Source organism: Microtus pennsylvanicus, chromosome Y (assembly GCF_037038515.1).
Source record: "Microtus pennsylvanicus isolate mMicPen1 chromosome Y, mMicPen1.hap1, whole genome shotgun sequence".
Lineage (NCBI taxonomy): Eukaryota > Metazoa > Chordata > Mammalia > Rodentia > Cricetidae > Microtus > Microtus pennsylvanicus.
The window spans coordinates 29893754-29965842 of record NC_134602.1 but is presented as its reverse complement, the minus strand read 5'-3'; positions in this window follow the sequence as shown (position 1 = coordinate 29965842).

Genomic DNA, 72089 nt, shown 5'->3' with positions numbered 1-72089 from the left:
TAAGAATCCCAGGAATATCCATATATGTGGTGTGGTAGACACCTCTTGTAAGATCTCCCAAATGGTGCACTCAAAAGAACTATTGAAATAGGCTGCGGTCACGTTCTCAGACATTATTTAGAAAAGAAAAAGTTCTCTTACCTGTAATAACTGGTTCCTGCCAGTGGTGGCGAAAGAGTCCAGTTGAATCCACGTGTCCTAAATCTGAAATAAAACGACTCAAAAACAAAATTGAAACAGACACCAGGCTGATAAGTATTTTTTGCCGGGGCTCTCAGGCCGCTGTCACGTGACCTGAGCGCTGGCGGCGGTGGGAGGGGGAGCAGCAGACACAGGCAGCGCGCGCGCCGGCGGGCTGGCATGGGAAATCTGGTCAGGGCGGCTCGGAACAGAGGCTTAGGCGCTGTTAAAAAGGCTCTGTCGATATCAAATTCACTGCTTGATACTCTAACAAGCAGCAGGGAAAATCGAGTCGCTCAGAATCTCAGCTGTTTCAGCGCGCGCCCAGAGAGACTGCTCAGAATCTCAACTTCTTCCGCGCGCGCCCAGAGAAACCGCCGCAGTGACCGGGGGTGCAAGAGACTCTGATTTGGGGCCGGTTCTCGGCAAAGCCCCACGGGGCAGGCGCCAGATGTTCCCGCACAAAATAAAGGCAATGCAGATATCAAAGAATATTTACCAGTTAATTGTTAACCTTACTGAACCAAAGTTCCAGCGTAGCACAGGTAGCGAGGAACAAAAAAGGGGCGAGCCGCCACTTCGCGCACCCTTTATTGGCAGGGATTCGCCTGAGGCAAACCCCGCCCTCTAAAGGGAGCTGATTTAACCCCTTCACTTGGGCTATAAAACTCATGAACACACTCACCCACACACAGGATAAACATGTACATATGATGCCCACTAGTGTGTGACATGCACACATATGATGAATGCACCGAACTCCATAATATCAGTAAAGTAGGGAATCCATGATGCTAGGTGGAGTCTGGCAAAGACCCCACACACACATCAAACCGCCAAACACCAGTATGGTACTGATGTCTGACTCCCATCCTGTAAGGAACCTGCCATCCTGTAACTGGGCTATTTTTGGTTCCTTCATCTTCACAAACTTGGTTAAAATGTTAGAGTTGTCAAACTGGGAGTTAGGGTCCAGCATGTAGATCAGCTGTCCCAGGTCAGGTGATTTGGCTACAATTTGGGTGAGAAATTGTACCAAGGAATTCTGGTACACTCTCTCCTCTTCTTCTCCCTGTCCTCATCATCACTCTTGTGGGTGGGCCTGGAGCACAAAGAAGGAAAAATGGAATAAGCCTCCTCCTTAGTGGAAAACCTTGTCAATCCTTAATTTGACCTGACTCTCTGAGGGAATGCAGCACATTTTTTCCTTCTAGGTCTCCTCATTCATTGGTTCACTCATTTTTCCAAGGAATGATTGAATTCATCCATTCTTCCTTGTCTCTCTCTCTTCTTTCTTCCCTTCTTCCATTTCCCCCTTGATTGTAGAAATTTGAGCAGCAGGGCTGCATCCCCATGGGGCCACCTTGTAAGGTTATGCTCCGAAATAACAACACAAAGCTATTCATTTCAACACTGCCTGCCCCATTATTTTCAGCCTCTTAACCCATGTCTAATAATGTATGTTGCAGCACGAGTTGCGCTTAGAAGGAAAGATTTAGCATGTCTGACCTGGTGGCTGGCTGTATCGCCATCTGCCTCAGAGTGCAGAGCTACCATTTCTGCCCATGGGAGAGGTGCATGGCATCTCTAAGCTCAATTCCTATTCCTCCCAGCATTCTCTTATGTTTATTCCACCCACCTATGTTCTAACCTTTCAGGCCAAACAGTTTCTTTATTTAATTAACCAATGACCTATACTCCATCATTACTCCTATTTCTGTTTAAACAAGAACGGAATCTTTATCTTTAACATAGCAAAATTACATATAACAAAACAGTTATCAAGCAAGAATTACAGTTACAATATTTATATCTATTTTATCTTTTATCATAACAATGGAAAACTATAACTATCTATCTATTCTTCAACTCCATCAGAGACTCCAGAATAATACAGTATTACCTAAGCAAACAAAAAGTAAGCCATTTTCAAACTCTAGAAATGACAGAGACATCTCGCTGCCTGGACAGTCACCCAAAGTTCCTCTGTACCGTTGGTGTTTCCATCCTCAGCCTACAGGCCCATAGTTTCCAGCAGACATTTCCATGAAGCAGGAAATTTCAAAGGCAGTCACTATCTGCTTGTCTTGAAGAATGTTTTGCTGACCCTTTCCTGAATCAGGAACACGAAAAGATCATCTCACCTTTAGGCAAGTTCAGTAGTCCTCTCTCTGAGTGTTTTCTGTGTACAGTTTATGCAACAATCCAGGCAAGAGCAGTTTCTTCCACAAATGGCTATCAAACTCCATAAGGATCCTCTGTGATGCCCATCTTCTTCCTGAAGTATATATGTGCTGCCAAGAGTAGAGTGTCTCACTGTCATGAAAAACCCTAAGGTACTAAAACATTAAATAGCCTATTTTGTAGTCTAGAGAGATATGAATAATGCCTATCAAACTGAAATATATATATCTATGTAGCTAGAAAATCTAACTAACATGATTACAAACTTTACTATTATTAATGATTATCCATTAATAACCTATATACATTATATTTTTAAATGAACTACACAATCACAATACCTTAATTAAGATCAAAAATGCATATACATATAACAAAATTGACCTAAAATCTCTATCAGTAAAGCAAAATCTATACTAATGCAAATATTCATATCTATATCACATCCCACTTTAAATGTAAAAGAACGTTTATAAGCCATATTTGGGAACGTGGGTGCAGTTTTTTCTCTCCAAAATGCTTCCTGCTGAATGGTGGCATCATTATTGATTTATCTCAGTTGGCAGTTGTGCGAAGCAATTTTTTAAAGGTGTTCACAGCAACCTTTAAGTAGGGCGTGGTCCATCCTACCATATTAGGATAGAGGCATCCACAGACTATCACCCTCTGTGAAAACAAAATAGAAACTCCTTTCCAAAGCATCATGTCCTTAGATCCAAATTTCAAAGTCAAGGCATTTTCAAAATATCTATGTTGGATTATTTCAGCAGCTTTTATAAAGAAACATCTTTGAGCAGCTATTGCTACTGCCTCAAAATTCAAATGATTCAAAAAGAGCATAATAGCATACAATATCAAAATTCGCTGTGAATTTTCCATCTTTGTGCGCTTCAATTTAACCTCTATTTTGTTTACTTTTCCTTTTTATTTTTTGCCTTTTGAGACAGGTTCTCTGTATCTTTGACCTGGAATAACTCTGTATACCTGTCTGTCCTTGAAGTCTCAGAGATCTGCCTCTCTCTGCCTTTCAGGCATTGGGATTAAAGGTGTATGCTACTACACATTGAACTCACAAAGATCTGTTTGTCTCTGCCTTCAAGGCACTGGGATTAAAGGCGTGTGCTACCTCACCTTGAAGGTACAGAGGTCAATCTCCCTCTGCCTCCCATGTGTTGGGTTTACAGGTGTGTACTACCACACCCAACAACTCCCTTCCTTTTTTTAACTTTAAGAACTTCAAATTTTAGCCTGCACATATTTTTAACACACTGTAAATCATTTAAAAATTTTCTTTGTCTTTGAATCTCTCTTTACTCTATTTCTCTCTCTGTTTTTCTGACCACATGAGTCTTTCATTTACCAAGCAATCTCAGTAGGACTAAAGCCGTGGCTTTGCTGGCCAGATGTAGCCCATTCCTTAGCTTTCTGCCATTCCAACCTTGTGGCTGAGGTACCGAACAGAGCCGCATTCAGTGCCACAAGTCTACAGTGTTTCAAGGTCCTTGCCATCATATGGCTGCAACAGACAACACTCAAGCCCTCTTTCTGTAGCTGGCCCTCCTTCCTCAAACAGTCAGAGTTTGCCCAGGCAGGATGGCCCAGAAAGCCGGCATTTTAAAACAACACAGTTTTTTTTCCTGCTACTGCTGAAAACATACAAGCATTCAGTTGGCTTTTATCAACACCATTTAAATGTTGTGTGGCAGGACCTCTTAAGGGCTGCAGGGTTTTGCAGCTGAAGCTGAGTCAGCAAGCCTCTTTTAGATGAGAGCCCTTGCTTTCTTCTAGAAAGCAGAGCAGACCGAGAAATTGCTGCTACCAAGAAAACATGCTTTAATCTTTCCCAAGCTTTCTCAGGCTTTCAGTGGATTCAGTTGTCCACAAGGCTGCAAGCCATTCTGTAGTTATTTGTGCAGCGAGGCTGTGTCCCCAGCACCACGGCCGCATGAAGGTTATGCCTGAAATAAATACACAAAAACTGTATTCTTTTAAACACTGCTGGCCCATTAGATTCAGCATCTTAACCCATTTCTAATAATCAGTGTAATATAACGAGGTGCACTTACCAGGAAAAATTCAGCATGTCTGACATGGTGGCTGGCTGCATCGACATCTGCCTCAGAGAGCAGAGCTATGGCATCTGCCGGGGAGAGGGGAGCATGGCTTCTCTGAGCTCATTACCTCTTCCTCCCGGCATTCTATTTTGTTTAATCCACCTACCTATGTTCTAACCTATCAGCTGAAGCGAATTCTTTCTTTAATTAATCAATAAACTTCTTCTGTCACTTTATCCTTTCAACAGCTTGCCCATATAAATCTCCCATGTGTCTTCTGTTGTATAATCTTTCATTTGTAAAGAACTTGCACTCTCAGGGGAGGATTTTTCTGACATCTCTGTGGATGGAGATCATATGAGGAAGATCAGATGAGCAACCATGACAACTCTAATGCTGTAGAGTTAGGTGGACCAGAGATTGATGGCTGACATTCCTGTGCTATGCATCAGATGCCCCTGAACTCTGGCCCTGTTGACAGACAGGCAGACATCAAGTTGGTCACACATACTTAACTCATTCAGGTTCACAGATACTGTAAATGGAGTTTTAATTCTTCTCCTAAACTAATAAAAAACCAAGATTATGAGAAGAGCCTGAAGTAAGGCCTCAAAATGGGTCATTTTGCAAAGGAAAGGTTACCTGCCTCCATGTATGCTGTCTCCCCTTCTTAGTCAAATCCATCCTTCCAGTGTCTAGCTAACAGCTAACCATAGGATTGAACCCAACTGCCTTTGATTTCTGAAATAAGTGCTGTCCCCTTAAGGTCTCATAACAGCACAGGAAGGTTTGTAAGACTGTCCCAGCAACAATTTAAAGCAATTCTAGGACACCAAAGATGCAGCAAATTTGGGTAATTGGCAATATAGATCGTTCCGGTGGGACAAAATAATGTAGCATTAAAAAAAATACAGATTGGTGTACTCACGATGAATTTATGTGATATGGCACACACAGGCTTCTGGTTCTGAATACTTCATGCTCGGTGGGTTTTGGAGATTGTCGTGACCCTGAACCTAGCTGGAGGCTTTGGGGCCTTGAAAGGACAAGACTTAATATTTCAGGACATCCTTGTACTTGGTGCCCACTGTTTACTGATTTCCTTACAGAGAATGAGCAGCCATCTACTCCTGCTGCCATGCCTTCCCCACATGAACAGAGAGAAGACCCTATACACACAGGTCGCTTGTATCACATGTGAAGGCTTAAGTCACAAACAAACTCCCACAGCAGTTTAGAATTGTGATTAATAGAATGATTAGTTCTTGAAAGGGGAAAAACTTAGAGATCACAATCCCTGACAAAAGCCCTCTGCAGGATCAGAAAAGGAGCCTAGTAGCCGGAAGGGAAGCTCAAGCAAGAGATCAAGCTGAAGGTAGAAGTTGCTTTTTAAAAGAGAGAGAGACCACAACTCAATGGGCTGGTATCTCAGTGACTATTCAGGAAACATCACAGAGAAAGGATCTGCTTCATGCATGAGAGTCACCGATGATTTCCCTTTAAGAAAAAAACCCATCAAAACTCCCAATAACATCATCAGCATTCAACAACATGTCTATGATTTCTTTGCCTTGCCTTTGATGGTGCAGTAAATGATGCTGATAGTTAATCTGTGCAATTAATGCAAATTTCCTTGTAACTGACTAGACAGAATTGACAGGTTATCTTAAACACAGCAGGGAGTCACTCTACGATGGAACTGGTTCATCTTCACCTGTGTGACAGTGACATAATTAAGATCTTTCCTTTGTCTATAAATCTCATTATGTTCAACATGATATGTTGTCATACAGATTTCTTAGGGTTTTGTCCCACTGGTGGTTTCCTTGGTATGCTTACATACTTTTTGCCAGATGCAATCAGTTTTGCCATGCACTCTCAGCTCCACATCATTGTGTTCCCCTTATGTTCCAGTCCAGGCATTTTAGACCTCTTGTAACTGTTGTAAGAGTATCTCATGTTCCACCTAAATGATTTAGGGTTTTATTTAGGCTGGGTTTTATCTTCCATCACTGAGTTCATTGACTTTCCTTGGGCGTAATTCCTGGGACACTGAGCCTAACTCCTGGGGGATTCCTCCAGTTATTTCTCCTTTCTTAGGTAGTTTACACTCTCACTATTACTGTGAGAGTGTTTCTGTAGCAAATATTCTTCTCAAGATGAGAAGAAACTTCAATATTACAATCCATTTGTTATTGTGATTTAAATACACACACACAAACACACACAAGTTAGTGCACATACACTGATGATATCTCAATTTATGGGGCCATTCTAGGGATGTCAAGATCGATATCTCTCGAGTGGTTCTCAGAAGTCCATAGGGTGACCCTCTCTAGGTACTTAAGCAGGGAGGAGAAGTTGACCGCACTGTGACATGTCCCTAGGAACTATGTGTGCCTTGTCCCATAGTCAGACTGATGACTGACTGTCTTGAAAACCACCATGGAACTTTTGTTTGGCAAATGATGGAGATCAAGTCAGGGTCAAAATCAGAAAACTAGATGGAGCTTCCAAGCTCCAGTGGAAGAGCAGATGGATGGAGAAAAAGAGCAAGGATGTCAGGAATATAAGGGCTTGGTCCACACTATGAGACACTGTGCCTGAACTAAGGGGATTTCAACTAATCCAGTGACCTGGGAATGAAAGAACATGGGATCAAACTGGAAGCTCTGAATGTGGCTGACAATTGGGGCAGACGGAGAAGCCAAAGATAATGGCACTTGCAATTGTCTGCATATCATACACTGGCTTTTTGTGATCATATTTTTTGTGGATGCATACCTTGCTAAATCTGGATGGATGAAGGGTGGGCTTGGACTTCCCACAGCTCAAAGTACCCTGCCCTCTATTTGGACTGGTGTTTGAGTGGAGAGGTTTATTTGCGGAGCAAGAAAAATGTGGGAGGAGGAAGAGAAGTGGAAAGTTTGATAATTATTACTATGAAGTAATGGAAAAATCAATAGAAAATAACCAATGAGGACATTGGAGTTAGGAAAAAAAACATATATTGAGTTGTTGACTCAGACCAAAAATTATTATACAGAAAAAAAAAAACACATAAAAAGGTTGAGTTACTTGGAAAATATGACTCAAGTAATTGGGAAGAAGATTGGGGTTTTTATTTTGGGTCTTCATGGGGCTGTATGAGCAGCATTTTAGGACCTGTATGCTGGATATTTCTGGGGGTTAGTAGGGAAGAAACCTGGCTAGGAGGAGTTTTAAGACATAAGTAGGGCCTTGATGATGTCACAAAGCTTTGGTTGGGGGTGGCAACTCTGTTCCACATGAAGCACTAGTATTCTTTGAAGGTGTGCTTACTATCTTCACGGTGGCTGAGGAGGTCAGTACAGCTCTTGGGCTCCACAACTGTTCAACCGAATTTCCAGAAGTTGGAATCTAGAGAGCCAAGATATTTTCTTTTGGTAAATATGTTTAGGAAGCAACTAGGACCTCTGTAGTCAAAGAAAGGTTTCTTTCAAATCTGCTCTGGGTCCAAAATTTATGTCGTTAAAAGCTCCTATACTTGATAGCTGGGGGACAGTTAATGTCAGGTCTTCTCCCCACTCTATCTTTGCTAAAAATGTCCAATTCCTCAGTCCACTTAAATGGCAAAGATCCTCTTTGTCCATGTGTGTTTTAAAAGATAATTATTTCTAATAGGTGCTGTTGCACAGATTAATGTTTCTTTCTTTTGGCAGTTTGACTCACAGTACTCACTTCTCTAATGAAGATACAGAATATCTTTATGTAATCAACCTGGATCTGGATCAGGAGACACAATAGAGAGAGCCAGTGGACTGGAGTGCCATGACCTTGGGCAAGTGGTTATAGATCAGCCAACTAACCAGTAGCTTGAGTGGTAAGGAGAGGAGTGGCTGTTCTTTGAATTGTTTGCCATCTGTTCAGATATTTCTTTCTCACTTTAGGTATAGACATAGCTTCCTCTCTCATTGATATAGTAAGTCAGGAAGTAGGTTTCTCAGTAGAGGTCAATTGCATTTTGCAGCAGGAATATGTCTCTGATACACATATACTGAGCTGTAGACAAGAGTTTGATACTTTTCCTTTAATTTCTTAAGAACATATTACATTTAGGTATCCAAATCTATTCAGCCCTGCCTTTTTCACCTGCTCCAAAGTTATTCCTAAAAAGAGCCTTGACCTCACATCCTCACCTTCTTATCCTTGCAGGCACTTATGGTGGAGGAAACCACTTTGTGTCTGATTTAAACTGAAGAGTTCTTCCTATGCAGAGATTGGCAGCTATGAAGCCCAAGCACAGAAACAGAGCCAAGAGACAGTGGAACAGGAGTGCTGTGGCCTATCTCAGAAAGTCTCCCGCCTTGATGAAGATGCCTCTTAGTATGAGTGGCATGCCACATCTCCAGAAGAAGAATGGGCCATCGCTCCAGAAGCAAAAACTTAGTAAGCCTTTTGAGGCCCTGGAGAATATTGTTGGCCGCAGAATTTCTCATGGCTGGAAGGAAGCCAATGAACCAGTCACCCATTGGAAAGCCATCATTCTAGATCAACTGCCAACATATCCCTCTCTCTATTTGTTGAAATATGATGGGATTGATTGTGTCTATGGCTTGGAGCTTCATAGTGATGAAAGGATTTTAAACCTGAAGATCCTGCCTAATAATGTGCCATTTCCTCAGGTGACAGACACTCATCTCTCAAACACCATAGTTGGCAGAGCAGTGAAACATACATTCATGGGCACAAATGGCTCTAAGAATGACTGGAACGGGATGGTCCTAGAAGAGGTGCCAATCATGACGACCTGGTTTTATATTACCTACAAGAAAGATCCGGTCTTGTACATTTACCAACTCCTGGATGACTACCTGGAAGGCAACCTCCACATCATGCCAGGCTCTAAGGAAGAGTGGAGTGGCGTGGTCCCAGGTGAGGTGCAGACAATAACGACCTGTTTCTACATTGTCAACGAGAATGATCCGGTCCTGTACCTTTACCACCATCATGATGATTCCATTGAAGGCAACCTCCACATCACGCCTGAATGTCCTCCAGTAGAGGTGACTTTGGAATTAGGCAGGGATTCCTTGGAGGGCAAAAGAGTGCAGTACAACAAAAAAGATGGAACCCAAGAGATAGGTAAAATTATTTGCCAAGTTCCCAACAAACCTTCTGTGTATTTCATCAAGTTTGATAATGACTTCCATATCTATGTCTATGATTTGGTGAAGATCTGTTAAAGTGAAATTCTCAAATTTTGAGGGGCAGACGTAATTCTCTCTTTGGGAATGTGTTTTTTTCAGAGATACCTCAAGTCTTCTATGAATCCTGGTATCTTTTCCAATGGATTATTCTTTCTCAAAGAATAAAAATTTGTTAACATGTTGTGTTATTTGGTCAATGATGGATTGTGTTTGGTGGATGGGGCATCACAGAAATACATGCCTCAAAACAAAGCAGGATTTATGGTCTTTTCCCCTTGGAGAGTAAAGGACTGGGGATGCCTGGTGTGGTAAAGGACAAGATGGCTGTCAAGGAAGCAGTGGAGAGGGGACAAAAAGTTGTATGATCTCGGGGCGGTACGAAGCTTGAGGGAAAACCATGTCAAATGGAAAGGTGTGACCGATATCAGCGTGAGGTATTGGGACTTAAGAGGATAAAGAGTAGATTAATCAGGAAGGGACACAAATGTATACTCAAAATCAGAGAAAATTATGTTTCATTTGATGAATGGTTTAATTCGTACTGGCTGTAAGTCAAAGGATGTTTGATCTCCACTAGAGCATGTTGCTTAGTGAAAAGTGTTTCCGCTCAGTTGCTCTTCTCCAGTAAGTTGGACATCAAGCTACCTACTTAGTTTTGCCAGAATTCTGTCTGCCACCTACTTTGTCATGCCTGGATTCGGTATGCCTTGAACTCTCATAGGTCTTATCCATGCCATCCAACCCTTGTCAGTTCATTTAAATAATTGCCCTGCCATACCTGGAAAACAGTGTTCCCTTTCATTGATCATGTTCTGTAGTACTTGGGCTATAAAACTCATGAACACACTCACCCACACACAGGATAAACATGTACATATGATGCCCACTAGTGTGTGACATGCACACATATGATGAATGCACCGAACTCCATAATATCAGTAAAGTAGGGAATCCATGATGCTAGGTGGAGTCTGGCAAAGACCCCACACACCCATCAAACCGCCATATACCAGTATGGTACTGATGTCTGACTCCCATCCTGTAAGGAACCGGCTTTGCCCTATGTACATAACACACATCCGATCCCATACGGGTCTGCCAGGTCCTCTAGCACAAGGTAATGCAGAAATTGATCAATTATTGATTGGTAGTGTGCTTCAAGCCTCTGAATTTCATAAAAAACAACATGTTAATAGCAAAGTTTTGAAGAAAGAGTTTTCTATTACATGGCAACAAGCTAAGGAGATTGTGAAGAAATGCCCTACCTGCTCTTTCTATAACCAAACGCCACTGCCAGCAGGAGTTAATCCAAAGGGCACTCATAGAAATGAAATCTGGCAGATGGATGTGTTCCACTTTGCAGAATTTGGCAAATTGAAGTATGTTCATCACTCCATCGACACTTATTCAGGCTTTCAGTGGGCAACTGCTTTATGTTCAGAAAAAGCTGATTCAGTAATCACTCATTTATTAGAAGTCATGGCTATCATGGGTATACCTACACAAATAAAGACAGATAATGGTCCTGCTTATGTCTCTAGGAAGATGAAACGGTTTTTTGATCATTACAATATCAAGCATGTTACAGGTATACCATACAATCCTACAGGTCAAGCAGTCATAGAAAGATCAAATCGAACTATAAAGGATATGTTGAACAAACAGAAAGGAGTGGAAAACACCCCTAGAAATAGGTTACATAATGCTTTGTTAACCTTGAATTTTCTCAACGCTAACGAGAAGGGAACGACGGCTGCAGAAAGACATTGGATAATGGAAAAGTCTGCTGAACTAAATCAACCAGTTTATTTCAAGGATGTACTGACCTCACAATGGAAGCCAGGAGATGTGCTGCATTGGGGAAGGGGTTTTGCTCTTATCTCCACAGGTGAGGAAAAATTATGGATACCGTCAAAATTAATAAAGGTTCGGTTTGAGGAAGGGAAGTCACTTGGAAAAGATAAATAACAATTCATTCACAAGGATGACCGACGTACAGATGGTAAGGATTACTAATAGGATGGGGGCAGGGTTCTTTTCTTATCTCCACAGGAAAATATTCATCTCCAAAGAATTTGAGGGACCCTGAATATTTAATTACTGATGGATGGAAAATAGTTACGACCCATTAAACATCAAAAATAAAATTCTATACATATCATAAGTATTGATTTTATATATATATATATATATATATATATATATATATATATATATATATATATGTTTTATTGAACACTTCTTTATAAATGTGTAGAGCTGGTTTTGGAGTTGGACTATGGCTCAGTCCTTCTTCAATTCCAAGCCTGTTGATAAGAGGTATTTCAAAGTTTCTGTCTCAGGTCAGGAGCCATGAAATGGGACAGAATAAGAATAATTTTATACTTGATAAACTTTCTTTGCCTTCCCTCACATCTGTGTCTTTCTTTATATGTCAGTATAAGTCCTTGTTGTTAATGTTTAAATTTCCCATAACAAGCAACATATTTTCCTACAGTAATTTTTGAAGTTTCCAGGATGAAGATGGGGCCCCACAACATCAACTCAATCTGGTTTTTATGACGTCATGAATTTTTTTTTAAGCACTAATTTTAGACCTGTTTTTTGGTACCAACTGCAAGAGACAATTTCATATGATGCACATTTTTGACAATGCTCTGGCCGGACCTTCTCGAAACACACAGAGACTAGTTATAATTTTCTTAAGTCAAAGGTTAATTTGGGAATTTTACCATCGTTTGCTTTCACAGGGGCCCCTAAGAAGAACGTCGCCCCCATGTCAGCTAGAAGCAATCTAAGAGGACGACGTCCCCTCTCCCAACAGAGTTTGCCCACAGGGTTAGGGACATCTTTTAGTGGTTGGTTTAGGAGTGAGGGGATGGGGAGATATTGTATGTTATTAGGGATAAAAAAAAAAGGGGGATTAACTGGGTTGATGGGATGATTGGTATTTGTGACTTACTGTTTTTAGAAAATTATGTTGGTACTGTTTCTTGTATATTGATATATTGAATATTGAATGTGAGTGTTCCTACCTCTATTTTGGTATAAGAGTATGCTTATATTGTATGGATACATCTATCATATCACAATGTACATTTCTACCTCTGGTACTATTTATGTAATAACATTGTTTACATTTGATAAGTAATGACATTGTTTACAGGTGAAGATCATTGTCTTCATACATTGCACAATTGTTTATTCTCTTAGTTTTCAAATTAGATAGGTATTGAGAATTACATGTTTGTCATATTATTTTTAGGTTAATCAGGTCTTTTAGATACATAGAGATTATTTTCAGTATAGATAGTATAATCTTCAGCCTCTTTGAAGAGCTGTAGAAAATGGCCTTTAATCTAACCTAGAATTCTGTGCCATCGAGACACAATTTACTCCTGGCAACACCACTCTACTCCCGAGAGAACGTTGAGCACCAAAGACACTCCACTGGGAGCTTGTCTTCCTGGCAGAACTGGCCTTTGGGTTAAGAAAAACCCATACCTCAACTACTGACTAAGATATAAACAGGATTGTCTTATCTTGCCAAGACAGGGTAGGATAATCCTAAGAAAGTTCCTTGCATTTGAGAATGGTATGTCAGTTATGTTAGGCCTTAGCCAAAGTTGGTTGACTCAACATTGCAAACGAGATTTTGGGTGATTGCCCAGGCAGTCACTTGTCTCTGTCATTTGTTGCACATTTTGGATATCTCTTTTTTGTTAAGTAATATTTACTCCCTTCTCAGATCTTTGATGGAGTTGAAGATTATTTAAATGTAGTTACTCTTTAGCAAAACTTTTGCTCTCAATATTGTTTGTTATATTTATCATTTGTTATTATTGTTATAGTTATATTTGGTTTAGTTGTGTCTTATTTAGACAAAAGGGGGAGATGAAGGGGTTAAATCAGCTCCCTTTAGAGGGCGGGGTTTGCCTCAGGCGAATCCCTGCCAATAAAGGGTGCGCGGAGAGGCGGCTCGCCCCTTTTTTGTTCCTCGCTACCTGTGCTACGCTGGAACTTTGGTTCAGTAAGTTTAACAATAAACTAGTAAATATTCTTTGATATCTGCATTGCCTTTATTTTGTCAGTTCCTTTTCTGCTTCAGCTGTTAATTCTCTGGGACTGTTTAAATCTTTATCACCATCCAAGGTCTTGTTCAAATGAATTATTAGATCAGGTGTTATCCCAATAGTTGGTCGTAAACTGGAAATGTCTCCTAACAGTCTTTGAAAGTCATTAAGAGTCCGTAAGTGATCTCTCCAAATTTGTGCCTTCTGTGTCTTAATTTTTTGCAAACCTATTCTATAACCTAAATAATTAACAGAATCTCCCTTCTGAATCTTTTCAAAAGCAATTTGCAATCCCCATTGAGGTAACAGTATCTGTATTTCTTCAAACAGTCTGTTCAAGGTATCTATGTTTGAATCAGATAACAATATGTTGTCCATGTAATGGTATACAATAGATTTGGGAAATTTCTTGCGTATTATTTGCAATGGTTGGTTCACAAAATATTGGCACAGGGAGGGGCTATTTAACATACCCTGGGGGAGGACGGTCCAGTGGTACCTCCTCGAAGGTTGAGAATTGTTATAAGTAGGCACTGTGAAGGCAAATTTTTCTCTATCTTCTTTTTGCAAAGGTATAGTGAAAAAACAATCCTTTAAATCAATAACTATGAGAGGCCATCCTTTTGGTAATAAAGAGGGCAATGGAATTCCAGATTGCAGAGGGCCCATAGGTTGAATAACCTTGTTGATGGCCCTGAGATCTGTCACCATTCTCCATTTACCTGATTTTTTCTTAACCACAAATACAGGAGAATTCCAAGGGCTGGTAGATTCTTCTATATGTCCAGCATCTAGTTGCTCTTGTACCAGCTGTTCTAAAGCCTGTAGCTTTTCCTCAGCTAAAGGCCATTGCTTTGTCCATATTGGTTTCTCAGTCAACCATTTTAGAGGCAAGGCTGTTGGTATTTCTGAAGGGACATCAATTGCTTGTTCCTGCACAGCCCTAATGGCCGGTTTTGTCCTTTTGTAATAACTTTTAATATTCCTTTCAGAAATATGGGCTCTAGAAGTAGCAGGAATGTTAATTTGAGTATTCCATTGTTGTAATAGGTCACGACCCCATAAATTCATTGCAATATTGGCTACATAAGGCCTTAATTTTCCTATTTGTCCCTCAGGCCCTATACATTCAACCCATCTCGTGCTCTGCCTTACTCGAGATAGGGTTCCAATTCCCAGGAGCTGAACATTTACATTCTGAAGAGGCCAATATGGATGCCAAGATTCTGGGGGTAATGATACTTACATCAGCACCTGTGTCCAGTAGGCCAGTAATAAAAATGCCATTTACACACACTCTCAGCTTAGGTCTTTGATCATTTATAGAAGTTTGCCAAAACACACGTAACTCATCTTTCTGATTACTATTGCTTGTAACAGTAGGCATGTGGCTTTCTAATTGTCCTGACGAGGCATGTTCTCTGCAGAAACTGGGAATGTCTGAACCATGTTTGCCATGGGGGCCTGAGAGGCCCCCCCTCTAACGTTTCCCATCTGTATCAGGTTGCCTTGTCTATCTCTTGTAGACCTGCATTCATTCATCCAGTGTCTGCCCTTCCCACATATTCTACATAAACCTGAAGGCTGATTCCTTCTATTCCTGTTATTTCTAGAAGACGCATTATTATTATTTCTGAAAACCCGTTGTTTACAATTCCTTTTCATATGACCCATTTTGCCACAATTAAAACATTTGGTATTCTGGTGTCTCGTTTTACCATTGGAAATTGCTTCTTCTACCCATGCTTCAGTGCCATAGTCAAATGTGTCAACATCTAGTGTATGCAAGACCCATTCTTCCAAGGACGCTGATCTGAACATTAAAGGCCTCAAGATCCTTTTGCATTCCACATTAGCATTTTCGTAAGCCAAAGACTCAATTATTATACGTCTTGCTTCTGGGTCAGGTATCCCCATTTGTACAGCCTTAGTTAATCTTTGTAAAATGTCACTAAAGGGTTCTCTCTGACCCTGTTTAACTGTGACAAATGATTCCATTCTCTGTCCTGGGTCTTGTACTCTGTCCCAAGCCCTTAAGGCTGCTGTAGTACACATGGAGAGTATGTTTTCATCCAAATTAGCTTGTTCCTGAGGGTCTGAAACGAGCCCTTCACCTAGAATTTTATCTAGGGAAACGTCAATTCCCTTCGCCTTTTCCTGCTGTTCTAAAAGTCTAGCCTCTTGCCTGAATAAGCATTTCCATTTTAATTGCGGTCCACTCTCAAGGACCGCGGAGCTCAGCTGGAGCCAGTCCAAGGGGGTTGCTTTGCTTGTTGTGGCCCAAGATTTTAGCATCTCTTTAACAAAAGGGGAGTGCATCCCAAAAGACATGATGGCCTGTTTAATTTCTTTGAGATCATTCATACGGACAGGCTCCCATGTATCTTCCTTGATGACCCTAGGGTTTCTGGAACCAACCACCTTTTCTGTTGTTATTACAGGAAAGGCATGTAGAGCTGTAGGTAGAGCTTTGTGAAAATTTTCCCGGAGGGATTTATCCACAGATGTAGTTAAAATTTGCCTTTCTACCCTTTGCTCTTCTTCATCAGAATTTAGAAATTCCTCAATCTTTTCGATTCTATTCACCATTGCTTTTTGTAATGTCTGAATCTCCTGCCCAGAATTATGTTCTAAAGCCTTCATTGAGGATTCTAGAGTATGAAATTTGTCCAGTAGAGATAACTTGTCATCTTTGGACATAATTTTTATGGCATAAACCGTGCCTTCTTGTATTGACAATCTTTCCGCCAATCTGTCATAAGCTTTAGACAAAATTCGATTGTCACATTCAGCAGTTTTGATTCTCTCAGTTAACGTTTCAGTTCCTACAGAAAGGGACTGCTGAAACTTACGATCTAATTCAGCTGTTCCTTCTTCCATAGTAATGAATTTCTCCTTAACATCAGAAAGGGACTGCTGAAACTTACGATCTAATTCAGCTGTTCCTTCTTCCATAGTAATGAATTTCTCCTTAACATCAGAAAGGGACTGCTGAAACTTACGATCTAATTCAGCTGTTCCTTCTTCCATAGTAATGAATTTCTCCTTAACATCAACCTGTACTTTTTCTAGATTTTGCTCAGTTAACCAAGTCATGTTAAACAAAGATTTGTTTTCTTCCTGGAGAACTTCAAACTGATTCTTGAGAAGATTGTTGTCGCTCTCAATAGTTTTCAAACGTTCAACCTCTGCCTTAAGAGATTTGATCATTTTCCTATTATCAAACCAAATAGTGCTAAGGAAAATTAAGAATCCCAGGAATATCCATATATGTGGTGTGGTAGACACCTCTTGTAAGATCTCCCAAATGGTGCACTCAAAAGAACTATTGAAATAGGCTGCGGTCACGTTCTCAGACATTATTTAGAAAAGAAAAAGTTCTCTTACCTGTAATAACTGGTTCCTGCCAGTGGTGGCGAAAGAGTCCAGTTGAATCCACGTGTCCTAAATCTGAAATAAAACGACTCAAAAACAAAATTGAAACAGACACCAGGCTGATAAGTATTTTTTGCCGGGGCTCTCAGGCCGCTGTCACGTGACCTGAGCGCTGGCGGCGGTGGGAGGGGGAGCAGCAGACACAGGCAGCGCGCGCGCCGGCGGGCTGGCATGGGAAATCTGGTCAGGGCGGCTCGGAACAGAGGCTTAGGCGCTGTTAAAAAGGCTCTGTCGATATCAAATTCACTGCTTGATACTCTAACAAGCAGCAGGGAAAATCGAGTCGCTCAGAATCTCAGCTGTTTCAGCGCGCGCCCAGAGAGACTGCTCAGAATCTCAACTTCTTCCGCGCGCGCCCAGAGAAACCGCCGCAGTGACCGGGGGTGCAAGAGACTCTGATTTGGGGCCGGTTCTCGGCAAAGCCCCACGGGGCAGGCGCCAGATGTTCCCGCACAAAATAAAGGCAATGCAGATATCAAAGAATATTTACCAGTTAATTGTTAACCTTACTGAACCAAAGTTCCAGCGTAGCACAGGTAGCGAGGAACAAAAAAGGGGCGAGCCGCCTCTTCGCGCACCCTTTATTGGCAGGGATTCGCCTGAGGCAAACCCCGCCCTCTAAAGGGAGCTGATTTAACCCCTTCACTTGGGCTATAAAACTCATGAACACACTCACCCACACACAGGATAAACATGTACATATGATGCCCACTAGTGTGTGACATGCACACATATGATGAATGCACCGAACTCCATAATATCAGTAAAGTAGGGAATCCATGATGCTAGGTGGAGTCTGGCAAAGACCCCACACACCCATCAAACCGCCAAATACCAGTATGGTACTGATGTCTGACTCCCATCCTGTAAGGAACCTGCCATCCTGTAACTGGGCTATTTTTGGTTCCTTCATCTTCACAAACTTGGTTAAAATGTTAGAGTTGTCAAACTGGGAGTTAGGGTCCAGCATGTAGATCAGCTGTCCCAGGTCAGGTGATTTGGCTACAATTTGGGTGAGAAATTGTACCAGGGAATTCTGGTACACACTCTCCTCTTCTTCTCCCTGTCCTCATCATCACTCTTGTGGGTGGGCGTGGAGCACAAAGAAGGTAAAATGGAATAAGCCTCCTCCTTAGTGGAAAACCTTGTCAATCCTTAATTTGACCTGACTCTCTGAGGGAATGCAGCACATTTTTTCCTACTTAGTCTCCTCATTCATTGGTTCACTCATTTTTCCAATGAATGATTGAATTCATCCATTCTTCCTTGTCTCTCTCTCTTCTTTCTTCCCTTCTTCCATTTCCCCCTTGATTGTAGAAATTTGAGCAGCAGGGCTGCATCCCCATGGGGCCGCCTTGTAAGGTTATGCTCCGAAATAACAACACAAAACTATTCATTTCAACACTGCCTGCCCCATTATTTTCAGCCTCTTAACCCATGTCTAATAATGTATGTTGCAGCACGAGGTGCACTTAGAAGGAAGGATTTAGCATGTCTGACCTGGTGGCTGGCTGTATCACCATCTGCCTCAGAGTGCAGAGCTACCATTTCTGCCCATGGGAGAGGTGCATGGCATCTCTAAGCTCAATTCCTATTTCTCCCAGCATTCTCTTATGTTTATTCCACCCACCTATGTTCTAACCTTTCAGGCCAAACAGTTTCTTTATTTAATTAACCAATGACCTATACTCCATCATTACTCCTATTTCTGTTTAAATAAGAACGGAATCTTTAACTTTAACATAGCAAAATTACATATAACAAAACAGTTATCAAGCAAGAATTACAGTTACAATATTTATATCTATTTTATCTTTTATCATAACAATGGAAAACTATATCTATCTATTCTTCAACTCCATCAGAGACTCCAGAATAATACAGTATTACCTAAGCAAACAAAAAGTAAGCCATTTTCAAACTCTAGAAATGACAGAGACATCTCGCTGCCTGGACAGTCACCCAAAGTTCCTCTGTACCGTTGGTGTTTCCATCCTCAGCCTACAGGCCCATAGTTTCCAGCAGACATTTCCATGAAGCAGGAAATTTCAAAGGCAGTCACTATCTGCTTGTCTTGAAGAATGTTTTGCTGACCCTTTCCTGAATCAGGAACACGAAAAGATCATCTCACCTTTAGGCAAGTTCAGTAGTCCTCTCTCTGAGTGTTTTCTGTGTACAGTTTATGCAACAATCCAGGCAAGAGCAGTTTCTTCCCCAAATGGCTATCAAACTCCATGAGGATCTTCTTTGATGCCCATCTTCTTCCTGAAGTAGATATGTGCTGCCAAGAGTAGAGTGTCTCACTGTCATGAAAAACCCTAAGGTACTAAAACATTAAATAGCCTATATTGTAGTCTAGAGAGTTATGAATAATGCCTATCTGACTGAAATATATATATCTATGTAGCTAGAAAATCTAACTAACATTACTACAAACTTGACTATTATTAATGATTATCCATTAATAACCTATATACATTATATTTTTAAATGAACTACACAATCAAAATACCTTAATTGAGATCAAAAATGCATATACATATACAAAATTGACCTAAAATCTCTATCAGTAAAGCAAAATCTATACTAATGCAAATATTCATATCTATATCACATCCCACTTTAAATGTAAAAGAACGTTTATAAGCCATATTTGGGAACGTGGGTGCAGTTTTTTCTCTCCAAAATGCTTCCTGTTGAATGGTGGCATCATTATTGATTTATCTCAGTTGGCAGTTGAGCGAAGCAATTTTTTAAAGGTGTTCACAGCAACCTTTAATTAGGGCGTGGTCCATCCTACCATATTAGGATAGAGGCATCCACAGACTATCACCCTCTGTGAAAACAAAATAGAAACTCCTTTCCAAAGCATCATGTCCTTAGATCCAAATTTCATTGACAAGGCATTTTCAAAATATCTATGTTGGATTATTTCAGCAGCTTTTATAAAGAAACATCTTTTAGCAGCTATTGCTACTGCCTCAAAATTCAAATGATTCAAAAAGAGCATAATAGCATACAATATCAAAATTCGCTGTGAATTTTCCATCTTTGTGCGCTTCAATTTAACCTCTATTTTGTTTATTTTTCCTTTTTATTTTTTGCCTTTTGAGACAGGTTCTCTGTATCTTTGACCTGGAATAACTCTGTATACCTGTCTGTCCTTGAAGTCTCAGAGATCTGCCTCTCTCTGCCTTTCAGGCATTGGGATTAAAGGTGTATGCTACTACACATTGAACTCACAAAGATCTGTTTGTCTCTGCCTTCAAGGCACTGGGATTAAAGGCGTGTGCTACCTCACCTTGAAGGTACAGAGGTCAATCTCCCTCTGCCTTCCATGTGTTGGGTTTACAGGTGTGTTCTACCACACCCAACAACTCTCTTCCTTTTTTTAACTTTAAGAACTTCAAATTTTAGCCTGCACATATTTTTAACACACTGTAAATCATTTAAAAATTTCCTTTGTCTTTGAATCTCTCTTTACTCTATTTCTCTCTCTGTTTTTCTGACCACATGAGTCTTTCATTTACCAAGCAATCTCAGTAGGACTAAAGCCGTGGTTTGCTGGCCAGATGTAGCCCATTCCTTAGCTTTCTGCCATTCCAACCTTGTGGCTGAGGTACCGAACAGAGCCGCATTCAGTGCCACAAGTCTACAGTGTTTCAAGGTCCTTGCCATCAAAGAGGCTGCAACAGACAACACTCAAGCCCTCTTTGTATAGCTGGCCCTCCTTCCTCAAACAGTCAGAGTTTGCCCAGGCAGGATGGCCCAGAAAGCCGGCATTTTAAAACAACACAGTTTGTTTTCCTGCTACTGCTGAAAACATACAAGCATTCAGTTGGCTTTTATCAACAACATTTAACTGTTTTGTGGCAGGACCTCTTAAGGACTGCAGGGTTTTGCAGCTGAAGCTGAGTCAGCAAGCCTCTTTTAGATGAGAGCCCTTGCTTTCTTCTAGCAAGCAGAGCAGACCGAGAAATCGCTGCTACCAAGAAAACATGCTTTACACTTTCCCAAGCTTTCTCAGGCTTTCAGTGGATTCAGTTGTCCACAAGGCTGCAAGCCATTCTGTAGTTATTTGAGCAGCGAGGCTGTGTCCCCAGCACCACGGCCGCAAGGTTATCCCTGAAATAAATACACAAAATCTGTATTCTTTTAAACACTGCTGGCCCATTAGATTCAGCTTTTTAACACATTTCTAATAATCAGTGTAGTATAACGAGGTGCACTTAGCAGGAAAAATTCAGCATGTCTGACATGGTGGCTGGCTGCATCGACATCTGCCTCAGAGAGCAGAGCTATGGCATCTGCCGGGGAGAGGGGAGCATGGCTTCTCTGAGCTCACTACCTCTTCCTCCCGGCATTCTATTTTGTTTACTCCACCTACCTATGTTCTAACCTATCAGCTGAAGCGGATTCTTTCTTTAATTAATCAATAAACTTCTGTCACTTTATCCTTTCAACAGCTTGCCCATATAAATCTCCCATGTGTCTTCTGTTGTATAATCTTTCATTTGTAAAGAACTTGCACTCTCAGGGGAGGATTTTTCTGACATCTCTGTGGATGGAGATCATATGAGGAAGATCAGATGAGCAACCATGACAACTCTAATGCTGTAGAGTTAGGTGGACCAGAGATTGATGGCTGACATTCCTGTGCTATGCATCAGATGCCCCTGAACTCTGGCCGTGTTGACAGACAGGCAGACATCAAGTTGGTCACACATACTTAACTCAGTCGGGTTCACAGATACTGTAAATGGAGTTTTAATTCTTCTCCTAAACTAATAAAAAAACCAAGATTAGGAAAAGAGAAGAGCCTCAAAATGGGTCATTTTGCAAAGGAAAGGTTACCTGCCTCCATGTATGCTGTCTCCCTTTCTTAGTCAAATCCATCCTTCCAGTGTCTAGCTCACAGCTAACCATAGGATTGAACCCAACTGCCTTTGATTTCTGAAATAAGTGCTGTCCCCTTAAGGTCTCATAACAGCACAGGAAGGTTTGTAAGACTGTCCCAGCAACAATTTAAAGCAATTCTAGGACACCAAAGATGCGGCAAATTTGGTTAATTGGTAATATAGATCGTTCTGATGGGACAAAATAATTTAGAATTAAAAAAAAAAAACAGATTGGTGTACTCACGATGAATTTATGTGATATGGCACACACAGGCTTCTGGTTCTGAATACTTCATGCTCGGTGGGTTTTGGAGATTGTCGTGACCCTGAACCTAGATGGAGGCTTTGGGGCCTTGAAATGACAAGACTTAATATTTCAGGACATCCTTGTACTTGGTGCCCACTGTTTACTGATTTCCTTACATAGAATGTGCAGCCATCTACTCCTGCTGCCATGCCTTCCCCACATGAACAGAGAGAAGACCCTATACACACAGGTCGCTTGTATCACATGTGAAGGCATAAGTCACAAACAAACTCCCACAGCAGTTTAGAATTGTGATTAATAGAATGATAAGTTCTTGAAAGGGGAAAAACTTAGAGATCACAATCCCTGACAAAAGCCCTCTGCAGGATCAGAAAAGGAGCCTAGTAGCCGGAAGGGAAGCTCAAGCAAGAGATCAAGCTCAAGGTAGAAGTTGCTTTTTAAAAGAGAGAGAGACCACAACTCAATGGGCTGGTATCTCAGTGGCTATTCAGGAAACATCACAGTGAAAGGATCTGCTTCATGAATGAGAGTCACCAATGATTTCCCTTTAAGAAAAAAACCCATCAAAACTCCCAATAACATCATCAGCATTCAACAACATGTCTATGATTTCTTTGCCTTGCCTTTGATAGTGCAGTGAATGATGCTGATAGTTAATCTGTGCAATTAATGCAAATTTCCTTGTAACTGACTAGACAGAATTGACAGGTTATCTTAAACACAGCAGGGAGTCACTCTACAATGGAACAGGTTCATCATCACCTGTGTGACAGTGACATAATTGAGATCTTTCCTTTGTCTATAAATCTCATTATGTTCAACATGATATGTTGTCATACAGATTTCTTAGGGTTTTGTCCCACTGGTGGTTTCCTTGGTATGCTTACATAATTTTTGCCAGATTCAATCAGTTTTGCCATGCACTCTAAGCTCCACGTCATTGTGTTCCCCTTAGGTTCCAGTCCAGGCATTTTAGACCTCTTGTAACTGTTGTAAGAGTATCTCATCTTCCACCTAAATGATTTAGGGTTTTATTTAGGCTGGGTTTTATCTTCCATCACTGAGTTCATTGACTTTCCTTGGGCGTAATTCCTGGGACACTGAGCCTAACTCCTGGGGGATTCCTCTAGTTATTTCTCCTTTCTTAGATAGTTTACACTCTCACTATTACTGTGAGAGTGTTTCTGTAGCAAATATTCTTCTCAAGATGAGAAGAAACTTCAATATTACAATCCATTTGTTATTGTGATTTAAATACACACACACAAACACACACACAAGTTAATGCACATACACTGATGATATCTCAATTTATGGGGCCATTCTGGGGATGTCAAGATCGATATCTCTCGAGTGGTTCTCAGAAGGCCATAGGGTGACCCTCTCTAGTTACTTAAGCAGGGAGGAGAAGTTGACCGCTCTGTGACATGTCCCTAGGAACTATGTGTGCCTTGTCCCATAGTCAGACTGATGACTGACTATCTTGAAAACCACCATGGAACTTTTGTTTGGCAAATGATGGAGATCAAGTCAGGGTCAAAATCAGAAACCTAGATGGAGCTTCCAAGCTCCAGTGGAAGAGCAGATGGATGGAGAAAAAGAGCAAGGATGTCAGGAATATAAGGGCTTGGTCCACACTATGATACACTGTGCCTGAACTAAGGGGATTTCAACTAATCCAGTGACCTGGGAATGAAAGAACATGGGATCAAACTGGAAGCTCTGAATGTGGCTGAAAATTGGGGCAGACGGAGAAGCCAAAGATAATGGCACTTGCAATTGTCTGCATATCATACACTGGCTTTTTGTGATCATATTTTTTGTGGATGCATACCTTGCTAAATCTGGATGGATGAAGGGTGGGCTTGGACTTCCCACAGCTCAAAGTACCCTGCCCTCTATTTGGACTGGAGTTTGAGTGGAGAGGTTTATTTGCGGAGCAAGAAGAATGTGGGAGGAGGAAGAGAAGTGGAAAGTTTGATAATTATTATTATGAAGTAATGGAAAAATCAATAGAAAATAACCAATGAGGACATTGGAGCTAGGAAAAAAAAACATTCATGTGAGTTGTTGACTCAGACCAAAAATTATTTTACAGAAAAAAAAAAACACATAAAGGGTTGAGTTACTTGGAAAATATGACTCAATTAATTGGGAAGAAGATTGGAGTTTTTATTTTGGGTCTTTATGGGGCTGTATGAGCAGCATTTTAGGACCTGTATGCTGGATATTTCTGGGGGTTAGTAGGGAAGAAACCTGGCTAGGAGGAGTTTTATGACATAAGTAGAGCCTTGATGATGTCACAAAGCTTTGGTTGGGGGTGGCAACTCTGTTCCACATGAAGCACTGGTCTTCTGTGAAGGTGGGCTTACTATCTTCACGGTGGCTGAGGAGGTCAGTTCAGCTCTTGGGCTCCACAACTGTTCAACCGAATTTCGAGAAGTTGGAATCTAGAGAGCCAAGATATTTTCTTTTGGTAAATATGTTTAGGAAGCAACTAGGACCTCTGTAGTCAAAGAAAGGTTTCTTTCAAATCTGCTCTGGGTCCAAAATTTATGTCGTTAACAGCTCCTATATTTGATAGCTGGGGGACAGTTAATGTCAGGTATTCTCCCCACTCTATCTTTGCTAAAAATGTCCAATTCCTCAGTCCACTTAAATGGCAAAGATCCTCTTTGTCCATATGTGTTTTAAAAGATAATTATTTCTAATAGGTGCTGTTGCACAGATTAATGTTTCTTTCTTTTGGCAGTTTGACTCACAGTACTCACTTCTCTAATGAAGATACAGAATATCTTTATGTAATCAACCTGGATCTGGATCAGGAGACACAATAGAGAGAGCCAGTGGACTGGAGTGCCATGACCTTGGGCAGGTGGTTATAGATCAGCCAACTAACCAGTAGCTTGAGTGGTAAGGAGAGGAGTGGCTGCTCTTTGAATCGTTTGCCATCTGTTCAGATATTTCTTTCTCACTTTAGGTATAGACATAGCTTCCTCTCTCATTGATATAGTAAGTCAGGAAGTAGGTTTCTCAGTAGAGGTCAATTGCATTTTGCAGCAGGAATATGTCTCTGATACACATATACTGAGCTGTAGACAAGAGTTTGATAATTTTCCTATTAATTTCTTAAGAACATATTCCATTTAGGTATCCAAATCTATTCAGACCTGCCTTTTTCACCTGCTCCAAAGTTATTCCTAAAAACAGCCTTGACCTCACATGCTCACCTTCTTATCCTTGCAGGCACTTATGGTGGAGGAAACCACTTTGTGTCTGATTTAAACTGAAGAGTTCTTCCTATGCAGAGATTGGCAGCTATGAAGCCCAAGCACAGAAACAGAGCCAAGAGACAGTGGAACAAGAGTGCTGTGGCCTATCTCAGAAAGTCTCCCGCCATGATGAAGATGCCTCTTAGAGTGAGTTGCATGCCACATCTCCAGAAGAAGAATGGGCCATCGCTCCAGAAGCAAAAACTTAGTAAGCCTTTTGAGGCCCTGGAGAATATTGTTGGCCGCAGAATTTCTCATGGCTAGAAGGAAGCCAATGAACCAGTCACCCATTGGAAAGCCATCATTCTAGATCAACTGCCAACATATCCCTCTCTCTATTTGTTGAAATATGATGGGATTGATTGTGTCTATGGCTTGGAGCTTCATAGTGATGAAAGGATTTTAAACCTGAAGATCCTGCCTAATAATGTGCCATTTCCTCAGGTGACAGACACTCATCCCTCAAACACCATAGTTGGCAGAGCAGTGAAACATACATTCATGGGCACAAATGGCTCTAAGAATGACTGGAACGGGATGGTTCTAGAAGAGGTGCCAATCATGAAGACCTGGTTTTATATTACCTACAAGAAAGATCCGGTCTTGTACATTTACCACCTCCTGGATGACTACCTGGAAGGCAACCTCCACATCATGCCAGGCTCTAAGGAAGAGTGGAGTGGCATGGTCCCAGATGAGGTGCAGGCCATAACGACCTGTTTCGACATTGTCAACGAGAATGATCCGGTCCTGTACCTTTACCACCATCATGATGATTCCATTGAAGGAAACCTCCATATCACGCCTGAATGTCCTCCAGTAGAGGTGACTTTGGAATTAGGCAGGGATTCCTTGGAGGGCAAAAGAGTGCAGTACAACAAAAAAGATGGAAACCAAGAGATAGGTAAAATTATTTGCCAAGTTCCCAACAAACCTTCTGTGTATTTCATCAAGTTTGATAATGACTTCCATATCTATGTCTATGATTTGGTGAAGATCTGTTAAAGTGAAATTCTCAAATTTTGACTGGCAGACTTAATTCTCTCTGTGGGAATATGTTTTTTTCAGAGATACCTCAGGTTTCTATGAATCCTGGTATCTTTTCCAATGGATTATTCTTTCTCAAAGAATAAAAATTTGTTAACATGTTGTGTTATTTGGTCAATGATGGATTGTGTTTGGTGTATGGGGCACCACAGAAATACATGCCTCAAAACAAAGCAGGATTTATGGTCTTTTCCCCTTGGAGAGTAAAGGACTGGGGATGCGTGGTGTGGTAAAGGACAAGATGGCTGTCAAGGAAGCAGTGGAGCGGGGACAAAATTTGTATGATCTCGGGGCAGTATGAAGCTTGAGGGAAACCATGTCAAATGGAAATATGTGACCGATATCAGCGTGAGGTACTGGGACTTAAGAGTATAAAGAGTAGATTAATCAGGAAGGGACACAAATGTATACTCAAAATCAGAGAAAATTAGGTTTCATTTTGTGAATGGTTTAATTCATACTGGCTGTAAGTCAAAGGATGTTTGATCTCCACTAGAGCATGTTGCTTAGTGAAAAGTGTCTCCGCTCAGTTGCTCTTCTCCAGTAAGTTGGACATCAACCTACCTACTTAGTTTTGCCAGAATTCTGTCTGCCACCTACTTTGTCATGCCTAGATTCAGTATGCCTTGAACTCTCATAGGTCTTATCCATGCCATCCAACCCTTGTCAGTTCATTTAAATAATTGCCCTGCCATATCTGGAAAACAGTGTTCCCTTTCATTGATCATGTTCTGTAGTACTTGGGCTATAAAACTCATGAACACACTCACCCACACACAGGATAAACATGTACATATGATGCCCACTAGTGTGTGACATGCACACATATGATGAATGCACCGAACTCCATAATATCAGTAAAGTAGGGAATCCATGATGCTAGGTGGAGTCTGGAAAAGACCCCACACACCCATCAAACCGCCAAATACCAGTATGGTACTGATGTCTGACTCCCATCCTGTAAGGAACCTGCCATCCTGTAACTGGGCTATTTTTGGTTCCTTCATCTTCACAAACTTGGTTAAAATGTTAGAGTTGTCAAACTGGGAGTTAGGGTCCAGCATGTAGATCAGCTGTCCCAGGTCAGGTGATTTGGCTACAATTTGGGTGAGAAATTGTACCAGGGAATTCTGGTACACCCTCTCCTCTTCTTCTCCCTGTCCTCATCATCACTCTTGTGGGTGGGCCTGGAGCACAAAGAAGGTAAAATGGAATAAGCCTCATCCTTAGTGGAAAACCTTGTCAATCCTTAATTTGACCTGACTCTCTGAGGGAATGCAGCACATTTTTTCCTACTAGGTCTCCTCATTCATTGGTTCCCTCATTTTTCCAATGAATGATTGACTCCATCCATTCTTCCTTGTCTCTCTCTCTTCTTTCTTCCCTTCTTCCATTTCCCCCTTGATTGTAGAAATTTGAGCAGCAGGGCTGCATCCCCATGGGGCCGCCTTGTAAGGTTATGCTCCGAAATAACAACACAAAACTATTCATTTCAACACTGCCTGCCCCATTATTTTCAGCCTCTTAACCCATGTCTAATAATGTATGTTGCAGCATGAGGTGCACTTAGAAGGAAAGATTTAGCATGTCTGACCTGGTGGCTGGCTGTATCGCCATCTGCCTCAGAGTGCAGAGCTACCATTTCTGCCCATGGGAGAGGTGCATGGCATCTCTAAGCTCAATTCCTATTCCTCCCTGCATTCTCTTATGTTTATTCCACCCACCTATGTTCTAACCATTCAGGCCATACATTTTCTTTATTTAATTAACCAATGACTTATACTCCATCATTACTCCTATTTCTGTTTAAACAAGAACGGAATCTTAACTTTCACATAGCAAAATTACATATGACAAAACAGTTATCAAGCAAGAATTACAGTTACAATATTTATATCTATTTTATCTTTTATCATAACAATGGAAAACTATAACTATCTATCTATTCTTCAACTCCATCAGAAACTCCAGGATAATACAGTATTACCTAAGCAAACAAAAAGTAAGCCATTTTCAAACTCTAGAAATGACAGAGACATCTCGCTGCCTGGACAGTCACACAAAGTTCCTTAGTACCGTTGGTGTTTCCATCCTCAGCCTACAGGCCCATAGTTTCCAGCAGACATTTCCATGAAGCAGGAAATTTAAAAGGCAGTCACTATCTGCTTGTCTTGAAGAATGTTTTGCTGACCCTTTCCTGAATCAGGAACACAAAAAGATCATCTCACTTTTAGGCAAGTTCAGTAGTCCTCTCTCTGAGTGTTTTCTGTGTACAGTTTATGCAACAATCCAGGCAAGAGCAGTTTCTTCCCCAAATGGCTATCAAACTCCATAAGGATCCTCTGTGATGCCCATCTTCTTCCTGAAGTATATATGTGCTGCCAAGAGTAGAGTGTCTCACTGTCATGAAAAACCCTAAGGTACTAAAACATTAAATAGCCTATTTTGTAGTCTAGAGAGATATGAATAATGCCTATCTAACTGAAATATATATATCTATGTAGCTAGAAAATCTAACTAACATAACTACAAACTTGACTATTATTAATGATTATCCATTAATAACCTATATACATTATATTTTTAAATGAACTACACAATCACAATACCTTAATGAAGATAAAAAATGCATATACATATAACAAAATTGACCTAAAATCTCTATCAGTAAAGCAAAATCTATACTAATGCAAATATTCATATCTATATCACATCCCACTTTAAATGTAAAAGAACGTTTATAAGCCATATTTGGGAACGTGGGTGCAGTTTTTTCTCTCCAAAATGCTTCCTGCTGAATGGTGGCATCATTATTGATTTATCTCAGTTGGCAGTTGAGTGAAGCAATTTTTTAAAGGTGTTCACAGCAACCTTTAAGTAGGGCGTGGTCCATCCTACCATATTAGGATAGAGGCATCCACAGACTATCACCCTCTGTGAAAACAAAATAGAAACTCCTTTCCCAAGCATCATGTCCTTAGATCCAAATTTCATTGACAAGGCATTTTCAAAATATCTATGTTGGATTATTTCAGCAGCTTTTATAAAGAAACATCTTTTAGCAGCTATTGCTACTGCCTCAAAATTCAAATGATTCAAAAAGAGCATAATAGCATACAATATCAAAATTCGCTGTGAATTTTCCATCTTTGTGTGCTTCAATTTAACCTCTATTTTGTTTATTTTTCCTTTTTATTTTTTGCCTTTTGAGACAGGTTCTCTGTATCTTTGACCTGGAATAACTCTGTATACCTGTCTGTCCTTGAAGTCTCAGAGATCTGCCTCTCTCTGCCTTTCAGGCATTGGGATTAAAGGTGTATGCTACTACACATTGAACTCACAAAGATCTGTTTGTCTCTGCCTTCAAGGCATTGGGATTAAAGGCATGTGCTACCTCACCTTGAAGGTACAGAGGTCAATCTCCCTCTGCCTCCCATGTGTTGGGTTTACAGGTGTGTACTACCACACCCAACAACCCTCTTCCTTTTTTTTTAACTTTAAGAACTTCAAATTTTAGCCTGCACATATTTTAACACACTGTAAATCATTTAAAAATTTTCTTTGTCTTTGAATCTCTCTTTACTCTATTTCTCTCTCTGTTTTTCTGACCACATTATTCTTTCATTTACCAAGCAATCTCAGTAGGACTAAAGCCGTGGCTTTGCTGGCCAGATGTAGCCCATTCCTTAGCTTTCTGCCATTCCAACCTTGTGGCTGAGGTACCGAGCAGAACCGCATTCAGTGCCACAAGTCTACAGTGTTTCAAGGTCCTTGCCATCAAAGAGGCTGCAACAGACAACACTCAAGCCCTCTTTCTGTAGTTGGCCCTCCTTCATCAAACAGTCAGAGTTTGCCCAGGCAGGATGGCCCAGAAACCCGGCATTTTAAAACAACACAGTTTTTTTTCCTGCTACTGCTGAAAACATACAAGCATTCAGTTGGCTTTTATCAACACCATTTAAATGTTTTGTGGCAGGACCTCTTAAGGGCTGCAGGGTTTTGCAGCTGAAGCTGAGTCAGCAAGCCTCTTTTAGATGAGAGCCCTTGCTTTCTTCTAGCAAGCAGAACAGACCGAGAAATCGCTGCTACCAAGAAAACATGCTTTACTCAGGCTTTCTCAGGCTTTCAGTGGATTCAATTGTCCAAAAGGCTGCAAGCCATTCTGTAGTTATTTGAGCAGCGAGACTGTGTCCCTAGCACCACGGCCGCATGAAGGTTATGCCTGAAATAAATACACAAAAATTGTATTCTTTTAAACACTGCTGGCCCATTAGATTCAGCATTTTAACCCATTTCTAATAATCAGTGTAGTATAACGAAGTACACTTACCAGGAAAAATTCAGCATGTCTAAATGGTGGCTGGCTGCATCGACATCTGCCTCAGAGAGCAGAGCAATGGCATCTGCCGGGGAGAGGGGAGCATGGCTTCTCTGAGCTCACTACCTCTTCCTCCCGGCATTCTATTTTGTTTACTCCACCTACCTATGTTCTAACCTATCAGCTGAAGCGGATTCTTTCTTTAATTAATCAATAAACTTCTTCTGTCACTTTATCCTTTCAACAGCTTGCCCATATAAATCTCCCATGTGTCTTCTGTTGTATAATCTTTCATTTGTAAAGAACTTGCACTCTCAGGGGAGGATTTTTCTGACATCTCTGTGGATGGAGATCATATGAGGAAGGTCAGATGAGCAACCATGACAACTCTAATGCTGTAGAGTTAGGTGGACCAGAGATTGATGGCTGACATTCCTGTGCTATGCATCAGATGCCCCTGAACTCTGGCCCTCTTGACAGACAGGCAGACATCAAGTTGGTCACACATACTTAACTCATTCAGGTTCACAGATACTGTAAATGGAGTTTTAATTCTTCTCCTAAACTAATACAAAAACCAAGATTAGGAGAAGAGAAGAGCCTGAGTAAGGCCTCAAAATGGGTCATTTTGCAACGGAAAGGTTACCTGCCTCCATGTATGCTGTCTCCCTTTCTTAGTCAAATCCATCCTTCCAGTGTCTAGCTAAGAGCTAACCATAGGATTGAACCCAACTGCCTTTGATTTCTGAAATAAGTGCTGTCCCCTTAAGGTCTCATAACAGCACAGGAAGGTTTGTAAGACTGTCCCAGCAACAATTTAAAGCAATTCTAGGACACCAAAGATGCAGCAAATTTGGTTAATTGGTAATATAGATCGTTCTGATGGGACAAAATAATTTAGAATTAAAAAAAAAAACAGATTGGTGTACTCACGATGAATTAATGTGATATGGCACACACAGGCTTCTGGTTCTGAATACTTCATGCTCGGTGTGTTTTGGAGATTGTCGTGAACCTGAACCTAGCTGGAGGCTTTGGGGTCTTGAAAAGACAAGACTTAATATTTCAGGACATCCTTGTACTTGGTCGCCACTGTTTACTGATTTCCTTACAGAGAATGAGCAGCCATCTACTCCTGCTGCCATGCCTTCCTCACATGAACAGAGAGAAGACCCTATACACACAGGTCGCTTGTATCACATGTGAAGGCATAAGTCACAAAAAACTCCCACAGCAGTTTAGAATTGTGATTAATAGAATGATTAGTTCTTGAAAGGGGAAAAACTTAGAGATCACAATCCCTTACAAAAGCCCTCTGCAGGATCAGAAAAGGAGCCTAGTAGCCGGAAGGGAAACTCAAGCAAGAGATCAAGCTAAAGGTAGAAGTTGCTTTTTAAAAGAGAGAGAGACCACAACTCAATGGGCTGGTATCTCAGTGGCTATTCAGGAAACATCACAGAGAAAGGATCTGCTTCATGCAAGAGTCACCAATGATTTCCCTTTAAGAAAAATACCCATCAAAACTCCCAATAACATCATCAGCATTCAACAACATGTCTATGATTTCTTTGCCTTGCCTTTGATTGTGCAGTAAATGATGCTGATAGTTAATCTGTGCAATTAATGCAAATTTCCTTGTAACCGACTAGACAGAATTGACAGGTTATCTTTAACACAGCAGGGAGTCACTCTACGATGGAACTGGTTCATCATCACCTGTGTGACAGTGACATAATTAAGATCTTTCCTTTGTCTATAAATCTCATTATGTTCAACATGATATGTTGTCATACAGATTTCTTAGGGTTTTGTCCCACTGGTGGTTTCCTTGGTATGCTTACATAATTTTTGCCAGATCCAATCAGTTTTGACATGCACTCTCAGCTCCACGTCATTGTGTTCCGCTTATGTTCCAGTCCAGGCATTTTAGACCTCTTGTAACTGTTGTAAGAGTATCTCATGTTCCACCTAAATGATTTAGGGTTTTATTTAGGCTGGGTTTTATCTTCCATCACTGAGTTCATTGACTTTCCTTGGGCGTAATTCCTGGGACACTGAGCCTAAATCCTGGAGGATTCCTCCAGTTATTTCTCCTTTCTTAGATAGTTTACACTCTCACTATTACTGTGAGAGTGTTTCTGTAGCAAATATTCTTCTCAAGATGAGAAGAAACTTCAATATTACAATCCATTTGTTATTGTGATTTAAATACACACACACAAACACACACACAAGTTAATGCACATACACTGATGATATCTCAATTTATGGGGCCATTCTGGGGATGTCAAGATCGATATCTCTCGAGTGGTTCTCAGAAGGCCATAGGTTGACCCTCTCTAGGTACTTAAGCAGGGAGGAGAAGTTGACCGCACTGTGACATGTCCCTAGGAACTATGTGTGCCTTGTCCCATAGTCAGACTGATGACTGACTATCTTGAAAACCACCATGGAAATTTTGTTTGGCAAATGATGGAGATCAAGTCAGGGTCAAAATCAGAAACCTAGATGGAGCTTCCAAGCTCCAGTGGAAAAGCAGATGGATGGAGAAAAAGAGCAAGGATGTCAGGAATATAAGGGCTTGGTCCACACTATGAGACACTGTGCCTGAACTAAGGGGATTTCAACTAATCCAGTGACCTGGGAATGAAAGAACATGGGATCAAACTGGAAGCTCTGAATGTGGCTGACAATTGGGGCAGACGGAGAAGCCAAAGATAATGGCACTTGCAATTGTCTGCATATCATACACTGGCTTTTTGTGATCATATTTTTTGTGGATGCATACCTTGCTAAATCTGGATGGATGAAGGGTGGGCTTGGACTTCCCACAGCTCAAAGTACCCTGCCCTCTATTTGGACTGGTGTTTGAGTGGAGAGGTTTATTTGCGGAGCAAGAAGAATGTGGGAGGAGGAAGAGAAGTGGAAAGTTTGATAATTATTATTATGAAGTAATGGAAAAATCAATAGAAAATAACCAATGAGGACATTGGAGCTAGGAAAAAAAAAACATTCATGTGAGTTGATGACTCAGACCAAAAATTATTATACAGAAAAAAAAAAACACACATAAAAACGTTGAGTTACTTGGAAAATATAACGCAAGTAATTGGGAAGAAGATTGGGGTTTTTATTTTGGGTCTTCATGGGGCTGTATGAGCAGCATTTTAGGACCTGTATGCTGGATATTTCTGGGGGTTAGTAGGGAAGAAACCTGGCAATAGGAGTTTTATGACATAAGTAGAGCCTTGATGATGTCACAAAGCTTTGGTTGGGGTGGCAACTCTGTTCCACATGAAGCACTAGTCTTCTGTGAAGGTGGGCTTACTATGTTCACGGTGGCTGAGGAGGTCAGTTCAGCTCTTGGGCTCCACAACTGTTCAACCGAATTTCCAGAAGTTGGAATCTAGAGAGCCAAGATATTTTCTTTTGGTAAATATGTTTAGGAAGCAACTAGGACCTCTGTAGTCAAAGAAAGGTTTCTTTCAAATCTGCTCTGGGTCCAAAATTTATGTCGTTAACAGCTCCTATATTTGATAGCTGGGGGACGGTTAATGTCAGGTATTCTCCCCACTCTATCTTTGCTAAAAATGTCCAATTCCTCAGTCCACTTAAATGGCAAAGATCCTCTTTGTCCATATGTGTTTTAAAAGATAATTATTTCTAATAGGTGCTGTTGCACAGATTAATGTTTCTTTCTTTTGGCAGTTTGACTCACAGTACTCACTTCTCTAATGAAGATACAGAATATCTTTATGTAATCAACCTGGATCTGGATCAGGAGACACAATAGAGAGAGCCAGTGGACTGGAGTGCCATGACCTTGGGCAGGTGGTTATAGATCAGCCAACTAACCAGTAGCTTGAGTGGTAAGGAGAGGAGTGGCTGTTCTTTGAATTCTTTGCCATCTGTTCAGATATTTCTTTCTCACTTTAGGTATAGACATAGCTTCCTCTCTCATTGATATAATAAGTCAGGAAGTAGGTTTCTCAGTAGAGGTCAATTGCATTTTGCAGCAGGAATATGTCTCTGATACACATATACTGAGCTGTAGACAAGAGTTTGATAATTTTCCTATTAATTTCTTAAGAACATATTCCATTTAGGTATCAAAATCTATTCAGCCCCGCCTTTTTCACTTTGCTCCAAAGTTATTCCTAAAAAGAGCCTTGACCTCACATCCTCACCTACTTATCCTTGCAGGCACTTATGGTGGAGGAAACCACTTTGTGTCTGATTTAAACTGAAGAGTTCTTCCTATGCAGAGATTGGCAGCTATGAAGCCCAAGCACAGAAACAGAGCCAAGAGACAGTGGAACAGGAGTGCTGTGGCCTATCTCAGAAAGTCTCCCGCCATGATGAAGATGCCTCTTAGTATGAGTTGCATGCCACATCTCCAGAAGAAGAATGGGCCATCACTCCAGAAGCAAAAACTTAGTAAGCCTTTTGAGGCCATGGAGAATATTGTTGGCCGCAGAATTTCTCATGGCTGGAAGGAAGCCAATGAACCAGTCACCCATTGGAAAGCCATCATTCTAGATCAACTGCCAACATATACCTCTCTCTATTTGTTGAAATATGATGGGATTGATTGTGTCTATGGCTTGGAGCTTCATAGTGATGAAAGGATTTTAAACCTGAAGATCCTGCCTAATAATGTGCCATTTCCTCAGGTGACAGACACTCATCTCTCAAACACCATAGTTGGCAGAGCAGTGAAACATACATTCATGGGCACAAATGGCTCTAAGAAAGACTGGAACGGGATGGTCCTAGAAGAGGTGCCAATCATGAAGACCTGGTTTTATATTACCTACAAGAAAGATCCGGTCTTGTACATTTACCACCTCCTGGATGACTACCTGGAAGGCAACCTCCACATCATGCCAGGCTCTAACGAAGAGTGGAGTGGCGTGGTCCCAGATGAGGTGCAGACCATAACGACCTGTTCTATATTGTAAACGAGAATGATCCGGACCTGTACCTTTACCACCATCATGATGGTTCCATTGAAGGCAACCTCCACATCACGCCTGAATGTCCTCCAGTAGAGGTGACTTTGGAATTAGGCAGGGATTCCTTGGAAGGCAAAAGAGTGCAGTACAACAAAAAAGATGGAACCCAAGAGATAGGTAAAATTATTTGCCAAGTTCCCAACAAACCTTCTGTGTATTTCATCAAGTTTGATAATGACTTCCATATCTATGTCTATGATTTGGTGAAGATCTGTTAAAATGATATTCTCAAATTTTGAGGGGCAGACTTAATTCTCTCTTTGGGAACGTGTTTTTTTCAGAGATACCTCAGGTCTTCTATGAATCCTGGTATCTTTTCCAATGGATTATTCTTTCTCAAAGAATAAAAATTTGTTAACATGTTGTGTTATTTAGTCAATGATGGATTGTGTTTGGTGGATGGGGCTTCACAGAAATACATGCCTCAAAACAAAGCAGGATTTATGGTCTTTTCCCCTTGGAGAGTAAAGGACTGGGGATGCGTGGTGTGGTAAAGGACTAGATGGCTGTCAAGGAAGCAGTGGAGAGGGGACAAAAAGTTGTATGATCTCGGGGCGGTACAAAGCTTGAGGGAAAACCATGTCAAATGGAAAGATGTGACCGATATCAGCGTGAGGTATTGGGACTTAAGAGGATAAAGAGTAGATTAATCAGGAAGGGACACAAATGTATACTCAAAATCAGAGAAAATTAGGTTTCATTTGATGAATGGTTTAATTCGTACTGGCTGTAAGTCAAAGGATGTTTGATCTCCACTAGAGCATGTTGCTTAGTGAAAAGTGTCTCCGCTCAGTTGCTCTTCTCCAGTAAGTTGGACATCAAGCTACCTACTTAGTTTTGCCAGAATTCTGTCTGCCACCTACTTTGTCATGCCTGGATTCGGTATGCCTTGAACTCTCATAGGTCTTATCCATGCCATCCAACCCTTGTCAGTTCATTTAAATAATTGCCCTGCCATATCTGGAAAACAGTGTTCCCTTTCATTGATCATGTTCTGTAGTACTTGGGCTATAAAACTCATGAACACACTCACCCTCACACAGGATAAACATGTACATATGATGCCCACTAGTGTGTGACATGCACACATATGATGAATGCACCGAACTCCATAATATCAGTAAAGTAGGGAATCCATGATGCTAGGTGGAGTCTGGCAAAGACCCCACACACCCATCAAACCGCCAAATAATAGTATGGTACTGATGTCTGACTCCCATCCTGTAAGGAACCTGCCATCCTGTAACTGGGCTATTTTTGGTTCCTTCATCTTCACAAACTTGGTTAAAATGTTAGAGTGGTCAAACTGGGAGGTAGGGTCCAGCATGTAGATCAGCTGTCCCAGGTCAGGTGATTTGGCTACAATTTGGGTGAGAAATTGTACCAGGGAATTCTGGTACACACTCTCCTCTTCTTCTCCCTGTCCTCATCATCACTCTTGTGGGTGGGCCTGGAGCACAAAGAAGGTAAAATGGAATAAGCCTCATCCTTAGTGGAAAACCTTGTCAATCCTTAATTTGACCTGACTCTCTGAGGGAATGCAGCACATTTTTTCCTTCTAGGTCTCCTCATTCATTGGTTCACTCATTTTTCCAAGGTATGATTGAATTCATCCATTCTTCCTTGTCTCTCTCTCCTCTTTCTTCCCTTCTTCCATTTCCCCCTTGATTGTAGAAATTTGAGCAGCAGGGCTGCATCCCCATGGGGCCGCCTTGTAAGGTTATGCTCCGAAATAACAACACAAAACTATTCATTTCAACACTGCCTGCCCCATTATTTTCAGCCTCTTAACCCATGTCTAATAATGTATGTTGCAGCACGAGGTGCGCTTAGAAGGAAAGTCTGACCTGGTGGCTGGCTGTATCGCCATCTGCCTCAGAGTGCAGAGCTACCATTTCTGCCCATGGGAGAGGTGCATGGCATCTCTAAGCTCAATTCCTATTCCTCCCAGCATTCTCTTATGTTTATTCCACCCACCTATGTTCTAACCTTTCAGGCCAAACAGTTTCTTTATTTAATTAACCAATGACCTATACTCCATCATTACTCCTATTTCTGTTTAAACAAGAACGGAATCTTAACTTTCACATAGCAAAATTACATATAACAAAACAGTTATCAAGCAAGAATTACAGTTACAATATTTATATCTATTTTATCTTTTATCATAACAATGGAAAACTATAACTGTCTATCTATTCTTCAACTACATCAGAGACTCCAGAATAATACAGTGTTACCTAAGCAAACAAAAAGTAAGCCATTTTCAAACTCTAGAAATGACAGAGACATCTCGCTGCCTGGACAGTCACCCAAAGGTCCTCTGTACCGTTGGTGTTACCATCCTCAGCCTACAGGCCCATAGTTTCCAGCAGACATTTCCATGAAGCAGGAAATTTCAAAGGCAGTCACTATCTGCTTGTCTTGAAGAATGTTTTGCTGACCCTTTCCTGAATCAGGAACACGAAAAGATCATCTCACCTTTAGGCAAGTTCAGTAGTCCTCTCTCTGAGTGATTTCTGTGTACAGTTTATGCAACAATCCAGGCAAGATCAGTTTCTTCGCCAAATGGCTATCAAACTCCATAAGAATCCTCTTTGATGCCCATCTTCTTCCTGAAGTAGATATGTGCTGCCAAGAGTAGAGTGTCTCACTGTCATGAAAAACCCTAAGGTACTAAAACATTAAATAGCCTATTTTGTAGTCTAGAGAGATATGAATAATGCCTATCTAACTGAAATATATATATCTATGTAGCTAGAAAATCTAACTAACATGACTTCAATCTTGACAATTATTAATGATTATCCATTAATAACCTATATACATTATAATTTTAAATGAACTACACAATCACAATACCTTAATTAAGATCAAAAATGCATATACATATAACACAATTGACCTCAAATCTCTATCAGTAAAGCAAAATCTATACTAATGCAAATATTCATATCTATATCACATCCCACTTTAAATGTAAAAGAACGTTTATAAGCCATATTTGGGAACGTGGGTGCAGTTTTTTCTCTCCAAAATGCTTCCTGCTGAATGGTGGCATCATTATTGATTGATCTCAGTTGGCAGTTGAGCGAAGCAATTTTTTAAAGGTTTTCACAGCAACCTTTAAGTAGGGCGTGGTCCATCCTACCATATTAGGATAGAGGCATCCACAGACTATCACCCTCTGTGAAAACAAAATAGAAACTCCTTTCCAAAGCATCATGTCCTTAGATCCAAATTTCAAAGTCAAGGCATTTTCAAAATATCTATGTTGGATTATTTCAGCAGCTTTTATAAAGAAACATCTTTTAGCAGCTATTGCTACTGCCTCAAAATTCAAATGATTCAAAAAGAGCATAATAGCATACAATATCAAAATTCGCTGTGAATTTTCCATCTTTGTGCGCTTCAATTTAACCTCTATTATGTTTATTTTTCCTTTTTATTTTTTGCCTTTTGAGACAGGTTCTCTGTATCTTTGACCTGGAATAACTCTGTATACCTGTCTGTCCTTGAAGTCTCAGAGATCTGCCTCTCTCTGCCTTTCAGGCATTGGGATTAAAGGTGTATGTTACTACACATTGAACTCACAAAGATCTGTTTGTCTCTGCCTTCAAGGCACTGGGATTAAAGGCATGTGCTACCTCACCTTGAAGGTACAGAGGTCAATCTCCCTCTGCCTCCCATGTGTTGGGTTTACAGGTGTGTACTACCACACCCAACAACCCTCTTCCTTTTTTTTTTTATTTTAAGAACTTCAAATTTTAGCCTGCACATATTTTTAACACACTGTAAATCATTTAAAAATTTTCTTTGTCTTTGAATCTCTCTTTACTCTATTTCTCTCTCTGTTTTTCTGACCACATGAGTCTTTCATTTACCAAGCAATCTCAGTAGGACTAAAGCCGTGGCTTTGCTGGCCAGATGTAGCCCATTCCTTAGCTTTCTGCCATTCCAACCTTGTGGCTGAGGTACCGAACAGAGCCGCATTCAGTGCCACAAGTCTACAGTGTTTCAGGTTCCTTGCCATCAAAGAGGCTGCAACAGACAACACTCAAGCCCTCTTTCTGTAGTTGGCCCTCCTTCATCAAACAGTCAGAGTTTGCCCAGGCAGGATGGCCCAGAAACCCGGCATTTTTAAAACAACACAGTTTTTTTTCCTGCTACTGCTGAAAACATACAAGCATTCAGTTGGCTTTTATCAACACCATTTAAATGTTTTGTGGCAGGACCTCTTAAGGGCTGCAGGGTTTTGCAGCTGAAGCTGAGTCAGCAAGCCTCTTTTAGATGAGAGCCCTTGCTTTCTTCTAGCAAGCAGAGCAGACCGAGAAATCGCTGCTACCAAGAAAACATGCTTTACTCTTTCCCAAGCTTTCTCAGGCTTTCAGTGGATTCAGTTGTCCACAAGGCTGCAAGCCATTCTGTAGTTATTTGAGCAGCGAGGCTGTGTCCCCAGCACCACGGCCGCATGAAGGTTATGCCTGAAATAAATACACAAAAACTGTATTCTTTTAAACACTGCTGGCCCATTAGATTCAGCATTTTAACCCATTTCTAATAATCAGTGTAGTATAACGAGGTGCACTTACCAGGAAAAATTCAGCATGTCTGACATGGTGGCTGGCTGCATCGACATCTGCCTCAGAGAGCAGAGCTATGGCATCTGCCGGGGAGAGGGGAGCATGGCTTCTCTGAGCTCACTACCTCTTCCTCCCGGCATTCTATTTTGTTTACTCCACCTACCTATGTTCTAACCTATCAGCTGAAGCGGATTCTTTCTTTAATTAATCAATAAACTTCTTCTGTCACTTTATCCTTTCAACAGCTTGCCCATATAAATCTCCCATGTGTCTTCTGTTGTATAATCTTTCATTTGTAAAGAACTTGCACTCTCAGGGGAGGATTTTTCTGACATCTCTGTGGATGGAGATCATATGAGGAAGATCAGATGAGCAACCATGACAACTCTAATGCTGTAGAGTTAGGTGGACCAGAGATTGATGGCTGACATTCCTGTGCTATGCATCAGATGCCCCTGAACTCTGGCCCTCTTGACAGACAGGCAGACATCAAGTTGGTCACACATACTTAACTCATTCGGGTTCACAGATACTGTAAATGGAGTTTTAATTCTTCTCCTAAACTAATACAAAAACCAAGATTAGGAGAAGAGAAGAGCCTGAAGTAAGGCCTCAAAATGGGTCATTTTGCAAAGGAAAGGTCACCTGCCTCCATGTATGCTGTCTCCCTTTCTTAGTCAAATCCATCCTTCCAGTGTCTAGCTAACAGCTAACCATAGGATTGAACCCAACTGCCTTTGATTTCTGAAATAAGTGCTGTCCTCTTAAGGTTTCATAAGAACACAGGAAGGTTTGTAAGACTGTCCCAGCAACAATTTAAAGCAATTCTAGGACACCAAAGATGCAGCAAATTTGGTTTTTTGGTAATATAGATTGTTCTGATGGGACAAAATAATTTAGAATTAAAAAAAAAACAGATTGGTGTACTCACAATGAATTTATGTGATATGGCACACACAGGCTTCTGGTTCTGAATACTTCATGCTCGGTGGGTTTTGGAGATTGTCGTGACCCTGAACCTAGCTGGAGGCTTTGGGGCCTTGAAAGGACAAGACTTAATATTTCCGGACATCCTTGTACTTGGTCCCCACTGTTTACTGATTTCCTTACAGAGAATGAGCAGCCATCTACTCCTGCTGCCATGCCTTCCCCACATGAACAGAGAGAAGACCCTATACACACAGGTCGCTTGTATCACATGTGAAGGCATAAGTCACAAAAAACTCCCACAGCAGTTTAGAATTGTGATTAATAGAATGATTAGTTCTTGAAAGGGGAAAAACTTAGAGATCACAATCCCTTACAAAAGCCCTCTGCAGGATCAGAAAAGGAGCCTAGTAGCCGGAAGGGAAGCTCAAGCAAGAGATCAAGCTGAAGGTAGAAGTTGCTTTGTAAAAGAGAGAGAGACCACAACTCAATGGGCTGGTATCTCAGTGGCTATTCAGGAAACATCACAGTGAAAGGATCTGCTTCATGCATGAGAGTCACCGATGATTTCCCTTTAAGAAAAAAACCAATCAAAACTCCCAATAACATCATCAGCATTCAACAACATGTCTATGATTTCTTTGCCTTGCCTTTGATTGTGCAGTAAATGATGCTGATAGTTAATCTGTGCAATTAATGCAAATTTCCTTGTAACCGACTAGACAGAATTGACACTTTATCTTAAACACAGCAGGGAGTCACTCTACAATGGAACTGGTTCATCATCACCTGTGTGACAGTGACATAATTAAGATCTTTCCTTTGTTTATAAATCTCATTATGTTCAACATGATATGTTGTCATACAGATTTCTTAGGGTTTTGTCCCACTGGTGGTTTCCTTGGTATGCTTACATAATTTTTGCCAGATCCAATCAGTTTTGCCATGCACTCTCAGCTCCACGTCATTGTGTTCCCCTTATTTTCCAGACCAGGCATTTTAGACCTCTTGTAACTGTTGTAAGAGTATCTCATGTTCCACCTAAATGATTTAGGGTTTTATTTAGGCTAGGTTTTATCTTCCATCACTGAGTTCATTGACTTTCCTTGGGCGTAATTCCTGGGACACTGAGCCTAACTCCTGGGGGATTCCTGTAGTTATTTCTCCTTGCTGAGACAGTTTACACTCTCACTATTACTGTGAGAGTGTTTCTGTAGCAAATATACTTCTCAAGATGAGAAGAAACTTCAATATTACAATCCATTTGTTATTGTGCTTTAAATACACACACACAAACACACACAAGTTAATGCACATACACTGATGATATCTCAATTTATGGGGCCATTCTGGGGATGTCAAGATCGATATCTCTCGAGTGTTTCTCAGAAGGCCATAGGGTGACCCTCTCTAGGTCCTTAAGCAGGGAGGAGAAGTTGACCGCACTGTGACATGTCCCTAGGAACTATGTGTGCCTTGTCCCATATTCAGACTAATGACTGACTATCTTGAAAACCACCATGGAACTTTTGTTTGGCAAATGATGTAGATCAAGTCAGGGTCAAAATCAGAAACCTAGATGGAGCTTCCAAGCTCCAGTGGAAGAGCAGATGGATGGAGAAAAAGAGCAAGGATGTCAGGAATATAAGGGCTTGGTCCACACTATGAGACACTGTGCCTGAACTAAGGGGATTTCAACTAATCCACTGATCTGGGAATGAAAGAACATGGGATCAAACTGGAAGCTCTGAATGTGGCTGACAATTGGGGCAGACGGAGAAGCCAAAGATAATGGCACTTGCAATTGTCTGCATATCATACACTGGCTTTTTGTGATCATATTTTTTGTGGATGCATACCTTGCTAAATCTGGGTGGATGAAGGGTGGGCTTGGACTTCCCACAGCTCAAAGTACCCTGCCCTCTATTTGGACTGGTGTTTGAGTGGAGAGGTTTATTTGCGGAGCAAGAAGAATGTGGGAGGAGGAAGAGAATTGGAAAGTTTGATAATTATTACTATGAAGTAATGGAAAAATCAATAGAAAATAACCAATGAGGACATTGGAGCTAGGAAAAAAAAAACATTCATGTGAGTTGTTGACTCAGACCAAAAATTATTTTACAGAAAAAAAAAAAAACACATAAAGGGGTTGAGTTACTTGGAAAATATGACTCAAGTAATTGGGAAGAAGATTGGAGTTTTTATTTTGGGTCTTCATGGGGCTGTATGAGCAGCATTTTAGGACCTGTATGCTGGATATTTCTGGGGGTTAGTAGGGAAGAAACCTGGCTAGGAGGAGTTTTATGACATAAGTAGAGCCTTGATGATGTCACAAAGCTTTGTTTGGGGGTGGCAACTCTGTTCCACATGAAGCACTGGTCTTCTGTGAAGGTGGGCTTACTATCTTCACGGTGGCTGAGGAGGTCAGTTCAGCTCTTGGGCTCCACAACTGTTCAACCGAATTTCGAGAAGTTGGAATCTAGAGAGCCAAGATATTTTCTTTTGGTAAATATGTTTAGGAAGCAACTAGGACCTCTGTAGTCAAAGAAAGGTTTCTTTCAAATCTGCTCTGGGTCCAAAATTTATGTCGTTAACAGCTCCTATATTTGATAGCTGGGGGACGGTTAATGTCAGGTATTCTCCCCACTCTATCTTTGCTAAAAATGTCCAATTCCTCAGTCCACTTAAATGGCAAAGATCCTCTTTGTCCATATGTGTTTTAAAAGATAATTATTTCTAATAGGTGCTGTTGCACAGATTAATGTTTTTTTCTTTTGGCAGTTTGACTCACAGTACTCACTTCTCTAATGAAGATACAGAATATCTTTATGTAATCAACCTGGATCTGGATCAGGAGACACAATAGAGAGAGCCAGTGGACTGGAGTGCCATGACCTTGGGCAGGTGGTTATAGATCAGCCAACTAACCAGTAGCTTGAGTGGTAAGGAGAGGAGTGGCTGTTCTTTGAATTCTTTGCCATCTGTTCAGATATTTCTTTCTCACTTTAGATATAGGCATAGCTTCCTCTCTCATTGATATAGTAAGTCAGGAAGTAGGTTTCTCAGTAGAGGTCAATTGCATTTTGCAGCAGGAATATGTCTCTGATACACATATACTGAGCTGTAGACAAGAGTTTGATAATTTTCCTATTAATTTCTTAAGAACATATTCCATTTAGGTATCCAAATCTATTCAGCCCTGCCTTTTTCACTTTGCTCCAAAATTATTCCTAAAAAGAGCCTTGACCTCACATCCTCACCTTCTTATCCTTGCAGGCACTTATGGTGGAGGAAACCACTTTGTGTCTGATTTAAACTGAAGAGTTCTTCCTATGCAGAGATTGGCAGCTATGAAGCCCAAGCACAGAAACAGAGCCAAGAGACAGTGGAACAGGAGTGCTGTGGCCTATCTCAGAAAGTCTCCCGCCATGATGAAGATGCCTCTTAGTATGAGTTGCATGCCACATCTCCAGAAGAAGAATGGGCCATCGCTCCAGAAGCAAAAACTTAGTAAGCCTTTTGAGGCCCTGGAGAATATTGTTGGCCGCAGAATTTCTCATGGCTGGAAGGAAGCCAATGAACCAGTCACCCATTGGAAAGCCATCATTCTAGATCAACTCCCAACATATCCCTCTCTCTATTTGTTGAAATATGATGGGATTGATTGTGTCTATGGCTTGGAGCTTCATAGTGATGAAAGGATTTTAAACCTGAAGATCCTGCCTAATAATGTGCCATTTCCTCAGGTGACAGACACTCATCCCTCAAACACCATAGTTGGCAGAGCAGTGAAACATACATTCATGGGCACAAATGGCTCTAAGAATGACTGGAACGGGATGGTCCTAGAAGAGGTGCCAATCATGAAGACCTGGTTTTATATTACCTACAAGAAAGATCCGGTCTTGTACATTTACCACCTCCTGGATGACTACCTGGAAGGCAACCTCCACATCATGCCAGGCTCTAAGGAAGAGTGGAGTGGCATGGTCCCAGATGAGGTGCAGGCCATAACGACCTGTTTCGACATTGTCAACGAGAATGATCCGGTCCTGTACCTTTACCACCATCATGATGATTCCATTGAAGGAAACCTCCATATCACGCCTGAATGTCCTCCAGTAGAGGTGACTTTGGAATTAGGCAGGGATTCCTTGGAGGGCAAAAGAGTGCAGTACAACAAAAAAGATGGAACCCAAGAGATAGGTAAAATTATTTGCCAAGTTCCCAACAAACCTTCTGTGTATTTCATCAAGTTTGATAATGACTTCCATATCTATGTCTATGATTTGGTGAAGATCTGTTAAAGTGAAATTCTCAAATTTTGACTGGCAGACTTAATTCTCTCTGTGGGAATATGTTTTTTTCAGAGATACCTCAGGTTTCTATGAATCCTGGTATCTTTTCCAATGGATTATTCTTTCTCAAAGAATAAAAATTTGTTAACATGTTGTGTTATTTGGTCAATGATGGATTGTGTTTGGTGTATGGGGCACCACAGAAATACATGCCTCAAAACAAAGCAGGATTTATGGTCTTTTCCCCTTGGAGAGTAAAGGACTGGGGATGCGTGGTGTGGTAAAGGACAAGATGGCTGTCAAGGAAGCAGTGGAGCGGGGACAAAATTTGTATGATCTCGGGGCAGTATGAAGCTTGAGGGAAACCATGTCAAATGGAAAGATGTGACCGATATCAGCGTGAGGTACTGGGACTTAAGAGTATAAAGAGTAGATTAATCAGGAAGGGACACAAATGTATACTCAAAATCAGAGAAAATTAGGTTTCATTTTGTGAATGGTTTAATTCATACTGGCTGTAAGTCAAAGGATGTTTGATCTCCACTAGAGCATGTTGCTTAGTGAAAAGTGTCTCCGCTCAGTTGCTCTTCTCCAGTAAGTTGGACATCAAGCTACCTACTTAGTTTTGCCAGAATTCTGTCTGCCACCTACTTTGTCATGCCTAGATTCAGTATGCCTTGAACTCTCATAGGTCTTATCCATGCCATCCAACCCTTGTCAGTTCATTTAAATAATTGCCCTGCCATATCTGGAAAACAGTGTTCCCTTTCATTGATCATGTTCTGTAGTACTTGGGCTATAAAACTCATGAACACACTCACCCACACACAGGATAAACATGTACATATGATGCCCACTAGTGTGTGACATGCACACATATGATGAATGCACCGAACTCCATAATATCAGTAAAGTAGGGAATCCATGATGCTAGGTGGAGTCTGGCAAAGACCCCACACACCCATCAAACCGCCAAATACCAGTATGGTACTGATGTCTGACTCCCATCCTGTAAGGAACCTGCCATCCTGTAACTGGGCTATTTTTGGTTCCTTCATCTTCACAAACTTGGTTAAAATGTTAGAGTTGTCAAACTGGGAGTTAGGGTCCAGCATGTAGATCAGCTGTCCCAGGTCAGGTGATTTGGCTACAATTTGGGTGAGAAATTGTACCAGGGAATTCTGGTACACCCTCTCCTCTTCTTCTCCCTGTCCTCATCATCACTCTTGTGGGTGGGCCTGGAGCACAAAGAAGGTAAAATGGAATAAGCCTCATCCTTAGTGGAAAACCTTGTCAATCCTTAATTTGACCTGACTCTCTGAGGGAATGCAGCACATTTTTTCCTTCTAGGTCTAATCATTCATTGGTTCCCTCATTTTTCCAATGAATGATTGACTCCATCCATTCTTCCTTGTCTCTCTCTCTTCTTTCTTCCCTTCTTCCATTTCCCCCTTGATTGTAGAAATTTGAGCAGCAGGGCTGCATCCCCATGGGGCCGCCTTGTAAGGTTATGCTCCGAAATAACAACACAAAACTATTCATTTCAACACTGCCTGCCCCATTATTTTCAGCCTCTTAACCCATGTCTAATAATGTATGTTGCAGCATGAGGTGCGCTTAGAAGGAAAGATTTAGCATGTCTGACCTGGTGGCTGGCAGTATCGCCATCTGCCTCAGAGTGCAGAGCTACCATTTCTGCCCATGGGAGAGGTGCATGGCATCTCTAAGCTCAATTCCTATTCCTCCCTGCATTCTCTTATGTTTATTCCACCCACCTATGTTCTAACCATTCAGGCCATACATTTTCTTTATTTAATTAACCAATGACTTATACTCCATCATTACTCCTATTTCTGTTTAAACAAGAACGGAATCTTAACTTTCACATAGCAAAATTACATATGACAAAACAGTTATCAAGCAAGAATTACAGTTACAATATTTATATCTATTTTATCTTTTATCATAACAATGGAAAACTATAACTATCTATCTATTCTTCAACTCCATCAGAAACTCCAGGATAATACAGTATTACCTAAGCAAACAAAAAGTAAGCCATTTTCAAACTCTAGAAATGACAGAGACATCTCGCTGCCTGGACAGTCACACAAAGTTCCTTAGTACCGTTGGTGTTTCCATCCTCAGCCTACAGGCCCATAGTTTCCAGCAGACATTTCCATGAAGCAGGAAATTTAAAAGGTAGTCACTATCTGCTTGTCTTGAAGAATGTTTTGCTGACCCTTTCCTGAATCAGGAACACAAAAAGATCATCTCACTTTTAGGCAAGTTCAGTAGTCCTCTCTCTGAGTGTTTTCTGTGTACAGTTTATGCAACAATCCAGGCAAGAGCAGTTTCTTCCCCAAATGGCTATCAAACTCCATAAGGATCCTCTGTGATGCCCATCTTCTTCCTGAAGTATATATGTGCTGCCAGGAGTAGAGTGTCTCACTGTCATGAAAAACCCTAAGGTACTAAAACATTAAATAGCCTATTTTGTAGTCTAGAGAGATATGAATAATGCCTATCTAACTGAAATATATATATCTATGTAGCTAGAAAATCTAACTAACATAACTACAAACTTGACTATTATTAATGATTATCCATTAATAACCTATATACATTATATTTTTAAATGAACTACACAATCACAATACCTTAATGAAGATAAAAAATGCATATACATATAACAAAATTGACCTAAAATCTCTATCAGTAAAGCAAAATCTATACTAATGCAAATATTCATATCTATATCACATCCCACTTTAAATGTAAAAGAACGTTTATAAGCCATATTTGGGAACGTGGGTGCAGTTTTTTCTCTCCAAAATGCTTCCTGATGAATGGTGGCATCATTATTGATTTATCTCAGTTGGCAGTTGAGTGAAGCAATTTTTTAAAGGTGTTCACAGCAACCTTTAAGTAGGGCGTGGTCCATCCTACCATATTAGGATAGAGGCATCCACAGACTATCACCCTCTGTGAAAACAAAATAGAAACTCCTTTCCCAAGCATCATGTCCTTAGATCCAAATTTCATTGACAAGGCACTTTCAAAATATCTATGTTGGATTATTTCAGCAGCTTTTATAAAGAAACATCTTTTAGCAGCTATTGCTACTGCCTCAAAATTCAAATGATTCAAAAAGAGCATAATAGCATACAATATCAAAATTCGCTGTGAATTTTCCATCTTTGTGTGCTTCAATTTAACCTCTATTTTGTTTATTTTTCCTTTTTATTTTTTGCCTTTTGAGACAGGTTCTCTGTATCTTTGACCTGGAATAACTCTGTATACCTGTCTGTCCTTGAAGTCTCAGAGATCTGCCTCTCTCTGCCTTTCAGGCATTGGGATTAAAGGTGTATGCTACTACACATTGAACTCACAAAGATCTGTTTGTCTCTGCCTTCAAGGCATTGGGATTAAAGGCATGTGCTACCTCACCTTGAAGGTACAGAGGTCAATCTCCCTCTGCCTCCCATGTGTTGGGTTTACAGGTGTGTACTACCACACCCAACAACCCTCTTCCTTTTTTTTTAACTTTAAGAACTTCAAATTTTAGCCTGCACATATTTTAACACACTGTAAATCATTTAAAAATTTTCTTTGTCTTTGAATCTCTCTTTACTCTATTTCTTTCTCTGTTTTTCTGACCACATTATTCTTTCATTTACCAAGCAATCTCAGTAGGACTAAAGCCGTGGCTTTGCTGGCCAGATGTAGCCCATTCCTTAGCTTTCTGCCATTCCAACCTTGTGGCTGAGGTACCGAGCAGAACCGCATTCAGTGCCACAAGTCTACAGTGTTTCAAGGTCCTTGCCATCAAAGAGGCTGCAACAGACAACACTCAAGCCCTCTTTCTGTAGTTGGCCCTCCTTCATCAAACAGTCAGAGTTTGCCCAGGCAGGATGGCCCAGAAACCCGGCATTTTAAAACAACACAGTTTTTTTTCCTGCTACTGCTGAAAACATACAAGCATTCAGTTGGCTTTTATCAACACCATTTAAATGTTTTGTGGCAGGACCTCTTAAGGGCTGCAGGGTTTTGCAGCTGAAGCTGAGTCAGCAAGCCTCTTTTAGATGAGAGCCCTTGCTTTCTTCTAGCAAGCAGAACAGACCGAGAAATCGCTGCTACCAAGAAAACATGCTTTACTCAGGCTTTCTCAGGCTTTCAGTGGATTCAATTGTCCAAAAGGCTGCAAGCCATTCTGTAGTTATTTGAGCAGCGAGACTGTGTCCCTAGCACCACGGCCGCATGAAGGTTATGCCTGAAATAAATACACAAAAATTGTATTCTTTTAAACACTGCTGGCCCATTAGATTCAGCATTTTAACCCATTTCTAATAATCAGTGTAGTATAACGAAGTACACTTACCAGGAAAAATTCAGCATGTCTAAATGGTGGCTGGCTGCATCGACATCTGCCTCAGAGAGCAGAGCAATGGCATCTGCCGGGGAGAGGGGAGCATGGCTTCTCTGAGCTCACTACCTCTTCCTCCCGGCATTCTATTTTGTTTACTCCACCTACCTATGTTCTAACCTATCAGCTGAAGCGGATTCTTTCTTTAATTAATCAATAAACTTCTTCTGTCACTTTATCCTTTCAACAGCTTGCCCATATAAATCTCCCATGTGTCTTCTGTTGTATAATCTTTCATTTGTAAAGAACTTGCACTCTCAGGGGAGGATTTTTCTGACATCTCTGTGGATGGAGATCATATGAGGAAGGTCAGATGAGCAACCATGACAACTCTAATGCTGTAGAGTTAGGTGGACCAGAGATTGATGGCTGACATTCCTGTGCTATGCATCAGATGCCCCTGAACTCTGGCCCTCTTGACAGACAGGCAGACATCAAGTTGGTCACACATACTTAACTCATTCAGGTTCACAGATACTGTAAATGGAGTTTTAATTCTTCTCCTAAACTAATACAAAAACCAAGATTAGGAGAAGAGAAGAGCCTGAAGTAAGGCCTCAAAATGGGTCATTTTGCAACGGAAAGGTTACCTGCCTCCATGTATGCTGTCTCCCTTTCTTAGTCAAATCCATCCTTCCAGTGTCTAGCTAAGAGCTAACCATAGGATTGAACCCAACTGCCTTTGATTTCTGAAATAAGTGCTGTCCCCTTAAGGTCTCATAACAGCACAGGAAGGTTTGTAAGACTGTCCCAGCAACAATATAAAGCAATTCTAGGACACCAAAGATGCAGCAAATTTGGTTAATTGGTAATATAGATCGTTCTGATGGGACAAAATAATTTAGAATTAAAAAAAAAACAGATTGGTGTACTCACGATGAATTAATGTGATATGGCACACACAGGCTTCTGGTTCTGAATACTTCATGCTCGGTGTGTTTTGGAGATTGTCGTGAACCTGAACCTAGCTGGAGGCTTTGGGGTCTTGAAAGGACAAAACTTAATATTTCAGGACATCCTTGAACTTGGTCCCCACTGTTTACTGATTTCCTTACAGAGAATGAGCAGCCATCTACTCCTGCTGCCATGCCTTCCTCACATGAACAGAGAGAAGACCCTATACACACAGGTCGCTTGTATCACATGTGAAGGCATAAGTCACAAAAAACTCCCACAGCAGTTTAGAATTGTGATTAATAGAATGATTAGTTCTTGAAAGGGGAAAAACTTAGAGATCACAATCCCTTACAAAAGCCCTCTGCAGGATCAGAAAAGGAGCCTAGTAGCCGGAAGGGAAACTCAAGCAAGAGATCAAGCTAAAGGTAGAAGTTGCTTTTTAAAAGAGAGAGAGACCACAACTCAATGGGCTGGTATCTCAGTGGCTATTCAGGAAACATCACAGAGAAAGGATCTGCTTCATGCAAGAGTCACCAATGATTTCCCTTTAAGAAAAATACCCATCAAAACTCCCAATAACATCATCAGCATTCAACAACATGTCTATGATTTCTTTGCCTTGCCTTTGATTGTGCAGTAAATGATGCTGATAGTTAATCTGTGCAATTAATGCAAATTTCCTTGTAACCGACTAGACAGAATTGACAGGTTATCTTTAACACAGCAGGGAGTCACTCTACGATGGAACTGGTTCATCATCACCTGTGTGACAGTGACATAATTAAGATCTTTCCTTTGTCTATAAATCTCATTATGTTCAACATGATATGTTGTCATACAGATTTCTTAGGGTTTTGTCCCACTGGTGGTTTCCTTGGTATGCTTACATAATTTTTGCCAGATCCAATCAGTTTTGACATGCACTCTCAGCTCCACGTCATTGTGTTCCGCTTATGTTCCAGTCCAGGCATTTTAGACCTCTTGTAACTGTTGTAAGAGTATCTCATGTTCCACCTAAATGATTTAGGGTTTTATTTAGGCTGGGTTTTATCTTCCATCACTGAGTTCATTGACTTTCCTTGGGCGTAATTCCTGGGACACTGAGCCTAAATCCTGGAGGATTCCTCCAGTTATTTCTCCTTTCTTAGATAGTTTACACTCTCACTATTACTGTGAGAGTGTTTCTGTAGCAAATATTCTTCTCAAGATGAGAAGAAACTTCAATATTACAATCCATTTGTTATTGTGATTTAAATACACACACACAAACACACACACAAGTTAATGCACATACACTGATGATATCTCAATTTATGAGGCCATTCTGGGGATGTCAAGATCGATATCTCTCGAGTGGTTCTCAGAAGGCCATAGGTTGACCCTCTCTAGGTACTTAAGCAGGGAGGAGAAGTTGACCGCACTGTGACATGTCCCTAGGAACTATGTGTGCCTTGTCCCATAGTCAGACTGATGACTGACTATCTTGAAAACCACCATGGAACTTTTGTTTGGCAAATGATGGAGATCAAGTCAGGGTCAAAACCAGAAACCTAGATGGAGCTTCCAAGCTCCAGTGGAAGAGCAGATGGATGGAGAAAAAGAGCAAGGATGTCAGGAATATAAGGGCTTGGTCCACACTATGTGACACTGTGCCTGAACTAAGGGGATTTCAACTAATCCAGTGACCTGGGAATGAAAGAACATGGGATCAAACTGGAAGCTCTGAATGTGGCTGACAATTGGGGCAGACGGAGAAGCCAAAGATAATGGCACTTGCAATTGTGTGCATATCATACACTGGCTTTTTGTGATCATATTTTTTGTGGATGCATACCTTGCTAAATCTGGATGGATGAAGGGTGGGCTTGGATTTCCCACAGCTCAAAGTACCCTGCCCTCTATTTGGACTGGTGTTTGAGTGGAGAGGTTTATTTGCGGAGCAAGAAGAATGTGGGAGGAGGAAGAGAAGTGGAAAGTTTGATAATTATTATTATGAAGTAATGGAAAAATCAATAGAAAATAACCAATGAGGACATTGGAGCTAGGAAAAAAAATACATTCATGTGATTTGATGACTCAGACCAAAAATTATTATACAGAAGAAAAAAAAAACACACATAAAATGGTTGAGTTACTTGGAAAATATGACTCAAGTAATTGGGAAGAAGATTGGGGTTTTTATTTTGGGTCTTCATGGGGCTGTATGAGCAGCATTTTAGGACCTGTATGCTGGATATTTCTGGGGGTTAGTAGGGAAGAAACCTGGCAATAGGAGTTTTATGACATAAGTAGAGCCTTGATGATGTCACAAAGCTTTGGTTGGGGTGGCAACTCTGTTCCACATGAAGCACTAGTCTTCTGTGAAGGTGGGCTTACTATCTTCACGGTGGCTGAGGAGGTCAGTTCAGCTCTTGGGCTCCACAACTGTTCAACCGAATTTCCAGAAGTTGGAATCTAGAGAGCCAAGATATTTTCTTTTGGTAAATATGTTTAGGAAGCAACTAGGACCTCTGTAGTCAAAGAAAGGTTTCTTTCAAATCTGCTCTGGGTCCAAAATTTATGTCGTTAACAGCTCCTATATTTGATAGCTGGGGGACGGTTAATGTCAGGTATTCTCCCCACTCTATCTTTGCTACAAATGTCCAATTCCTCAGTCCACTTAAATGGCAAAGATCCTATTTGTCCATATGTGTTTTAAAAGATAATTATTTCTAATAGGTGCTGTTGCACAGATTAATGTTTCTTTCTTTTGGCAGTTTGACTCACAGTACTCACTTCTCTAATGAAGATACAGAATATCTTTATGTAATCAACCTGGATCTGGATCAGGAGACACAATAGAGAGAGCCAGTGGACTGGAGTGCCATGACCTTGGGCAGGTGGTTATAGATCAGCCAACTAACCAGTAGCTTGAGTGGTAAGGAGAGGAGTGGCTGTTCTTTGAATTCTTTGCCATCTGTTCAGATATTTCTTTCTCACTTTAGATATAGGCATAGCTTCCTCTCTCATTGATATAGTAAGTCAGGAAGTAGGTTTCTCAGTAGAGGTCAATTGCATTTTGCAGCAGGAATATGTCTCTGATACACATATACTGAGCTGTAGACAAGAGTTTGATAATTTTCCTATTAATTTCTTAAGAACATATTCCATTTAGGTATCCAAATCTATTCAGCCCTGCCTTTTTCACTTTGCTCCAAAGTTATTCCTAAAAAGAGCCTTGACCTCACATCCTCACCTTCTTATACTTGCAGGCACTTATGGTGGAGGAAACCACTGTGTGTCTGATTTAAACTGAAGAGTTCTTCCTATGCAGAGATTGGCAGCTATGAAGCCCAAGCACAGAAACAGAGCCAAGAGACAGTGGAACAGGAGTGCTGTGGCCTATCTCAGAAAGTCTCCCGCCATGATGAAGATGCCTCTTAGTATGAGTTGCATGCCACATCTCCAGAAGAAGAATGGGCCATCGCTCCAGAAGCAAAAACTTAGTAAGCCTTTTGAGGCCCTGGAGTATATTGTTGGCCGCAGAATTTCTCATGGCTAGAAGGAAGCCAATGAACCAGTCACCCATTGGAAAGCCATCATTCTAGATCAACTGCCAACATATCCCTCTCTCTATTTGTTGAAATATGATGCGATTGATTGTGTCTATGGCTTGGAGCTTCATAGTGATGAAAGGATTTTAAACCTGAAGATCCTGCCTAATAATGTGCCATTTCCTCAGGTGACAGACACTCATCTCTCAAACACCATAGTTGGCAGAGCAGTGAAACATATATTCATGGGCACAAATGGCTCTAAGAAAGTCTGGAACGGGATGGTCCTAGAAGAGGTGCCAATCATGAAGACCTGGTTTTATATTACCTACAAGAAAGATCCGGTCTTGTACATTTACCACCTCCTGGATGACTACCTGGAAGGCAACCTCCACATCATGCCAGGCTCTAAGGAAGAGTGGAGTGGCGTGGTCCCAGATGAGGTGCAGACCATAACGACCTGTTTCTACATTGTCAACGAGAATGATCCGGTCCTGTACCTTTACCACCATCATGATGATTCCATTGAAGGCAACCTCCACATCACGCCTGAATGTCCTCCAGTAGAGGTGACTTTGGAATTAGGCAGGGATTCCTTGGAGGGCAAAAGAGTGCAGTACAACAAAAAAGATGGAACCCAAGAGATAGGTAAAATTATTTGCCAAGTTCCCAACAAACCTTCTGTGTATTTCATCAAGTTTGATAATGACTTCCATATCTATGTCTATGATTTGGTGAAGATCTGTTAAAGTGAAATTCTCAAATTTTGAGGGGCAGACTTAATTCTCTCTTTGGGAACATGTTTTTTTCAGAGATACCTCAGGTCTTCTATGAATCCTGGTATCTTTTCCAATGGATTATTCTTTCTCAAAGAATAAAAATTTGTTAACATGTTGTGTTATTTGGTCAATGATGGATTGTGTTTGGTGGATGGGGCATCACAGAAATACATGCCTCAAAACAAAGCAGGATTTATGGTCTTTTCCCCTTGGAGAGTAAAGGACTGGGGATGCGTGGTGTGGTAAAGGACTAGATGGCTGTCAAGGAAGCAGTGGAGAGGGAACAAAAAGTTGTATGATCTCGGGGCGGTATGAAGCTTGAGGGAAAACCATGTCAAATGGAAAGATGTGACCGATATCAGCGTGAGGTGTTGGGACTTAAGAGGATAAAGAGTAGATTAATCAGGAAGGGACACAAATGTATACTCAAAATCAGAGAAAATTAGGTTTCATTTGATGAATGGTTTAATTTGTACTGGCTGTAAGTCAAAGGATGTTTGATCTCCACTAGAGCATGTTGCTTAGTGAAAAGTGTCTCTGCTCAGTTGCACTTCTCCAGTAAGTTGGACATCAAGCTACCTACTTAGTTTTGCCAGAATTCTGTCTGCCACCTACTTTGTCATGCCTAGATTCGGTATGCCCTGAACTCTCATAGGTCTTATCCATGCCATCCAACCCTTGTCAGTTCATTTAAATAATTGCCCTGCCATATCTGGATAACAGTGTTCCCTTTCATTGATCATGTTCTGTAGTACTTGGGCTATAAAACTCATGAACACACTCACCCACACACAGGATAAACATGTACATATGATGCCCACTAGTGTGTGACATGCACACATATGATGAATGCACCGAACTCCATAATATCAGTAAAGTAGGGAATCCATGATGCTAGGTGGAGTCTGGCAAAGACCCCACACACCCATCAAACCGCCAAATACCAGTATGGTACTGATGTCTGACTCCCATCCTGTAAGGAACCTGCCATCCTGTAACTGGGCTATTTTTGGTTCCTTCATCTTCACAAACTTGGTTAAAATGTTAGAGTGGTCAAACTGGGAGGTAGGGTCCAGCATGTAGATCAGCTGTCCCAGGTCAGGTGATTTGGCTACAATTTGGGTGAGAAATTGTACCAGGGAATTCTGGTACACCCTCTCCTCTTCTTCTCCCTGTCCTCATCATCACTCTTGTGGGTGGGCCTGGAGCACAAAGAAGGTAAAATGGAATAAGCCTCCTCCTTAGTGGAAAACCTTGTCAATCCTTAATTTGACCTGACTCTCTGAGGGAATGCAGCACATTTTTTCCTACTAGGTCTCCTCATTCATTTGTTCACTCATTTTTCCAATGAATGATTGAATTCATCCATTCTTCCTTGTCTCTCTCTCCTCTTTCTTCCCTTCTTCCATTTCCCCCTTGATTGTAGAAATTTGAGCAGCAGGGCTGCATCCCCATGGGGCCGCCTTGTAAGGTTATGCTCCGAAATAACAACACAAAACTATTCATTTCAACACTGCCTGCCCCATTATTTTCAGCCTCTTAACCCATGTTTAATAATGTATGTTGCAGCACGAGGTGCGCTTAGAAGGAAAGATTTAGCATGTCTGACCTGGTGGCTGGCTGTATCGCCATCTGCCTCAGAGTGCAGAGCTACCATTTCTGCCCATGGGAGAGGTGCATGGCATCTCTAAGCTCAATTCCTATTCCTCCCAGCATTCTCTTATGTTTATTCCACCCACCTATGTTCTAACCTTTCAGGCCAAACAGTTTCTTTATTTAATTAACCAATGACCTATACTCCATCATTACTCCTATTTCTGTTTAAATAAGAACGGAATCTTTAACTTTCACATAGCAAAATTACATATAACAAAACAGTTATCAAGCAAGAATTACAGTTACAATATTTATATCTATTTTATCTTTTATCATAACAATGGAAAACTATAACTGTCTATCTATTCTTCAACTACATCAGAGACTCCAGAATAATACAGTGTTACCTAAGCAAACAAAAAGTAAGCCATTTTCAAACTCTACAAATGACAGAGACATCTCGCTGCCTGGACAGTCACCCAAAGGTCCTCTGTACCATTGGTGTTACCATCCTCAGCCTACAGGCCCATAGTTTCCAGCAGACATTTCCATGAAGCAGGAAATTTCAAAGGCAGTCACTATCTGCTTGTCTTGAAGAATGTTTTGCTGACCCTTTCCTGAATCAGGAACACGAAAAGATCATCTCACCTTTAGGCAAGTTCAGTAGTCCTCTCTCTGAGTGATTTCTGTGTACAGTTTATGCAACAATCCAGGCAAGAGCAGTTTCTTCCCCAAATGGCTATCAAACTCCATAAGGATCCTCTTTGATGCCCATCTTCTTCCTGAAGTAGATATGTGCTGCAAAGAGTAGAGTGTCTCACTGTCATGAAAAACCCTAAGGTACTAAAACATTAAATAGCCTATTTTGTAGTCTAGAGAGATATGAATAATGCCTATCTGACTGAAATATATATATCTATGTAGCTAGAAAATCTAACTAACATGACTACAAACTTGACTATTACTAATAATTATCCATTAATAACCTATATACATTATATTTTTAAATGAACTACACAATCACAATACCTTAATTAAGATCAAAAATGCATATACATATAACACAATTGACCTAAAATCTCTATCAGTAAAGCAAAATCTATACTAATGCAAATATTCATATCTATATCACATCCCACTTTAAATGTAAAAGAACATTTATAAGCCATATTTGGGAACGTGGGTGCAGTTTTTTCTCTCCAAAATGCTTCCTGCTGAATGGTGGCATCATTATTGATTTATCTCAGTTGGCAGTTGAGTGAAGCAATTTTTTAAAGGTGTTGACAGCAACCTTTAAGTAGGGCGTGGTCCATCCTACGATATTAGGATAGAGGCATCCACAGACTATCACCTTCTGTGAAAACAAAATAGAAACTCCTTTCCAAAGCATCAAGTCCTTATATCCAAATTTCATTGACAAGGCATTTTCAAAATATCTATGTTGGATTATTTCAGCAGCTTTTATAAAGAAACATCTTTTAGCAGCTATTGCTACTGCCTCAAAATTCAAATGATTCAAAAAGAGCATAATAGCATACAATATCAAAATTCGCTGTGAATTTTCCATCTTTGTGTGCTTCAATTTAACCTCTATTTTGTTTATTTTTCCTTTTTATTTTTTGCCTTTTGAGACAGGTTCTCTGTATCTTTGACCTGGAATAACTCTGTATACCTGTCTGTCCTTGAAGTCTCAGAGATCTGCCTCTCTCTGCCTTTCAGGCATTGGGATTAAAGGTGTATGCTACTACACATTGAACTCACAAAGATCTGTTTGTCTCTGCCTTCAAGGCATTGGGATTAAAGGCATGTGCTACCTCACCCTGAAGGTACAGAGGTCAATCTCCCTCTGCCTCCTATGTGTTGGGTTTACAGGTGTGTACTACCACACCCAACAACCCTCTTCCTTTTTTTTAACTTTAAGAACTTCAAATTTTAGCCTGCACATATTTTTAACACACTGTAAATCATTTAAAAATTTTCTTTGTCTTTGAATCTCTCTTTACTCTATTTCTCTCTCTGTTTTTCTGACCACATGAGTCTTTCATTTACCAAGCAATCTCAGTAGGACTAAAGCCGTGGCTTTGCTGGCCAGATGTAGCCCATTCCTTAGCTTTCTGCCATTCCAACCTGTGGCTGAGGTACCGAACAGAGCCGCATTCAGTGCCACAAGTCTACAGTGTTTCAGGTTCCTTGCCATCAAAGAGGCTGCAACAGACAACACTCAAGCCCTCTTTCTGTAGCTGGCCCTCCTTCCTCAAACAGTCAGAGTTTGCCCAGGCAGGATGGCCCAGAAATCTGGCATTTTAAAACAACACAGTTTTTTTCCCTGCTACTGCTGAAAACATACAAGCATTCAGTTGGCTTTTATCAACACCATTTAAATGTTTTGTGGCAGGACCTCTTAAGGGCTGCAGGGTTTTGCAGCTGAAGCTGAGTCAGCAAGCCTCTTTTAGATGAGAGCCCTTGCTTTCTTCTAGCAAGCAGAGCAGACCGAGAAATCGCTGCTACCAAGAAAACATGCTTTACTCTTTCACAAGCTTTCTCAGGCTTTCAGTGGATTCAGTTGTCCACAAGGCTGCAAGACATTCTGTAGTTATTTGAGCAGCGAGGCTGTGTCCCCAGCACCACGGCCGCATGAAGGTTATGCCTGAAATAAATACACAAAAACTGTATTCTTTTAAACACTGCTGGCCCATTAGATTCAGCATTTTAACCCATTTCTAATAATCAGTGTAGTATAACGAGGTGCACATACCAGGAAAAATTCAGCATGTCTGACATGGTGGCTGGCTGCATCGACATCTGCCTCAGAGAGCAGAGCTATGGCATCTGCCGGGGAGAGGGGAGCATGGCTTCTCTGAGCTCATTACCTCTTCCTCCCGGCATTCTATTTTGTTTACTCCACCTACCTATGTTCTAACCTATCAGCTGAAGCGGATTCTTTCTTTAATTAATCAATAAACTTCTTCTGTCACTTTATCCTTTCAACAGCTTGCCCATATAAATCTCCCATGTGTCTTCTGTTGTATAATCTTTCATTTGTAAAGAACTTGCACTCTCAGGGGAGGATTTTTCTGACATCTCTGTGGATGGAGATCATATGAGGAAGGTCAGATGAGCAACCATGACAACTCTAATGCTGTAGAGTTAGGTGGACCAGTGATTGATGGCTGACATTCCTGTGCTATGCATCAGATGCCCCTGAACTCTGGCCCTCTTGACAGACAGGCAGACATCAAGTTGGTCACACATACTTAACTCATTCAGGTTCACAGATACTGTAAATGGAGTTTTAATTCTTCTCCTAAACTAATAAAAACTCAAGATTAAGAGAAGAAAAGAGCCTGAAGTAAGGCCTCAAAATGGGTCATTTTGCAAAGGAAAGGTTACCTGCCTCCATGTATGCTGTCTCCCTTTCTTAGTCAAATCCATCCTTCCAGTGTCTAGCTAACAGCTAACCATAGGATTGAACCCAACTGCCTTTGATTTCTGAAATAAGTGCTGTCCCCTTAAGGTCTTATAACAGCACAGGAAGGTTTGTAAGACTGTCCCAGCAACAATTTAAAGCAATTCTAGGACACCAAAGATGCAGCAAATTTGGTTAATTGGTAATATAGATCGTTCTGATGGGACAAAATAATTTAGAATTAAAAAAAAACAGATTGGTGTACTCACGATGAATTTATGTGATATGGCACACACAGGCTTCTGGTTCTGAATACTTCATGCTCGGTGTGTTTTGGAGATTGTCGTGACCTTGAACCTAGCTGGAGACTTTGGGGCCTTGAAAGGACAAGACTTAATATTTCCGGACATCCTTGTACTTGGTCCCCACTGTTTACTGATTTCCTTACAGAGAATGAGCAGCCATCTACTCCTGCTGCCATGCCTTCCCCACATGAACAGAGAGAAGACCCTATACACACAGGTCGCTTGTATCACATGTGAAGGCATAAGTCACAAAAAACTCCCACAGCAGTTTAGAATTGTGATTAATAGAATGATTAGTTCTTGAAAGGGGAAAAACTTAGAGATCACAATCCCTTACAAAAGCCCTCTGCAGGATCAGAAAAGGAGCCTAGTAGCCGGAAGGGAAGCTCAAGCAAGAGATCAAGCTGAAGGTAGAAGTTGCTTTTTAAAAGAGAGAGAGACCACAACTCAATGGGCTGGTATCTCAGTGGCTATTCAGGAAACATCACAGAGAAAGGATCTGCTTCATGCAAGAGTCACCAATGATTTCCCTTTAAGAAAAATACCCATCAAAACTCCCAATAACATCATCAGCATTCAACAACATGTCTATGATTTCTTTGCCTTGCCTTTGATTGTGCAGTAAATGATGCTGATAGTTAATCTGTGCAATTAATGCAAATTTCCTTGTAACCGACTAGACAGAATTGACAGGTTATCTTTAACACAGCAGGGAGTCACTCTACGATGGAACTGGTTCATCATCACCTGTGTGACAGTGACATAATTAAGATCTTTCCTTTGTCTATAAATCTCATTATGTTCAACATGATATGTTGTCATACAGATTTCTTAGGGTTTTGTCCCACTGGTGGTTTCCTTGGTATGCTTACATAATTTTTGCCAGATCCAATCAGTTTTGACATGCACTCTCAGCTCCACGTCATTGTGTTCCGCTTATGTTCCAGTCCAGGCATTTTAGACCTCTTGTAACTGTTGTAAGAGTATCTCATGTTCCACCTAAATGATTTAGGGTTTTATTTAGGCTGGGTTTTATCTTCCATCACTGAGTTCATTGACTTTCCTTGGGCGTAATTCCTGGGACACTGAGCCTAAATCCTGGAGGATTCCTCCAGTTATTTCTCCTTTCTTAGATAGTTTACACTCTCACTATTACTGTGAGAGTGTTTCTGTAGCAAATATTCTTCTCAAGATGAGAAGAAACTTCAATATTACAATCCATTTGTTATTGTGATTTAAATACACACACACAAACACACACACAAGTTAATGCACATACACTGATGATATCTCAATTTATGAGGCCATTCTGGGGATGTCAAGATCGATATCTCTCGAGTGGTTCTCAGAAGGCCATAGGTTGACCCTCTCTAGGTACTTAAGCAGGGAGGAGAAGTTGACCGCACTGTGACATGTCCCTAGGAACTATGTGTGCCTTGTCCCATAGTCAGACTGATGACTGACTATCTTGAAAACCACCATGGAACTTTTGTTTGGCAAATGATGGAGATCAAGTCAGGGTCAAAACCAGAAACCTAGATGGAGCTTCCAAGCTCCAGTGGAAGAGCAGATGGATGGAGAAAAAGAGCAAGGATGTCAGGAATATAAGGGCTTGGTCCACACTATGTGACACTGTGCCTGAACTAAGGGGATTTCAACTAATCCAGTGACCTGGGAATGAAAGAACATGGGATCAAACTGGAAGCTCTGAATGTGGCTGACAATTGGGGCAGACGGAGAAGCCAAAGATAATGGCACTTGCAATTGTGTGCATATCATACACTGGCTTTTTGTGATCATATTTTTTGTGGATGCATACCTTGCTAAATCTGGATGGATGAAGGGTGGGCTTGGACTTCCCACAGCTCAAAGTACCCTGCCCTCTATTTGGACTGGTGTTTGAGTGGAGAGGTTTATTTGCGGAGCAAGAAGAATGTGGGAGGAGGAAGAGAAGTGGAAAGTTTGATAATTATTATTATGAAGTAATGGAAAAATCAATAGAAAATAACCAATGAGGACATTGGAGCTAGGAAAAAAAATACATTCATGTGAGTTGATGACTCAGACCAAAAATTATTATACAGAAGAAAAAAAAACACACATAAAATGGTTGAGTTACTTGGAAAATATAATGCAAGTAATTGGGAAGAAGATTGGGGTTTTTATTTTGGGTCTTCATGGGGCTGTATGAGCAGCATTTTAGGACCTGTATGCTGGATATTTCTGGGGGTTAGTAGGGAAGAAACCTGGCAATAGGAGTTTTATGACATAAGTAGAGCCTTGATGATGTCACAAAGCTTTGGTTGGGGTGGCAACTCTGTTCCACATGAAGCACTAGTCTTCTGTGAAGGTGGGCTTACTATCTTCACGGTGGCTGAGGAGGTCAGTTCAGCTCTTGGGCTCCACAACTGTTCAACCGAATTTCCAGAAGTTGGAATCTAGAGAGCCAAGATATTTTCTTTTGGTAAATATGTTTAGGAAGCAACTAGGACCTCTGTAGTCAAAGAAAGGTTTCTTTCAAATCTGCTCTGGGTCCAAAATTTATGTCGTTAACAGCTCCTATATTTGATAGCTGGGGGACGGTTAATGTCAGGTATTCTCCCCACTCTATCTTTGCTACAAATGTCCAATTCCTCAGTCCACTTAAATGGCAAAGATCCTATTTGTCCATATGTGTTTTAAAAGATAATTATTTCTAATAGGTGCTGTTGCACAGATTAATGTTTCTTTCTTTTGGCAGTTTGACTCACAGTACTCACTTCTCTAATGAAGATACAGAATATCTTTATGTAATCAACCTGGATCTGGATCAGGAGACACAATAGAGAGAGCCAGTGGACTGGAGTGCCATGACCTTGGGCAGGTGGTTATAGATCAGCCAACTAACCAGTAGCTTGAGTGGTAAGGAGAGGAGTGGCTGTTCTTTGAATTCTTTGCCATCTGTTCAGATATTTCTTTCTCACTTTAGATATAGGCATAGCTTCCTCTCTCATTGATATAGTAAGTCAGGAAGTAGGTTTCTCAGTAGAGGTCAATTGCATTTTGCAGCAGGAATATGTCTCTGATACACATATACTGAGCTGTAGACAAGAGTTTGATAATTTTCCTATTAATTTCTTAAGAACATATTCCATTTAGGTATCCAAATCTATTCAGCCCTGCCTTTTTCACTTTGCTCCAAAGTTATTCCTAAAAAGAGCCTTGACCTCACATCCTCACCTTCTTATACTTGCAGGCACTTATGGTGGAGGAAACCACTGTGTGTCTGATTTAAACTGAAGAGTTCTTCCTATGCAGAGATTGGCAGCTATGAAGCCCAAGCACAGAAACAGAGCCAAGAGACAGTGGAACAGGAGTGCTGTGGCCTATCTCAGAAAGTCTCCCGCCATGATGAAGATGCCTCTTAGTATGAGTTGCATGCCACATCTCCAGAAGAAGAATGGGCCATCGCTCCAGAAGCAAAAACTTAGTAAGCCTTTTGAGGCCCTGGAGTATATTGTTGGCCGCAGAATTTCTCATGGCTAGAAGGAAGCCAATGAACCAGTCACCCATTGGAAAGCCATCATTCTAGATCAACTGCCAACATATCCCTCTCTCTATTTGTTGAAATATGATGCGATTGATTGTGTCTATGGCTTGGAGCTTCATAGTGATGAAAGGATTTTAAACCTGAAGATCCTGCCTAATAATGTGCCATTTCCTCAGGTGACAGACACTCATCTCTCAAACACCATAGTTGGCAGAGCAGTGAAACATATATTCATGGGCACAAATGGCTCTAAGAAAGACTGGAACGGGATGGTCCTAGAAGAGGTGCCAATCATGAAGACCTGGTTTTATATTACCTACAAGAAAGATCCGGTCTTGTACATTTACCACCTCCTGGATGACTACCTGGAAGGCAACCTCCACATCATGCCAGGCTCTAAGGAAGAGTGGAGTGGCGTGGTCCCAGATGAGGTGCAGACCATAACGACCTGTTTCTACATTGTCAACGAGAATGATCCGGTCCTGTACCTTTACCACCATCATGATGATTCCATTGAAGGCAACCTCCACATCATGCCTGAATGTCCTCCAGTAGAGGTGACTTTGGAATTAGGCAGGGATTCCTTGGAGGGCAAAAGAGTGCAGTACAACAAAAAAGATGGAACCCAAGAGATAGGTAAAATTATTTGCCAAGTTCCCAACAAACCTTCTGTGTATTTCATCAAGTTTGATAATGACTTCCATATCTATGTCTATGATTTGGTGAAGATCTGTTAAAGTGAAATTCTCAAATTTTGAGGGGCAGACTTAATTCTCTCTTTGGGAACGTGTTTTTTTCAGAGATACCTCAGGTCTTCTATGAATCCTGGTATCTTTTCCAATGGATTATTCTTTCTCAAAGAATAAAAATTTGTTAACATGTTGTGTTATTTGGTCAATGATGGATTGTGTTTGGTGGATGGGGCATCACAGAAATACATGCCTCAAAACAAAGCAGGATTTATGGTCTTTTCCCCTTGGAGAGTAAAGGACTGGGGATGCGTGGTGTGGTAAAGGACTAGATGGCTGTCAAGGAAGCAGTGGAGAGGGAACAAAAAGTTGTATGATCTCGGGGCGGTACAAAGCTTGAGGGAAAACCATGTCAAATGGAAAGATGTGACCGATATCAGCGTGAGGTATTGGGACTTAAGAGGATAAAGAGTAGATTAATCAGGAAGGGACACAAATGTATACTCAAAATCAGAGAAAATTAGGTTTCATTTGATGATTGGTTTAATTTGTACTGGCTGTAAGTCAAAGGATGTTTGATCTCCACTAGAGCATGTTGCTTAGTGAAAAGTGTCTCTGCTCAGTTGCTCTTCTCCAGTAAGTTGGACATCAAGCTACCTACTTAGTTTTGCCAGAATTCTGTCTGCCACCTACTTTGTCATGCCTAGATTCGGTATGCCCTGAACTCTCATAGGTCTTATCCATGCCATCCAACCCTTGTCAGTTCATTTAAATAATTGCCCTGCCATATCTGGATAACAGTGTTCCCTTTCATTGATCATGTTCTATAGTACTTGGGCTATAAAACTCATGAATACACTCACCCACACACAGGATAAACATGTACATATGATGCCCACTAGTGTGTGACATGCACACATATGATGAATGCACCGAACTCCATAATATCAGTAAAGTAGGGAATCCATGATGCTAGGTGGAGTCTGGCAAAAACCCCACACACCCATCAAACCGTCAAATACCAGTATGGTACTGATGTCTGACTCCCATCCTGTAAGGAACCTGCCATCCTGTAACTGGGCTATTTTTGGTTCCTTCATCTTCACAAACTTGGTTAAAATGTTAGAGTGGTCAAACTGGGAGGTAGGGTCCAGCATGTAGATCAGCTGTCCCAGGTCAGGTGATTTGGCTACAATTTGGGTGAGAAATTGTACCAGAGAATTCTGGTACACCCTCTCCTCTTCTTCTCCCTGTCCTCATCATCACTCTTGTGGGTGGGCCTGGAGCACAAAGAAGGTAAAATGGAATAAGCCTCCTCCTTAGTGGAAAACCTTGTCAATCCTTAATTTGACCTGACTCTCTGAGGGAATGCAGCACATTTTTTCCTACTAGGTCTCCTCATTCATTGGTTCACTCATTTTTCCAATGAATGATTGAATTCATCCATTCTTCCTTGTCTCTCTCTCCTCTTTCTTCCCTTCTTCCATTTCCCCCTTGATTGTAGAAATTTGAGCAGCAGGGCTGCATCCCCATGGGGCCGCCTTGTAAGGTTATGCTCCGAAATAACAACACAAAACTATTCATTTCAACACTGCCTGCCCCATTATTTTCAGCCTCTTAACCCATGTCTAATAATGTATGTTGCAGCACGAGGTGCGCTTAGAAGGAAAGATTTAGCATGTCTGACCTGGTGGCTGGCTGTATCGCCATCTGCCTCAGAGTGCAGAGCTACCATTTCTGCCCATGGGAGAGGTGCATGGCATCTCTAAGCTCAATTCCTATTCCTCCCAGCATTCTCTTATGTTTATTCCACCCACGTATGTTCTAACCTTTCAGGCCAAACAGTTTCTTTATTTAATTAACCAATGACCTATACTCCATCATTACTCCTATTTCTGTTTAAATAAGAACGGAATCTTTAACTTTCACATAGCAAAATTACATATAACAAAACAGTTATCAAGCAAGAATTACAGTTACAATATTTATATCTATTTTATCTTTTATCATAACAATGGAAAACTATAACTGTCTATCTATTCTTCAACTACATCAGAGACTCCAGAATAATACAGTGTTACCTAAGCAAACAAAAAGTAAGCCATTTTCAAACTCTAGAAATGACAGAGACATCTCGCTGCCTGGACAGTCACCCAAAGGTCCTCTGTACCGTTGGTGTTACCATCCTCAGCCTACAGGCCCATAGTTTCCAGCAGACATTTCCATGAAGCAGGAAATTTCAAAGGCAGTCACTATCTGCTTGTCTTTTAGAATGTTTTGCTGACCCTTTCCTGAATCAGGAACACGAAAAGATCATCTCACCTTTAGGCAAGTTCAGTAGTCCTCTCTCTGAGTGATTTCTGTGTACAGTTTATGCAACAATCCAGGCAAGAGCAGTTTCTTCCCCAAATGGCTATCAAACTCCATAAGGATCCTCTTTGATGCCCATCTTCTTCCTGAAGTAGATATGTGCTGCCAAGAGTAGAGTGTCTCACTGTCATGAAAAACCCTAAGGTACTAAAACATTAAATAGCCTATTTTGTAGTCTAGAGAGATATGAATAATGCCTATCTGACTGAAATATATATATCTATGTAGCTAGAAAATCTAACTAACATGACTACAAACTTGACTATTACTAATAATTATCCATTAATAACCTATATACATTATATTTTTAAATGAACTACACAATCACAATACCTTAATTAAGATCAAAAATGCATATACATATAACACAATTGACCTAAAATCTCTATCAGTAAAGCAAAATCTATACTAATGCAAATATTCATATCTATATCACATCCCACTTTAAATGTAAAAGAACATTTACAAGCCATATTTGGGAACGTGGGTGCAGTTTTTTCTCTCCAAAATGCTTCCTGCTGAATGGTGGCATCATTATTGATTTATCTCAGTTGGCAGTTGAGTGAAGCAATTTTTTAAAGGTGTTCACAGCAACCTTTAAGTAGGGCGTGGTCCATCCTACGATATTAGGATAGAGGCATCCACAGACTATCACCCTCTGTGAAAACAAAATAGAAACTCCTTTCCAAAGCATCATGTCCTTATATCCAAATTTCAAAGTCAAGGCATTTTCAAAATATCTATGTTGGATTATTTCAGCAGCTTTTATAAAGTAACATCTTTTAGCAGCTATTGCTACTGCCTCAAAATTCAAATGATTCAAAAAGAGCATAATAGCATACAATATCAAAATTCGCTGTGAATTTTCCATCTTTGTGTGCTTCAATTTAACCTCTATTTTGTTTATTTTTCCTTTTTATTTTTTGCCTTTTGAGACAGGTTCTCTGTATCTTTGACCTGGAATAACTCTGTATACCTGTCTGTCCTTGAAGTCTCAGAGATCTGCCTCTCTCTGCCTTTCAGGCATTGGGATTAAAGGTGTATGCTACTACACATTGAACTCACAAAGATCTGTTTGTCTCTGCCTTCAAGGCATTGGGATTAAAGGCATGTGCTACCTCACCCTGAAGGTACAGAGGTCAATCTCCCTCTGCCTCCCATGTGTTGGGTTTACAGGTGTGTACTACCACACCCAACAACCCTCTTCCTTTTTTTTAACTTTAAGAACTTCAAATTTTAGCCTGCACATATTTTTAACACACTGTAAATCATTTAAAAATTTTCTTTGTCTTTGAATCTCTCTTTACTCTATTTCTCTCTCTGTTTTTCTGACCACATGATTCTTTCATTTACCAAGCAATCTCAGTAGGACTAAAGCCGTGGCTTTGCTGGCCAGATGTAGCCCATTCCTTAGCTTTCTGCCATTCCAACCTTGTGGCTGAGGTACCGAACAGAGCCGCATTCAGTGCCACAAGTCTACAGTGTTTCAGGTTCCTTGCCATCAAAGAGGCTGCAACAGACAACACTCAAGCCCTCTTTCTGTAGCTGGCCCTCCTTCATCAAACAGTCAGAGTTTGCCCAGGCAGGATGGCCCAGAAATCTGGCATTTTAAAACAACACAGTTTTTTTCCCTGCTACTGCTGAAAACATACAAGCATTCAGTTGGCTTTTATCAACACCATTTAAATGTTTTGTGGCAGGACCTCTTAAGGGCTGCAGGGTTTTGCAGCAAAGCTGAGTCAGCAAGCCTCTTTTAGATGAGAGCCCTTGCTTTCTTCTAGCAAGCAGAGCAGACCGAGAAATCGCTGCTACCAAGAAAACATGCTTTACTCTTTCACAAGCTTTCTCAGGCTTTCAGTGGATTCAGTTGTCCACAAGGCTGCAAGACATTCTGTAGTTATTTGAGCAGCGAGGCTGTGTCCCCAGCACCACGGCCGCATGAAGGTTATGCCTGAAATAAATACACAAAAACTGTATTCTTTTAAACACTGCTGGCCCATTAGATTCAGCATTTTAACCCATTTCTAATAATCAGTGTAGTATAACGAGGTGCACATACCAGGAAAAATTCAGCATGTCTGACATGGTGGCTGGCTGCATCGACATCTGCCTCAGAGAGCAGAGCTATGGCATCTGCCGGGGAGAGGGGAGCATGGCTTCTCTGAGCTCATTACCTCTTCCTCCCGGCATTCTATTTTGTTTACTCCACCAACCTATGTTCTAACCTATCAGCTGAAGCGGATTCTTTCTTTAATTAATCAATAAACTTCTTCTGTCACTTTATCCTTTCAACAGCTTGCCCATATAAATCTCCCATGTGTCTTCTGTTGTATAATCTTTCATTTGTAAAGAACTTGCACTCTCAGGGGAGGATTTTTCTGACATCTCTGTGGATGGAGATCATATGAGGAAGGTCAGATGAGCAACCATGACAACTCTAATGCTGTAGAGTTAGGTGGACCAGTGATTGATGGCTGACATTCCTGTGCTATGCATCAGATGCCCCTGAACTCTGGCCCTCTTGACAGACAGGCAGACATCAAGTTGGTCACACATACTTAACTCATTCAGGTTCACAGATACTGTAAATGGAGTTTTAATTCTTCTCCTAAACTAATAAAAACTCAAGATTAAGAGAAGAAAAGAGCCTGAAGTAAGGCCTCAAAATGGGTCATTTTGCAAAGGAAAGGTTACCTGCCTCCATGTATGCTGTCTCCCTTTCTTAGTCAAATCCATCCTTCCAGTGTCTAGCTAACAGCTAACGATAGGATTGAACCCAACTGCCTTTGATTTCTGAAATAAGTGCTGTCCCCTTAAGGTCTCATAACAGCACAGGAAGGTTTGTAAGACTGTCCCAGCAACAATTTAAAGCAATTCTAGGACACCAAAGATGCAGCAAATTTGGTTAATTGGTAATATAGATCGTTCTGATGGGACAAAATAATTTAGAATTAAAAAAAAAACAGATTGGTGTACTCACGATGAATTTATGTGATATGGCACACACAGGCTTCTGGTTCTGAATACTTCATGCTCGGTGTGTTTTGGAGATTGTCGTGACCTTGAACCTAGCTGGAGACTGTGGGGCCTTAAAAGGACAAGACTTAATATTTCCGGACATCCTTGTACTTGGTCCCCACTGTTTACTGATTTCCTTACAGAGAATGAGCAGCCATCTACTCCTGCTGCCATGCCTTCCCCACATGAACAGAGAGAAGACCCTATACACACAGGTCGCTTGTATCACATGTGAAGGCATAAGTCACAAAAAACTCCCACAGCAGTTTAGAATTGTGATTAATAGAATGATTAGTTCTTGAAAGGGGAAAAACTTAGAGATCACAATCCCTTACAAAAGCCCTCTGCAGGATCAGAAAAGGAGCCTAGTAGCCGGAAGGGAAGCTCAAGCAAGAGATCAAGCTGAAGGTAGAAGTTGCTTTTTAAAAGAGAGAGAGACCACAACTCAATGGGCTGGTATCTCAGTGGCTATTCAGGAAACATCACAGAGAAAGGATCTGCTTCATGCATGAGAGTCACCGATGATTTCCCTTTAAGAAAAAAACCCATCAAAACTCCCAATAACATCATCAGCATTCAACAACATGTCTATGATTTCTTTGCCTTGCCTTTGATTGTGCAGTAAATGATGCTGATAGTTAATCTGTGCAATTACTGCAAATTTCCTTGTAACCGACTAGACAGAATTGACACTTTATCTTAAACACAGCAGGGAGTCACTCTACAATGGAACTGGTTCATCATCACCTGTGTGACAGTGACATTATTAAGATCTTTCCTTTGTCTATAAATCTCATTATGTTCAACATGATATGTTGTCATACAGATTTCTTAGGGTTTTGTCCCACTGGTGGTTTCCTTGGTATGCTTACATAATTTTTGCCAGATCCAATCAGTTTTGCCATGCACTCTCAGCTCCACGTCATTGTGTTCCCCTTATTTTCCAGACCAGGCATTTTAGACCTCTTGTAACTGTTGTAAGAGTATCTCATGATCCACCTAAATGATTTAGGGTTTTATTTAGGCTAGGTTTTATCTTCCATCACTGAGTTCATTGACTTTCCTTGGGCGTAATTCCTGGGACACTGAGCCTAACTCCTGGGGGATTCCTCCAGTTATTTCTCCTTGCTGAGACAGTTTACACTCTCACTATTACTGTGAGAGTGTTTCTGTAGCAAATATTCTTCTCAAGATGAGAAGAAACTTCAATATTACAATCCATTTGTTATTGTGATTTAAGTACACACACACAAATACACACAAGTTAATGCACATACACTGATGATATCTCAATTTATGGGGCCATTCTGGGGATGTCAAGATCGATATCTCTCAAGTGGTTCTCAGAAGGCCATAGGGTGACCCTCTCTAGGTCCTTAAGCATGGAGGAGAAGTTGACCGCACTGTGACATGTCCCTAGGAACTATGTGTGCCTTGTCCCATAGTCAGACTGATGACTGACTATCTTGAAAACCACCATGGAACTTTTGTTTGGCAAATGATGGAGATCAAGTCAGGGTCAAAACCAGAAACCTAGATGGAGCTTCCAAGCTCCAGTGGAAGAGCAGATGGATGGAGAAAAAGAGCAAGGATGTCAGGAATATAAGGGCTTGGTCCACACTATGAGACACTGTGCCTGAACTAAGGGGATTTCAACTAATCCACTGACCTGGGAATGAAAGAACATGGGATCAAACTGGAAGCTCTGAATGTGGCTGACAATTGGGGCAGACGGAGAAGCCAAAGATAATGGCACTTGCAATTGTCTGCATATCATACACTGGCTTTTTGTGATCATAT